At 45.1% G+C, this 72,089-nt stretch overlaps 1 long non-coding RNA gene across 1 annotated transcript; it reads right to left on the bottom strand.

The window, feature by feature from the left end:
• Positions 1–47,818: 47,818 nt before the first annotated feature.
• Positions 47,819–58,259, bottom strand: LOC139069995 (uncharacterized). The gene is made up of 2 exons (XR_011520657.1): positions 58,206–58,259; positions 47,819–49,972 (listed from the first exon to the last, which is right to left on the bottom strand). It is a non-coding gene; the product is annotated as an uncharacterized lncRNA (long non-coding RNA).
• Positions 58,260–72,089: the final 13,830 nt, after the last annotated feature.

The following is a 72,089-nucleotide window of genomic DNA, read 5'->3' as shown; positions in this document are numbered from 1 at the left end:
TCAATAATATTTATGCTCACATTTTCTCATCTTGTGAAATCTTTAACATAACATTTTTAATTGGCCTTTTGCGGGAATGGCGTTGCGAGAACATTTGGATTTGGCTACAGCCGAAAATTGGCTAAACTGAAATTTTGGTTTGACTTAAATTAGGTGTCACTGAAGGTAAACGAAGCTATATTCATGCTGCATGGGAATTGGAGTGTAGGAGCTAAAAGCAGTGTTCTGTGTACGTGCGAACTGACATTCTGCTTATCAGCCCAGCTGCTGCGTACGTGCAGCCTGACAGCGCCAGCAGTAGAGTATAACTGCTGTAGGAAGCATGAGAATGGGACGACAATTGGCTAAAGGAAAAAGTCTTTAAGTTTATCATCACAGGGTGGCATGATAAATAAATAAATAAAATAAATAAATGAAAGAAAAGAGAAAAAGGAAAATTAATTAAGTGAAACGTAATAGCAATAAAACGTTAAATTGATCTAAATCTGTCATGAAATCACGGCCATGGAAGAAGGAGTAGGTAAAAAGAGGATAGGGGAGTATTTCTTAGCACAAATCACGTTATTGATTTAGCAATGCAGCTTAATTTCAGATGCTTTAAGGATGATACTAACTTGTGTTATAGATGGAGAAGTAGCACAGAAATACACTTCTAAGTGAGGGAATAAGGAAAACTGCTGATGACCAATGCCATATAATAATAATAATAATAATAATAGCCTTTATTGTCATTGTACAGGATACAACGAAATTGGAGTGCCACTCCCTTGGTGCACAATACAATAATACCTCTAAATTTAAAGGTCACCTAAAACAAAACAATAGTCAGTAACAAAACAATAGTATTGTATTGCCCACATATACAAACAAACCTGTAACTGCAGTTTCGTTATTTATGAATTAACCTTAAGTAGTGAATTAATTCTTAGGATTTCTTGTGCTAGTGAGGATCTTAAAGGAAAAAGGAAAGGAAATAAGAAAGAAGGTGCATAATTGGGGTGAATAGTTAGGGACATTGGAAAGCCTGAAATTATTTTGTTTAATTGATAGTAAAGTAGTTGTCCTAATTTCTAATTGGAGAGATCACACCGCAACATGAGTTTAGAACAGCAGTGATGGGAAGTTTTGTTGGATTAATTTGATCACACGCTTCAGGTCTTATTCTTTTCTTCCCACTTATTTAGTGTTCAGTTCATTTAAACCAAGCGGAGACACAGACTTGAGAGAATAAGTAGTTTAGTTGTGCGTGTCCCGCTCTTGCAGTCTGAGCATTTTCTGGAAATAATCTAGATGTTTAAGAAGTGGAAGGAAACTCTCAATGTATTTACTAACATGCATGCCTACTTAAATCAGGAATTTCACACTTTCGCTTAAGTCTGACATTTGCTTGGTGTGTGAGGGCACAGAGACGTGTATGGACCGTGTGCTTGACTGTGTTTGTTTTGTTTGTTTGTTTATTTATTTATATGGGCGTGGCCGAGCCTTGAGAAACATCAACAAAACCATTGGACAATTCTGAGTAAATTAACCAATTCAAATTCAAATTCAGGATCCTGAAACAATTCGGTTATAATCTCCAATTGATGAAGACCATCTTAAGAATCCATTGCACAAGGCATCGTCAGTGTTACTGGAACTGTTTAATAAAAATAAATAAATAAATAACCATGCATGGTTGTATATTTTAGTTGAATCATTTATACTCATTGAATTATTGTTGTTTGCTTTATGTTTTAATTTCTTTGCAATTTTTCTCTGTGACACAGGTGGAGATGCTGGTGGCAAAGTGGATCCCACTTATTTTTTTCTTCCACACACACATTCTTGCTCTCTCTCTATCTCTCTCTGTGTGTATGTGCATGTGTATGTGTTTGTGTGTCCGTGTGTGTCCATGTCATGATGTCACTGTACCTTTAATTGCGCTTGCTGTTTGTAACTGTATGTGTCTGATGTTGAAGTTATCAGAGGCTAGGGTCAGTAAGAGTTAGGTCATTTTTGTGCATAACCATTAATCCCTAGGCGATCGGCTCGGGGGACGTCTGGTCCGACCGGAGTGCAAGGCTTCCTGGTGTTGCAAGGTGACCAAGGGAGAGGATGGAAAAAGATGAAGATTGGACTCTCGTGGACTCACGTCGATACCTGAGATGAAGGCTAAAGGATAGTGTCGCTTCTCACTTTACTGGGACTAGTTTAACTAAATTAAGAAGAAGTTTGCTGAACTTGTATGGTTCTTGTCTTGAATGCCGCTAGGAACCATCCATGATTAATTACAATGGGGTTTCTGCTGGAGGAGGTGAAGAGGATAACCAATGGACAAGCATAACAAGGGGACAAAGACATCAGCCCAATGTATCATCGTTTTATAGGCCATCCGACGACCACGACACCAATAGAGGAATTGTTTACAATGAAAGATGAGTAAAATGCAACTACTCTACACCCTAGACTGGTTTCCATACCTGCATTCACGTCATTATAGTCACATCTGTAGATGCGTGGACTTGACTAGTCTCACTAACCATACAATGACGGCGTCACTTAGCTGATGTCTAATTACTTTTGTTCCAGTTTTACAACTTTGATTGTTTTATTTGTCCGAGGGGAGGTTATGGGTTTAAGGTGTACGTAAAGCTTTTGCATGGGCCGGAGGGGCCAGGCAGATCTGAGGTAATAAAGAGACGAATCCTGACAGAATATAGCATGTGTGTATTCCTGGTAAACTACCAATAATGGGCCCAGAACTAACATGTTTCTGGATAAGTTCTTAGAGCACATTAATGACATTGTTATAGGTCATAATGCTGCGGATTAATTCCTCGTATGCTGGGGATTCAGAACTACTGATGATAGGTGACCCAACATGTGAGTTTACCATATATTCTTAGGTTTCACATCATTTTTGTTCCCGTTTGTGTCTAAGTTCTTTAACTTAGTGTGATAACATAACCATGACTGTTAGTACTCCAATTCAGGTGCGACAGATCTTCTGGAGGGTGCTGGATGTCATGTTTTGACTAGTGTTTTCTTATAGTGATGAGTTAGCATGTGCTCATTTTTGAGGGTGTGTGGATGTTGCATGAAGGGTTTGACGGTGGTGTCGAAGGTTGAGGATCAGAATAGGTGATTCTGATTGGGTTTAGGTCGAATTGGCTGGATGACTTTTAAATTTGGTTTTAAGGACTTATTTCTGGTCGTTTTACCGAGCGGCCATTTACATTACTCCTAGTTATCAAGACAATCAGGTGAGTTTTGCTTTTACCATTAGCCCGGAAATGTTTGAGTGAATCATTGCATGCCGTGCTGGCAAACTAGCTCTTTAATTTAGGATAGTGAGTAGTATAGAAAGGGGGTGTGAATGTGGGGATGGATGCTTTGTCTATGGGTCTAATATTTAGGAAGTTTTTGTGGTAATGGGTTTATAGGCAATTGGCGTGCTAATTCAAGTTTTTCTTGTTGACATGTTGTGTTTTGCTCGCTGTGGGGAGGATGGAGTCGGCACCACCACGCTGCACGAAGATGGACAAAGGGAGGACTGAGCCAAGGACTTATGCCTTTGCTTTCCTGACAAATAAAGGACACTTGTCCACATAAAGCCCTCCTGCAGCAGAAGGCCTCCAACGCCGACAGGGATGCTGAACTTGTATTTTCCGTTCTATTCTTTTGAATGAAGTTTTCAACCGGACTTATTACTGTTTCATTACGTCTTCGCTAAAGCTAATCGTTCATTATTCATCATATTTGTCACCTGTTTATCTTCATGTGCTTTTGTTGATATGTGTGTGCTTTTTCTTTTGATCACTGACGAGGACATGTGTCACCAATGTCCTCGCATGCACGCTCTGTGCCGTGGTGTTCGCCCCTGGGGTCGGGGGGGACATGGAGGAATTTTCCTTGTTAAAGTACAGCGGGCAGGGTTTTTTGCCTCCATACGGAGCGCGCATGCAATACATCCGCGAAGTAATGGGTTCAGTTAATGCTAATGTCATGTTTCATGTATTCTTTCATAGTTTTTCATTGTCTCAGCTGTGAACCCATTGGTTGTTTTTCAGTGTCTTAATCATTGTTCATTACATATACGTGTTAACGTTGCTGTGTTAGTCTGGAAAATCATCTCGTGTTTTGGCATGGGTTCTCCTTTATGCATTTTTTGATTCAAGGTCATATGTTATGCCCTTTTGTCTCTATCCTCGGTCATATTGTTACATTATCATTATTTGTTGCTCATTTGTTCTGTTACTTAGTTAAGCATTCATTTATTGGTATACCCTACCTTGCTAATTTGTTTACAATAGTAATGTGTGGTGGACAAGTCCACCAAAGGGAGGACTGTTGGCGCCAAAAAGGTCAAGAGGTCATCTACAGAATGTATTGAGTTAAAGCTGAGTTCTTAGGTTGAAAGTGTTTTCTGGCTAGAGTTCGTGTGCTATTCCAACATCAGCTCCAAAGGAATTTCCTGTTTTGGTCTCTGCTTGCTTCCAGTAGAATTGCTCAAAGCTTATCTGACTTGCTAAATACTTGATGTGATTCCAAAAGTGTTGCTGGGTCCCAGACAGAAGTCTCCACCCACAGTTTCCACAGAAGAGATGTGAGCTATAAAAAGGGGAACCACTCTTTTGTCGGGGTCTTTCAGCTGTCCTGACATGTGAGAAGACAAATAAAAGACCACGCTGTTCTTGACTGAAAGACTCTCTCCGACTCTTTACTTTAAGAATAACAGAAAAAGCCCACAGTACGCCTGTTTTTTGTTTTGTTATTTTATCCCATGTGTCAGGAGGGAGACCTGACTGGCGCCCAACGTCCATATTCATCTATTTAGTCAATAAAGCAAAACCTGAAAACCGTTACATAAAATAGTGGCGCCCAACGTGGGGCCCGAACGTATTTGTTTGGTCAGAAAAACATAATAAAAATAATGAGCACGCAAGACCATAATGAGGAAATGAAGGATTTAAATCAAAACATGGGGATCAAACTAAGCAAAATGGAAACAAAAATGAAGAAGTTAAATAAAGAACAAACACAGGAAATCTATGGGCACATTGATGCACAATTTGAATACTTCCTGTCGCAAATAAAAGCTTCTTTTGGATGGAGAATGAAACACCAGCAAACTGAAGTGTTACAGGAAATTCAAACTTTGTTAACCCCAATTACTGCCAGTGTTGCTGACCTGCAAATGGACGTCACCAACCTGCAGAGGGAGCTGACGGATCAAAGAGCCACACTAAAAGAAATGTGTGAGGAAATTTCAACAAATGTAAAATCTGTACATCAAGTTCAGCAGGCTATATTGGATCAAACAACTCAAACCGCATATTACAACTTACCAGATACCACAGATGTCATAAGTAGACCCCGGATGGAGTCTACTGCAAGACCTGCGGCTCAAACTACTACCCCTGACTTTTCTACAACACCTGCGAACCGTAGCCATCTAGGAAAAAGTCCAATAAAGCTACAGTTTCCAACGTATGGGAAGATGGAAGATAACCCTGATCCTCTTCGTTACCTGGAAAGATGTGAGGACTACTTGGCCCTTAATCCTCTAACTGATGAAGAGCTAATGGCAACCCTGAGGAATGTGTTGTACGGCACAGCTAGAGACTGGTGGGATGTTGCCAGACAAAAAATCCGAACTTGGACCGAATTTCAAAAAGGCCTCAGATCTGCTTTTCTCACAGAAGACTATGAAGATGAACTAGCTGAAAGAATCAGAACAAGAATACAAGGAGACAATGAAAGTATCAGAGATTTTGCTTATATGTACCAATCCTTGTGTAAACGTTGGAAACCAAAAATCACAGAAGAAGAAATAATAAAACTGATTCTGAAAAATATCAATCCAAACTTGGCTAGTCAACTACGTAGTAGCAGAGTGAGTACTGTAGATGAACTTGTACGGATGGGACAACAACTGGAGAAAGACAGAAATAACCAGCATCATTATAAAAGCCGGAAAAAAGAAACTACCTCAACAAAACCATCTACTTACCGAGCTCCGAATTCAGAGAACACAAGGTCTAGATCACGCAATCAAACGCAGGCATTTTGTTGGCACTGCAAAAGTAACCATTCACCTGCTACCTGCCCACACAATGTTCAGCATTGTACCTTTTCACCATCTATCTCTGAAAATCAAGTGACTCAACCGATGACTACAGGAATTCCTATTACCTTTGGACCTCCAGAAACCCATACTACCGTTTCTACCTATAGCAGCCCATTACCATCACAGCTATTGGTATCATTAAACATTGGATCTTGGAAAGGAACAGGAATTCTCGACACTGGTTCTTCATACACCCTCATCAATGAGAAGGTATGGTCAAAAATAAACAAAAACATGAACTCTTGGGAAAGAGGACCCCTATACTTGGCCGATGGTAGAAGTCAACAACCACTTGGATGGAGCGACTTGACCATTACAGTGAAGACTCAAGTAATCACATTACCTTGTGTTATTCTACCAGCACACAGTCTTGTTTATTCAGCAGTCCTTGGCCTAGACTTTATCTCTCTCTCAGGATTACAACTGAATGTAGCAGAACTTAAATATTGGTTTAAGTCGGAACCAGAACAACAGTATGCATTTGGGCAGAACTCATCAATCAGCCAACCCCAACTTGCTCTTTTCACTGCAATAAACCCAGCTCATTCACCAGCTGTTCCATTGAATAAACATCTTTTCCAAAACATCATTGACAAAGCACACCTTGACGATTTTGGAAAAAGTTCATTACATTGGCAATTGGAAACAAATTTGGATGTGTGTTCAAACTCATTGGGATGTACGGATGTACTCACACACAAAATCTACTTGTCTAACGATGTACCCATAAAACAAAAACTATACAGAGTCTCGCCCACAAAACTGCAAATAATAAAGGAACATGTATCTGAAATGCTGGAACAAGGAATCATTGAGCCTTCTACTTCCTCATATGCTGCCCCAGTTGTACTGGTACCAAAAAAAAATGACCCTAAACTACGTTTCTGTGTAGACTACCGCAAACTCAACGCTGCTACCCACACAGACTCGTACCCACTACCAAACATACAAGAAATCCTAGAATCTCTCGCTGGAGCAACCATATTCACCACCTTAGACCTCAATAGTGGATATTGGCAAGTCAAAATGAACCCCACAGACAAAGAGAAAACTGCTTTTGTATGCCCCATTGGATTATACCAATTCAAAGTAATGCCCTTTGGATTGAAGAACGCACCAGCTACTTTCCAAAGGTTGATGGAAATCGTCCTTGGAGAACTCAAAGGAAAAAAATGTTTTGTATATCTTGATGATATCATCATTTACTCTTCCTCCAATACACAACATCAACAGGATATTCAAGCTGTATTGGATAAACTACGTGAAGCTAACTTAACTGTGAACATGGACAAAAGTCAGTTTTTCCGTACACACCTGAAGTTTCTTGGGCACACTGTTTCTTCAGAAGGGATAACTGTGGATGAAGAAAAGAGCAAAGCTGTACAAGACTTCCCTGTTCCAACGAACCTCAAACAGTTGCAAAGGTTTCTTGGAATGGCGGGATGGTACCACCGCTTTGTACCTGGATTTTCTCACCTCACTGAACCATTGAATGCACTGAAAAGAAAAGGAGAAAAATTCAATTGGACTCCTCAATGTCAAACATCTTTCGAAACTATTAAACAACTGCTTACCTCTCCTCCTGTATTAGGACATCCAAATTTCAACTTACCTTTCATTGTGTACACAGATGCCAGTGATGTAGGTCTTGGAGCAGTCTTAGCCCAACAAACTGGGTTAGGTACAGAGCAAGTTCTCGCCTTTGCCAGTCGAACTCTAAACAAAGCAGAAAGAAATTACTCTACGACAGAACAGGAATGTCTCGCTGTGGTATGGGCATTAGAAAAATGGAGATATTACCTGGAAGGAAAACCATTTACTGTAGTAACCGACCATTCTTCATTAATCTGGGTTTTCAAAACACAAAAACCAAGCACCAGATTAATCCGATGGGCCCTACGTCTACAAGAATTCACTTTCACTGTGGAATACAGGAAAGGGAGATACAACACAGTGCCGGATGCCCTTTCACGAGCTCCACTGATGGACTCAGAACATTCTTTTTCCTCTTGTGCTGTTGTACTGAGATCAAAAACAGACACATCTGATCCTTTGCAAATTACAGATGAAAACATCTGGAGAGAACAACAAACAGACCCCTTTGCCCAAAAATTATACACTGAAATAATGGAAAAAGGTGAAATAAAGGAGAGTCAAGTAATCACATATACAGTATTGGAAGACAAGGTTTACCGAGTGGTTAAACTGCCTCACAAAACCACTTATCAAGTCTACATACCGCCTTCTCTCCGATCACAACTTCTATACCACTACCATAATGATCCCTTATCAGGACATTTAGGCAGATATAAAACTTATAAAAGACTGCAAGCTCTTGTCTTTTGGCCAAAAATGAGTTTAGATGTCAGAGACTATGTGCGCTGTTGCCAAATTTGTCAAGTATGCAAACCCGAAACCAGAAAGCCTACTGGTAAGCTTCAACAGCCCACCATAAGTAAACCATGGGAAATGCTCGGAGTAGATCTCATGGGCCCCTTTCCTCGCAGCAACAATGGTAACATATACTTGCTAGTATTTGTTGACTATTACAGCCGGTGGGTCGAAATGTTTCCTTTACGCAAAGCCACAGCTGAAGTTGTAGGACAACATTTAATAAAGGAAATATTGACTCGCTGGGGTGTACCTACATACATACTCTCTGATCAAGGACCTCAATTTGTTTCTTCTCTTTATGATGAACTTTGTAAAAAATGGAACATGATACCTAAAAGAACTTCTGCATATCACCCACAAACGAATTTGACGGAAAGAGTCAATCGCAACATTAAAACCATGTTGGCCTCTTATGTAGATGCAAAACACAAAACGTGGGACAGATTCTTACCCGAATTCCGTTTTGCCATAAACACCGCCGTTCATGAATCCACTGGAATCACTCCAGCCTAACTGAATACTGGACGCCATCTCCGAGGACCTCTAGATGCTGAACTCAACCCACATCTAAGTAATCCTGATACTGCTGCCTATTCTACAAGCAAACACTTGGCTGAACTGCAAAAATTTGCAACAGATCACCTGGAAAAAGCAAAACAGAGCCAGAAAAGACACTATGACAAAAGACACCGTGATGACACGTACTCCGACCAAGATCGTGTCTGGATACGCACGCATCATTTATCAAAGGGTGATAAATCATTCACAGCAAAACTTGCACCTCGATGGAAAGGACCATATCGAGTCATCAAACAGACTGGTCCTGTAAATTATGAAATCGTGCTGGAAGATACTGGAGAAGACCATAGAATAATCCATGTATCGCAAATGAAACCTTGTTATCCTACGGCAAGAGAATGGGACAGGCTACAGAAACAAAAAATCATTAAGATTTTTCAAGAAGACAGTGATGAGGAAGATTTCACTGGATTTCCTCCCATTGATCAAAAATCTTAATGGAAAAAAGAATAAAATAAAAAATTTAAATCAAAACCGAATCAAAATGTACAGACATGGTATTATGAATTTTCCACCTACCATGCTGGTATTCATAAGGGGGGGGGATGTAACAATCTGAAATTGTCATGACAATATGGAGCTAAGCACTCCACTGCTCCTCTCACTTTTTTTCTTCTTGATTATAAATCTGCTGCACCTGTGTGCAGCTGGCTGCCGCACCCTAAACAGGAAAAAAATAGAAAGTGCCTTCAAGCTCCACAGACTTTCTCTCCACCTGTGAACAGAGTGAAGTGAACAGAGTGACGTGAACACAGGCGCACAGTGATTTCTACTGAGTAAACAGGCTGTTTTTTAATCAAAGAGGCCGTTAATCCCTCAAGGATTGAGACAGATCTGGAAGAGACCCTGGACGCACCATATTCATCGCAACTTTACCACTGATGGGGATTGCTTAATCGGATTGCCCATTGAAGAGATCCTTACGTCAAGCAAACGATCTACTAAAACTGAGAACGTGTGTTTCAAACTTCTCATCACTCTCATTTGTTAAACGACCCCTGTCAACTTTTCCAACACAAGGGTAAAATTCTGCCTTCACCTGCAAGCACCTCTCCTCCATAATGGACAATTTAGCTAAATAAACCGCATCTGTGAAATTGCTCAAACCTGATTTTCCTCTGGACTATTACCTCCATTCATTTCATTTTTTTGGTCAGACAACTTAATGTAAGGGTGTATGTCTAGTAACATATTTCCTTGTGTAACGGGAGATTTTATGTTCATTCACCATTGCAACTTGTACGCCTGTTTTTTGTTTTGTTATTTTATCCCATGTGTCAGGAGGGAGACCTGACTGGCGCCCAACGTCCATATTCATCTATTTAGTCAATAAAGCAAAACCTGAAAACCATTACAATGTTACTGTGGCCGTGCTCAGGACGCAGATGTCTGGAGCGCGTCAACAATCAGAGCTTTGCATGCACAAGCTGGTTAAGGTTAGGATGGGGGTGAGGGGAAGGTTAAATTGCAAGAGGGTAAACGTCACAATTTGGTTAAATGTCCGTTTTACGGTGGGTGTCAGTACCGACACTCTGGCACAGCGCGTTGCCCCCCCGAGCACAGGAGCTTGTCACCTGCTGACAGCAGACTGCTGTCCTTTCCGTGGACTGCATCTTGCCAATCATTATCACGTGACAGCGACTAGTCGATGACAGGCATAAAAAGTCACTATACTGAAGTCGACTAGTTCATACAACCCTACTGCTCCCCAGAGTGTTCTGCAGCATAATCAGCACGTTCTCTTTGAACTTGATATCAAATCTTCGCCTCCTCTTCGTCTCCGCACCTGCCATGGTTAAAGTTACCCTCGCGGTCTGTCACTGGCAAATCAAAAGTGAGACGGATGACACAATCGCCCCCCCTGTGGTACTTGCTTGTTACCACATTCCACCCGGCCACAATAAAAAAAACGGCCATTATTCACCTCCGCCGACTCTGACACCGGCCAAAATGTGATACCTGGCCGTTAATTGAATACAGGCCAACATTAGAGGATTTACGGTAAATAATTTGGTTCTGTACCTTTCTCTTCAGCACAGCCGACAAAGGTTTATGATGGGTCAGTCCTCCTGCATGCTCAGATCATTCCCTTCCCTTGCTTGAAAAATTGTTCCAAAATGAAAGTTGAACCCACATTTTTTTTATCTGTGAATTCAATGCCGTTCGGCGAGTCTCAAATAAAAATGTGGGCATCTTACTGTAAAAAAATAAACCATTAATGTAAAAAAGAAATTTTAAATAAACTATATTCACATTCAGAATCAAACCCAGGTCTTCAGCGCGGGAGTCCGATGTCTAACTAGGTGAGCTAAAGCACCAGTGACATCTTTTGTATCTGTAACATTTGTATCCTTGATGACAGCTGAAACAACGTCAAACCTAAGAACAGTTCGGCGCAAAAATGGCTATTTTGTTGCTAATTTGCAGGAAATATCTAGAAGAAAGTTCTACAGAAAGTAGCTAAGGGTCCTCAGAAATGTAGCTAGGTTTGTCACTGGGCGTTGGGAACAGTGACAAAGTGGCACTGCCTCTCTCTCTCTGCTGCTAAAGCTACGGATAGCAAATGCTACGGGCTATGCCTGAGCGTGAACGCGCATGAAGCAGCCTGCTCGACCCGAGCATCTCTCTTTTTCTGTGATTTTACAGAAAAACAGGCAATCACAGTAAAAATGCCAGGGCTCATTCTACAGGACCAGGACATTGCAGGAGAATGTATGAAGAAGACATTTATTATTTCTATACATGTTTTGGCTGTCAAACTTCCATAATGTCCCTTTAACAAATGAGATGCTGAGTCAGATGTCCAGGTGTGCGTGCTGGGAAACCAGAGCAACCTAATGAAATGTGGGCTACTGGAACAAGGTGGAAATGGGTAAGATGCAACAACCTGGCTCTTTTGGAATGCTACCCTGACACCAACTACAATGGCTGAATTGAAGATGTGAATGCAACAATGAGAATTATTACTACAACCACCATTACTGAAACCAATGATCTGATGCACACTTCAGCAACAGTTACGACCCCTGGGTCTTGCTGTCCCATCCTGAGAAGGTCCAGCGGCCCCATGGTCTCCTAAGGCTCGTTTTGTCTTTTCCCAGAGGATCAGCACCCTGGAGAGCGGCGCACCAGCTCACACTGCTTTCCAGATTCCCTGCCTTCCTGAATGTTCAGCACCAATCAAGTGACACTCCACGGATCCTATTCGATCCAGCTGGAGCAACTCAGCTCTTAATGAGCTGCCTTTAAAGGCTGGTGTTTGTCACCCATTCGAGGAGGTCAGATTCTGTCTGGTGCTCTGTTCATGAGAGACTCTGTGACTGGGATAAGTTCCCTTCGTGTTATGAGCTTTATTTGCTAATGTGAGCTAAAGTGCACTTTTTGTGCTTTTGTGAGCTTTGTGAGCTTTATCAGCTTTGGCTGTTTCAGATTAACTCCTGTTGGCTCACGATGTTTAGTAGTTGCTGTCTTTAGATCAACTCACTTGAAAACATCTCTTTCTAGTTTAATTTGTGTTGTGTTTTATAGCAACCACCTTTAGTTATATCCCGTATATTTAGTTAAGAACCTATTTGTGTTTATCTTTGCCCCCTACCTTTTGTAGAGGGGTTATTTAGGTGTAAATTAACCTTTTGCAAACAGAGGTTACGCCCCTTTTCATTATTTTAGTTGGTAGATTTGTTTTACCTGTGTTACCCCATCCTGGATCTCCTAGCCTGGGAAGGGGTGTAACAATGTGAATGCAACATTGAGAATTATTACTACAGCCACCATTACTGAAACCAATCATCTGATGCACACTTCAGCAGCAGTGATCCACGAGATGCTTGGCTATGTGAAAAAAGCAACCATTATGACCAAATGCATGTATCACTGAATGCTTGGATTTGTACAACATTACCATCATACCTTCAGTGCTTGATGGAGTTGAGGCCATTTGCAAACCAACTGCACAAGTCACAAGTCTCCATCAACTGTGGCATATACTAAGGAGACACCCTGTCCCTACTGCTGCTCTGCATTGGTCTGAACCCCCTCAGCCAAATAATAAACAAAACTGATTATGGATGTCAACTCAAGAATGGAACCTCAGTCAGGCGCCTCCGCTACATGGATGACACAAAGCTGTTTGCTAAGGATCGACAGCCCTAATATCGGAATGACATTTGGACTTGATAAGTGTGGTCGGATGGTGACAAAGAAAGGGAAGGTAGTCCACACAAAAGGGATCTCACAATAGAAGGAACAACAGATACGAGTACCTTGGTATCCCACAAGCAAATGGCAACTTTGATAAGATGCAAGGAAAGGAGCAACAGCCAATACCTACAACAAGTAAGGCAAGTCCTAACATGTCACCTCAATGGCAAGAACAAGATCCGGGCAATAAACAGCTACGTCCTGCCAGTAATCAGATATCCTGCAGGAATAAAAAGCTGGACAAAGGAAGAAATACAAGCCACAGATGTCAAGACAAGGAAGCTTCTAACCATGTATGAAGGGTTCCATCACAAATCCAGCACCCTGAGATTGTACACTAGCTGTAAGAAAGGAAGCCGAGCACTAGTAAGAGCCACTGTCCAGAGTGAAACATCTAAAATCCATAAGTACATAAAGGATAAGGCCTCAACAGATGACGTGCTCAGCAAATGTCTCAGACCGCAAAGAGTAGGCTGTGCAATGAGGCCCCTGAGACAATCCACCTCATAATCTTCAAGGTACTCGAGAGTACAGATGCTTCTCTCTTTCGCTCCCTTATCTTTTTTTTCCCAAGGCTCTTTGTCCTGTGTGCCCACAGAGTGCTTCTCTGCAATTCTTCTGAAAAACGCTATTTTTACCAACCATGGATTTGATAAACTGGTCATTCAATGCAATCGATAAGATTTTTTCAACAATGAGAAACGGAGCAGGGGGCTCCCACATGTCCACAGGGGACACACCCGGTGGGATATATGTTGGATTCCTGGAAGGAGTGGAAGATCATATGCCTCAGCCAGCTGTCCATTGAGGACATCGAAGACGTGTGGATTATTGGTCTGATGATCACTGGATTTCTCCTGTGCGGTATTAGTGCGCAAAATGAATGTCATCTTAGAGAGAGTCACCGGACGGTATGGACAGGTTTAAAAACCCAAAATTGGCTTCACTGAAGCACTGGAAATGATCAGTTTAAAGACTGAAGGCAGACAGGAAAATTATCTCAGCCTGACCCAAACAAATTCTTGTTATCTGAATGTGATGTCCTGATAGCCTTGAGCTTCAAGCAACTAAAACCCCCACGAAGGAATGCAGACAGATGCTGTGAACATCCCCCCCCCCCCCTGGATTGGGGGACTTCAGCCAGGCGAGGTCATCAATCTGTAGGAGTCAATATGCTCTTTGCTTCTCCCAAGATCTCCCTCCCACCTGTGACTGTACAGTAGATGAGCGCCGTAGATGGCTGCTCTCGCTGAGGGAAACAGGATCCCACTGAATTCAGAGTATAAAAGCTGAGGAGCAGTGGCCAGGGAATCTGCTGGTGAGGCGATGGAGTGAGTCGAACCAATAGCACCACGAGATGGAGAATTACACCGTGAAAGTGAGGCAAGAGGATTTTTCTCTACAACAGCTGCTCTCATGTTTTCATCAGCAGGTTCAGCCAAATGTCAATGAGGAGAGAGAACCAGGAGCTGCAGGTTTTGAGTGTTGAATAAAAAATAGCAACAACGTACAGAGTGAAATAAACTCTGATGAAGCCACTGAAGGACATAAAGACCTGTCCTCGACATGTTCTGATTTATTTCCATAGAGACGACTACTTCACTTGTTACAGGTAATGTATGAATAAAATATGATCTAATAGAAAGTTTTAGAAATAATAAATTGATGGTCTAGTTTGACTCTGAACAGATGTGCCAAGGTTTTACCCTTTATTTGCAAACTTGTCCTATTTGAAACAAGAATTTGAACTTTCTGGTAAATGTATAATTTCAGTAATAATGTCAGTTGTTCATTTTCTAGAATTGAAACTAGTCTCCTACACCTATCTCCTGCATTAGCTTCTTATATAAAATGGACAGATTTGAAAAGCTCAACAGATCAGTTACTTAACATTTATAGACTCACTCATCTTGACATGTCACGGTTTGCCTCCACCTACTGGTGAGGTGTGTCAGCTCTGTGTTTGCAGGTGGGCGTGGCATCCGTCATAGCTGTTGGGAGTTTCCACTAATCGGAGGTTCAGAGGATTTAAGGAGTGGTGTGACTCAACCCCAGTGCCGGGGTTGAGTCACACCACTCTCATATGGGTAACATCTAGCCTAGAATCTGTCTTTGGTTCCTGTGATCCTGGTCTAATGATTTTTGTGTATCCTGTCCTAGTATCCTGTTCTGCACCACCTACCTTGCCTGGAGTTGTCTCACGTCCCACCATTCAAGGATCCTCTGGCCTACAGTGTTACAGATCTTTTTGTCTCGATTCTAGCGTCAGTGGGAGGAACTTGGGTGGAACCAATGAGAGCACGAGTCTTAGCTACCAATCACGTTTCTCGAATTCCTGTCCAATCATTGGGAGAGGAGGGCAGGGTTCTGTCAGAGCTGTTAGAAAGAGAGAGTTACGACACTCTTTGAACTTGCCAACTCGCGGTCACATGGTTCATGGAGCTCTCAGTTCCAAACCTCCCACAGCGCCGTAAGTCAGTTTGAACGGCATGTGGTGGGACAAATCACAAAAATTTCATATAATCACATTTCCCTTGGCGATTTGTGGTAATTATTGAATAACATTATATATTATATATTATGTCCTAACTCCTTCACAAAGTATCCTATTTATATTTTTCCGAGCATTTGTAGGAAGACAAACACCCATGACTGTTCTACATTACAGGAACACGACAGTCCGTAAGCTTGGTTTATGCTTGACGCATTCACTTTCCGCGCGGTGATGCGGCTCGCGGATGGAACGAGCTTCACATCTCGCAGCGTTTATGGTTCATGCGGCTCGTCTCTGCAGTGAGCCAATATTCTCCCAAACTGAACGGCGCAGCTCCAGCTCTACGGCATGCACCCAACACTACACCGTAGTAGAAGTAGAAATTACTGTTTACAACATGGCATTTCAGCATTTTTAACAGCGTTCTCGTCTTTTCCGACAGTGCAAGCTATTTCTCTCCAAGAATTATTTACAACATGTTGATCACGGTGATCTCTGAGAGCTGAATCATACAAATGTCTGTATTTACGAACCTCTGCCATACTAGTTCTTGCCGGTCCGCCATGTTTTTCCACGTCCGTCCGTCCGCGTGGTTAGAAATTTTCCGAGGTGCGCGTTGCGGAAATTCTGGGCCGTGCGGAGGCGCGGTGGAGGGGCGTGGTTGTTAAAATGACGCAAAATGACACAACTTTTCCGCGCGGAGCCGTGCGGACCTCGCGGACGCGTCAAGCATAAACCAACCTTAACACAAAGTAGAACACATTTAGACCACATGCATTACTATAATATACTATAGCAATACATTTGATGTAGTAATGCAACACACTGCTCTAATATAAGCATACAACTTTAAGTCCTACAAGAAGCCCTAAACTCGAGTTGTAATATCCATTTTAAAGTGTTTATTGAAAGTTAGAATTCTGCTCCAGTTTACCTTGAAGAAAACATGTAGCTGTTTATGCTTTGAATGATGATCTATTGTGTTCAGTAGAATACATTTTACAATCATTACTTTATATTTTTATGTGAAGACAGTACATGCATCTATAACCCAGTTTATCTGGCTTCTATAGCAACTAATTTCAAAGAAAACTTCAATAAAACTCTATGGTTCATCACAGTAGATAAAAAAGTGCTAACTGTGAAAAAATGAACACCAAACTAGTACAACATGTATAATAGCATTTTTAATAAAGCATTTTACCAACATTATGTTTAGTCATTACATATGCACAAATAAGCTGAATCATTAATTATGAGCAATGTACTCAAGACCTAATGAAACTCTTTTGAATAACTTTGTTGTTTGACGGGGTGAGTACTCCCTCTTCTCCACAACATCTTTGTAAGACTGTCATTCCAGGAGAGGGCACTCACCAGCTGTGGGGCATTACCGATCAGCGGCAGCTGCAGATCCTCTAATCAACTGCAGCAGAGCTCTATTTAAGAGGAGAGGGAACCACTTCACATCGCTGGATGATTAACTACTCACGGTAGAATCTTGCCACTCAGCTCTAGGTTTTGCTTTGTCTATTCTCAGACATTCGTGTGGTCGCAGTTTTGGATTTTTCTGGGTTTTTTTGTGCTTGGATTTTGGTGTTTGGACTCAAGTTTGTTTCGTCTTCAGGATACTTGGAATCGCTGAACCACTGATGGATGTACCTACCTGGAAGTCACCATAACCCGCCTGGATTACACACTCAAGGTTCACCTCTCCTCCTTCTTCACTTGCCCTCTGCCGCCATCATCTGGCTCCCTCTCCTGGGCGCACCCCGTCACACCGTCTGCCCTCCCTGCTGGCTTTTGGACTCTTGCCGACTACTTCACACTTGGATATCTCCAGGACACTTTTAGTTAGGGTTAATAAATCATTGTTTGAACTTTCTGCCTTTGTCCTGTGATGGTTCTTCATGTTGTGGGTTAAACACCTTCCCTGGAACATGACAGAATCATCCAGCCAAAACGCTAACCCCATGGAATCATCACTCACCGATTTCAGTTCTAGGTTAACTCAGCAGGAACAGGCCCTGCCGGTCTTATTGGAACACCTCCAGATTGTTAACCAACAATCTCAACAGCTGGAGGCCATGATCCGTCAACTTCAACAGGGCTTGACCCAGCTCCAGGCTCAGGACCCCTCTCAGGAGAGAGCCACCACCTCCCAAGGAAACCTCGCCGTTCCTGAGCTCAATACTGAAGGAGCCGTGGCCGCGGAACCCGCCTATTACCACACCGCCCCTGCGCCTCCTGCTCAGACGTACAGTGGAGAGTTCGAGGAGTGCCACAGTTTTCTCCTCCAGTGTCAGTTGGCGTTTGCACGGTCTCCTGGAGCCTTCCACACTGATGTAAGTCGCATTTCTTATATTGTTGGACTGCTACGAGGAAAAGCATTAAGGTGGGCAGAAGCTAAGAGCCACAACCCTGCCTTTTTGGCAGGCCCATTGGACGTTTTCCTGGCCGAATTTAAGCTGACTTTTGGCTCTGACATATCCCCCATGGACATAAGCAGGAGGCTGTGGACGCTGTCACAGGGGCAGAGGACGGTGGCAGAGATGACCCTGGATTTTCGTACCCTGGCGGCTCGATCCGCCTGGAACGAGGAGGCCCTCATCGCCGCCTTTACAAAGGCTCAAAACAGCCGCATCAGGAACCAGCTCGCCATGTGCCCGGAACCTCAGTCCCTGGAGGGGCTGATCAAGCTGGCCATCTCCCTCGACAAGAGGCACCGGGAGCTTCACGTGCCCACACCCACACCGGCAACTGGGTCAGTAAGTCATTCCTCGGAGAGTCTCCCCCCGGAGGAACCCATGCAATTAGGAAAGACCAAACTCAGCAAGGAGGAACTTGAACATCGCATGAGGTCAGGTCTTTGCATGTACTGTGGGGGGTCTGGGCATTTTGCCAAAGCCTGCCCGATTCTGGTAAAAGGGCGTGCCCACCGGTAATGTCGGGACTACTGGTGGGCAGTCAGAACTCTAAGGGGTCCCGTAGTGTGTTACCTTGTATGTTGTACGCTAATGCTAAACAGTTTCCGGTTGATGCTTTATTGGATTCAGGTTGTGAACAATCTTTGATTGACACAGAACGAGTACGTCAGTGGGGAATTCCCACGACCCGGCTCTCCACTCCACTCGCGGTGGCGGCTCTGGATGGACGCAGCATAACCACCATCACGCATCGGACTGTCCCGGTAAAACTCAGGGTGTCGGGAAATCATGTGGAGGAAATAGAGTTTTTTGTTTTTCCCTCCCTACAGACTGCAGTAGTGCTCGGTCACCCTTGGCTCCTCCGCTACAATCCCCATGTGAACTGGGAGACGGGAAGAGTGGAGGGGTGGAGCCCGAGATGCTCCCAGTCCTGCCTCGGAGCAGCCCCTCCTAACATCAGCGCTTCCAGATCGCCATCAGCCGAGAAGATTTACCTGTCTAATGTACCCCAGGAGTATCACGACCTCGCACAGGTATTTAGTAAGGACAGAGCTAATTCTCTTCCTCCACACAGGCCTTTTGACTGTAGCATAGAGCTGCTGCCTGGGGCTCCTCTTCCCAGCAGCCGCCTGTACCACCTCTCCAGACCTGAGCAGGAGAGCATGGAGACCTACATACAGGAATCCCTGGCCGCTGGACTCATTCGACCCTCTTCCTCTCCCCTGGGCGCGGGGTTTTTCTTCGTCCCAAAGAAGGAAGGTACCCTCAGACCTTGCATAGACTATAGAGGACTAAACCAGATCACTGTAAAGAATAAATACCCGTTGCCTCTACTCAGCTCGACCTTCGAACCTGTGCAGAATGCACGGGTGTTTAGCCGTCTGGATCTTAGGAACGCGTACCACCTGGTGCGCATCAGGCAAGGGGATGAATGGAAGACGGTTTTTAAGACTCCTATTGGACATTATGAGTATTTGGTTATGCCTTTTGGGTTGACTAACGCCCCTGCTGTATTCCAGGCGCTTGTGAACTCTGTGTTGGGCGATTTCCTGAATAAGTTTGTAACAGTTTATTTAGACGACATTTTGATTTTTTCAGAGGACTCTGCACAGCATGTCGAACATGTTAGAGCGGTTCTCCAGCGGTTGTTGGAGAATCGCTTATATGTCAAAGCAGAGAAGTGTTTCTTTCATGTCCCACAGGTCAAGTTCCTCGGGTTCATCGCGGAACACGGGAGGCTCAGAGCGGATCCGGAGAAGGTCCGCGGGGTCACGGAGTGGCCCACCCCCTCATCCAGGAAAGAGCTGCAGCGCTTCCTGGGATTTGCGAACTTTTACCGGCGCTTCATTAAGGGATACAGCCAGGTAGCCGCACCGCTAACTAACTTAACGTCTGTGAAACGCCCATTCGTCTGGTCCCCAGAAGCCGAGGCTGCTTTCCAGGAACTTAAGAGGCGCTTCACCGCCGCTCCAGTCCTCCACAGACCCGATCCCCAGAGGCAGTTCGTGCTAGAGGTGGATGCATCTGAGACCGGGGTGGGGGCGGTCCTCTCACAGGTAGCGCCCGAGGACAATAAACTGCACCCGTGTGCCTTTTTCTCCAGGCGGCTGTCCCCGACGGAAAGCCGTTACGACGTGGGAGACCGGGAGCTGCTCGCGGTGAAACTCGCCATCGAGGAATGGAGGCATTGGCTGGAAGGAGCGGAACAGCCGTTCCTAATATGGACAGACCACAAGAACTTAATCTATCTGAAAGAAGCCAAACGTCTTAACCCCCGCCAATACAGGTGGTCGTTGTTTTTCTCACGCTTTAATTTTCAGATTTCTTATCGCCCTGGATCAAAGAACACTAAACCCGATGCCTTATCCAGACTGTATGCACCAGACTAGAGCTGAAACGATTCCTCGAGTACCTCGAATAATTCAAGTACAAAAAATCCTCGAGTCAAATTCTCTGCCTCGAGGATTCGTTTAATTCATATTTAATTAATTCATGGCTTGGCAATCGCCCGGGGTCATGTTTCACCCGGACCGAAATAAGTGACGCACATGCCCACTGGACTGAATGCACACGCGAGTAGCGAATATAACTTAACTTTCTCTTAACAACTTGGACCCCGGTGGAGTGCGAAAAAGACAGAAAATGTCAAAGTTGTGGGACCATTTTTCACGTCGTAAGGCGGAAAACGTAGTCCAGTGTAAATACTGTAAAATGGATTTAGCCTACCACAACACCACATCCTCCATGCTGCAGCACATGTAAATGTCACTTCTGCAAGCGGACTCAGAGCCTCTACAAGATAATGCTTTTTAGCCTGTTTTTCTATATATTCTGCGGACACTGTGCGACTTTTTCGTTTGTAGCGCTCAGTTTCAGCTCACACCGTACATCTGGTAGCAACACGTCGGACTTAAAATGTGCTAAAAAATAGCAGTTTTTACACAACACGTCGGACTTTTTATTGTGTTATTGATGTCTGTTGTCCCTCGGGGTTTCTGCAGGAGGACACGGGTATTTATGAGTGGCGGAGGAAAACGAAAGAAAGTAAATAAATGTTTTGTGATCAGTATAATTTGACAAAACCACAGCAAACATGCTTTTGGCAATCCTTGTTAGTGTGAGAAAAAAAAGTGTAGAAATTAAAACGGACGTGTGTTAATAGGGAAACAGCCGGCGAGCTGTTTGCGCCGTGAGCGGTTCTGGTTCTGTTTGGGCCGCAGCCGCTCGCAGCGTTATCCTCCTAGTTTTTGTCTGGCTTGCAGGCTAGCAGATTCTCACACGAGGGGAAAATCGGCTCAGGTTGTTTACTTATTTTTTGCACAGGCATTTGTTTACTGTGAAGTAAAGTTGAAGTGCTGAAGTTATGCAAACTAATTTTGAATAAAACTTGAAGAATAACTGGCAATTGCTTGCTCATTTTAAGAGGTCTTTCATAATTATAACATGCTATTTGATATCAAATCCCTTTTATTGTCACGTCACATGTGCAGGTACACTGGTACAGTAAATGCGCGGGAAATTCTTGTGTGCGAGCTTCACAGCAACAGAGTTGTGCAAAAATACAGTAATGTAAAAACAAGTAAAATATAAAAATGGCTAATCTAAGTATACAAATGAATAAAGTAAACAATAAGATAAGAGATATAAAATGTACAGAGGTTGGTATGTGCAAAACAGTGGCATTAATGTACAGTATGGAGTGTGTAATGTTGGAACTTGGTGGAGCTCGCGACGAGGCAGCCATACTCGGCGCCATCTTGGCTCATCAATATATGATATAATGGTTAACAAACACAAAAGGGTAATTTATTAGAGTACTCGATTAATCGAAAAAAAGATTCGATAGAGTACTCGATTACAAAAATATTCGATAGCTGCAGCCCTACACCAGACCAAGAACCCGAGCCCGAACCCATCCTTCCTTCGTCGTGTGTGGTAGGTGGGATCACCTGGGAGATCCGGGACAAGGTTTTGGAGGCACTCAAAACCGAGCCCGGACCAGGGGGACCCCCAGGGAGGCTATTCGTTCCTCAGGCGCTTAGGGGGCAGGTTATACATTGGGCACACACAGGAAGGTTTTCCATTCATCCAGGTGTGGGACGCACTATAGCTCTGATACGACGGACCTTCTGGTGGCCCTCCATGTATATAGACATTAAGAACTATATTTCAGCTTGTCATGTGTGCGCTCAGCAAAAGGGAGACCACCGAGCCCCAGCTGGGCTCCTCTGTCCCCTTCCTAATCCGTCACGTCCCTGGTCGCATATAGCGCTTGATTTTGTTGTAGGTCTTCCAGAATCTCAGGGCTTCACATGTATCATGTCTGTGGTCAACAGGTTTTCTAAAGCATGTCATTTGGTGCCTCTTAAAGGTCTTCCCTCCTCCACTGTTACTGCCAAACTCCTTGTGAAGCATGTTTTTAGGCTGCATGGTATTCCCACGGAGATTCTGTCTGACCGGGGTCCCCAATTCGGGGCTCGGGTCTGGAAGGAGTTCGCAGAAGCTCTGGGCGCCAAGGTCGCCCTCACCTCCGGCCACCATCCTCAGACTAATGGGCAGTGTGAGCGGTTAAACCAAGAGCTGGGCGCCATGCTGCGTTGTGTCTGCTCCTCCCAGCCCAACACCTGGAGCACACATTTAGCATGGATCGAGTATGCTCACAACTGCCATGTATCCACCTCCACCGGTCAGTCACCATTTGAGGCGTCTCTGGGTTACCAACCCTCACTGTTTCCACAGCAGTCCTCGGCTTCAGTCTCCATCCCGCAGTTTCTCAGGGGGGCCAGACGGGCATGGGCCTCTACCCGGGCGGCTTTGGAGCGCACTGCCGCCAGGAACAAGCAGCTGGCAGACCGACACCGGCGCCCCTACCCGCTGTACTCTCATGGTCAGGATGTTTGGCTGTCTTCCCGGGACATCCCGCTAAAGGCCTCCTCTAGGAAGCTCACTCCTAGGTTCATCGGCCCCTTCAGGGTCCTGGACACGCCTACTCCCACCACGGTTCGGCTGGACCTCCCCAGGAATATGAAGGTACACCCTGTATTTCACATTTCCTTGGTTAAACCCGTTGGTTCCAGTCCTCTTTGCCCTGCTCCTGCGCCTCCGCCGCCGGCCCGGCTCTACAAGGGGGGACTGGTCTACTCAGTCCGGCGGATCCTCGACTCCCGACCCCGTGGTCGTGGGGTCCAGTACCTGGTCGACTGGGAGGGGTACGGCCCAGAGGAACGCTCCTGGGTCCCGCGCTCCTTCATCGTGGACCATTCCCTCATTCGGGACTACGAGGAGTCGGTTGCTAGGACGCCAGGTGGCGTCCGTTGAGGGGGGGGGGGGCATTGTTGTGTGACGGGGTGAGTACTCCCTCTTCTCCACAACATCTTTGTAAGACTGTCATTCCAGGAGAGGGCACTCACCAGCTGTGGGGCATTACCGATCAGCGGCAGCTGCAGATCCTCTAATCAACTGCAGCAGAGCTCTATTTAAGAGGAGAGGGAACCACTTCACATCGCTGGATGATTAACTACTCACGGTAGAATCTTGCCACTCAGCTCTAGGTTTTGCTTTGTCTATTCTCAGACATTCGTGTGGTCGCAGTTTTGGATTTTTCTGTTTTTTTTTTGTGCTTGGATTTTGGTGTTTGGACTCAAGTTTGTTTCATATTCAGGATACTTGGAATCGCTGAACCACTGATGGATGTACCTACCTGGAAGTCACCATAACCCGCCTGGATTACACACTCAAGGTTCACCTCTCCTCCTTCTTCACTTACCCTCTGCCGCCATCATCTGGCTCCCTCTCCTGGACGCACCCCGTCACACCGTCTGCCCTCCCTGCTGGCTTTTGGACTCTTGCCGACTACTTCACACTTGGATATCTCCAGGACACTTTTAGTTAGGGTTAATAAATCATTGTTTGAACTTTCTGCCTTTGTCCTGTGATGGTTCTTCATGTCGTGGGTTAAACACCTTCCCTGGAACATGACAAACTTTATTTTGATTATTATTATTAAAATAAAATCTGTCCGTGGGTTAAAATTTGAAATGTCTAATTTTAGGGTTGGATAAAAATTTTAAATGTAATTTTACATCTCTATATTTTTGGTTTAGTTCAATATTTCTATATGTACAAAAATAGTATTTTAATAATCCCTTTCTAGGTTGAATATCTTACATGGTTGGCTGTGCTGCATATAGTAATCAGTCTGAGGGAGCAATCAGAATTACGGCTTCCCCAAAGACGCAGAGAGAAGAAGAAAATGGTTGGCTCAAGTCAGCAGGAGCAACCTCACCATGACCAGAGATCACAATAACAAAAAGCTGTGTGCAGTGAGTTTAATGTGCACTCTCAAATGTTTTCTATCAAGGCTCTACATGTTTTGCTCTCAACTGCACAAGGCTGCAATTAAACTGTTAAATGTGGCAGGAAATAAACTACAGTAATACACCACTCTACAGGCACATTTTGAGGAGGGACAGTTTACTAAGCTTAGGCAAGGCAAGGTGAGACTCAGGGCTGATGCTGTGTTTGTTCATCGCCCTGAACCAAGGAGGAGGAGGGACCCCGCAGTGAGAAGTACAGCAGAACCACTGCATGTTCATCCACTGACCAGTGACCACACATGTTGTACTCAAGTAAACTGTGGTACAAATCTTTTGAAATATTAAGAAATTTTTATTTATTTTATTTTAAAATTATTCTTTATTCTAACAGTGTCATTATAATTTCAGAGAACGAGGAAAGCAGCAGCAGCAGTGAGGCAAATGAGGGAAAGTGAGGGGGGACATGAGATGGTATCAGGAGAGAGGGACATCCCAGGAAGCCATGAGGAGCCGGCGTCAGGGCCAGAAGGAGAAAGGAACAGGCTATGCAACCAGGGAACCCAGCTGGAAAACCTAAGGGAGGAAATAGAAAGTCAAAAAGGCATGAAAAACTCAAGAGGCGTTAAATGGAGTAAACAGACAATCAAAAGGCCACACAACTCTGTTTTTCAGTGGGTTCAACAGGCTACAGGTTTCTCCAGGACATGAGTATTCCTCTGCCTGATGTTAGAACCCTGCAAAGACAAATGCAGCCCATTAAACTGGAACCAGGTGTGTTAGGAGAGGTGTGTGACATGCTCAGTTTGAAGGTTAAAAATCTGACAGAGATGGAAAGAGAGTGTGTGCTTACTGTGGATGAGATGGCAATCACTCCAGGCGTGCATCACTCCATCACAGACCCAACTGGGTTTTGCCACCACCGTTGTTTCTGGTCAGCTCTCCGCTCAGCCACTACGAAAACATGAAGATGGACACACAACACAGTTTAACCTTTAATGGTTAAATAAGATTTTTGTTTCAGTAACTCTTTGACATTTATTTATTGATAATTGTGTTATTGTTAATTCTTATTTCTTGTCATTCCTTAATAACAAAATTGCAAATGCTAATATTATAAAGCAAGTGGAAATGAGCAGTTTTATGGAAAATGTCTAAATTTTAAAAGTTATTGTTCGACTACTGTTCTTGAAATATCTTAATTCTATTCTTATTACTTGAGTACACAAAACAGAACAACATATCTTCTTATGTTTGTAATCCTGTTTGCCTCATGCTTCAGCAGTTTGTTGCAGTCAGTGTTATTAACTGAAAAATATTAAATAATTACTTGTCTTCACAATCACATTTTCTTTATTATTGGTCTCTCCATTTGTGCTTCTATTTCTGATGCATGTTCGTGTTGATACAGCAACCAGCAGCGTATTGTACAAAAAATCCCAAATAAAACTAATAATGAAAAAAGTTTATAACCTATTTCAAACTGTGGGGAATATTTTTAAAACGTAGAACAAGCTGAAAGAAACCCGTCTACAGCTCGTCCTCCTGCTCACAACCAACATGCTGCACACAGTTAGCTCATTAAAGGTTATCTAGCTAAAACTGGCAACATAAAATATCATCGTTGGATTATTTTGGCAAGAAGCGGTTAGCTAACGCTTCACAATGCAACAAAATGATGACATTTCATCAACTTACCGGAGAGAATCCTTCCGAAACACTGAAAATGAACTGCAGTCAATGCAGCAGCGGGGGCTGTTTGGAACTATTCTTCCTCAAAGTCCTCAAGAAGAAGAGGCGCTGGTGAGCCTTCTTGACCAGCTTGGAGCAGTTGGTAGTCCAGGTGAGATCCTCGGAGATGTGGACTCCCAGGAACTTGAAGCTGCTCACACGCTCCACTGCCGTCCCCTTAATGCAGGGGTGTCAAACTCAAACTCACACGGGGCCGAAATGAAACTCTGGGACGGAGTCGAGGGCCAAACTTAATATTTTTGAAAAAGTGACGGCAAATTTGCACATTTTCTTTATCAACATATATGCAATTTTGAACCTTTAAATTTGGAAACAAACTTATTTCTGCATTAACACTGAATGTGGAATAACCAAATTACACACGAGCAAGTCTGTTTTAAATAAAAGGCATCAGTGGTATTCATTACTTGTGGTATAATCAGCATTTTATAAATCTATTCAGGATTTATGTTTCCTTGTTTATTCATTTTTCTTATTGTTTATTCTCCTTTTTTTCTCCTGTAATACGCGTCATCGCTGCGGTGACGTCTAGCTTTCCCCACTGAGGAACAATAAAGGGATTTTCTATTCTATTCATCTATCTGCAGCCTTTCCACTTCCTGTTTACTGTAGGTTAAATCTTTTCTCACGGGCCAACAACAAAATAAAAATATAATTTAATCTTAAATGAAAATGCAACATCTCACCTGTTAACTTTCATGTTTTGGAGCAGAAAAAGAGCATAAAACCAAAATATTTAAAGCTCAGTTTGCTGCACTGGTTTACTGTGATGCTCACCTGTTCCAGCCAGATACCTGCATCATGGGGTTGATCTGTGCTGAGGAGGAGACTCCTGTTGTTTTGTTCATCTTCATCATAATAATGACAACATTAGATGACAACAGGTGCTCACATAGGTTTGTGCTGATGAACATGTCTGAGCAGCTTGACCACGATGTTGTGTGTCGGGGAGGAAACAACAGCAGCCACAGAGTCATGCTGGTTTGAGCGTGTCGCTGCTCGCTGGAGTTATATCGGCTCTGTCTGGAAGTTAGTTGGAAAACATTCTCTTTCAGTCGTGAACACATTACTGAGCAGCTAGAATCTCCGTTTCTGGGCTTCAACGTCAGAAAATAGCTGAGTGAACTCAGCGCTGAGTGAGAGGAGTGTAGCTTGTCCGAGACAGCGGAGCTGCACACTGGCAGCAGGCGCTGAAAAAACACAAAGGAGGGGGCACGTCGGCTCCGCGCTGACGCCACAAAGCATCATGGGAGTTGAAGTCTTTGCGGTAAAATCGGCCAGCGGGCCAGTTTTAATATATTTTTGATATTTATCTCGCGGGCCACATAAAAATGCTCCGCGGGCCGCATCTGGCCCGCGGGCCTTGACTGACATATGTGCCTTAATGTGATTGGGTGGATGTGGATCAGCATTCCTCTGTAGTCCACGATGAGCTCCTTAGTCTTCTCAGTGTTGAGCAGCAGGTTGTTTGTGTCGCACCACTCAGTCAGACGGTCCACCTCCTCCCTGTAGGCGGTCTCATCGTTGTCACTGATGAGGCCAATCACCGTGGTGTCATCTGCAAACTTAATGATGGTGTTGGAACTCTCAGCAGGTCTGCAGTCGTGGGTGAAAAGGGAGTAGAGGAAAGGGCTCATCACACAGCCTTGTGGTACACCAGTGTTCATTGTGATTGTTGATGAGCAGCGGTTATCCAGTCGGATATGTTGAGGGCGGTTGGTCAGGAAGTCCAGTAACCATTTGCAGGTGAGGGAACTGATCCCCAGGTCTGTCAGTTTCCTGATGAGTTGTGAGGGGTGGATTGTATTGAATGCTGAACTGAAGTCTATAAACAGCATTCTGGTGTAGGTGTTGTTGTTGTCCAGGTGTGAGAGGACAGAGTGCAGTGCAATGGAGACTGCATCCTCTGTGCTCCTGTTCTGGTGGTATGCAAATTGGTGGGGGTCCAGGGTGGGGGGGAGACAGGATTTGAAGTGTGCTAAGACCAGCTGCTCTAAGCACTTAGTGATGATGGGGGTGAGTGCTACCGGGCGGTAGTCATTCAGTGCGTTTACATGCAGCCAGTAACCCTATTAAAACCCGAATATTCACAATAACCCGGTTCCGCAGGTCCTTGTAAACACTGCCAAAAACCCGGATATGCTCATAACCGGGTTTTTAAAAACCCGGTTACTACACCTGGGGTAACCCTTTTCTAACCCGAATGTTTGGTCGTGTAAACGCATATCGGGATATCCCCATCAAAGTGTGTGTTCTGCGCATGCTCTGTTCGCAAGGAATCTTGGTCTTTTGAGTAGCGAGACGTCTTGTATGCACCAGAACACCGGAAGTAAACAACAAGTTGGGAGCGATATGGCGAGTCGCGGCACAGCACCACACTTTTGGAGTGACGAGGAAACTAAAGCGCAAACAAACGCGGTCGCTATCTCTTCCGAACTGGGAAACATGTTGTTGTTTTCACGGATACCGGAACAAGAAGAACCGGAAATGAGGCATATTGCGTCTGGACGTAGTCCATACGTCCTGACGCTACCCCAACGTCCGCATTTAAATCGGGTTATGCAAGTTAGGGGTAACTCTTTCTATTTATGCTTGTAAACGGGTTATTCTGATCAACTCAGAAACCCGAATACCGACCTTAACCCGATCATAACCCGGATATTGGCTGCATGTAAACGTAGTGAGGCTAGATGGGTTGGAGTTTTTGGGTGTCAGGACGATGGAGGTGGATTTGAAGCAGGCCGGTACCACAGCATGGGCTAAGGACAGATTGAATATGTCTGTGAGCACTCCTGCGAGCTCCCCAGAACACGCCCTGAGAACACGCCCAGGGATGCCATCAGGGCCTGCAGCCTTGTGGACAATGATCCTGCTCAGCACCGCTCGTACATCGGTGGGGGAGAGAGTCAGAGGTTGGTGGTATGAGCGTCATGTCTGTTATGGTTGTGGTTGTGAGGTTCCCTCGCTCAAAACGAGCATAAAATTTGTTAAGCTTGTTGAGGAAGGAAACATCAGAGGATGCGGGGAGGGTTTGGTGATCCTGTAGTCTGTAATGGTCTGGAGTCCTTGCCACATGCGTCAGGGGTTGGAGTTGGAGAAGTGTTCTTCTATCTTCTTTTTGTAATGGTAAGTAAGTAAGTAAGTAAGTAAAAGTTTATTTATAGAGCGCCTTTCACAGATATAAATCACAAAGCGCTGTGCAACACGAGTAAGATCAGGGCAAATGCCTCTAACCAATAAAAACATCAGAAAAACAATAGCAGTGATAAAATAGTAAATAAAATCATGAGTAAAAACAAAGTGAAGGTGTGAACCCGAACAAAGCCATCTTTTAGAACATTTAGGGAGGGAACGCCTGGATGAAAAGGTGAGTTTTTAGATGATTTTTAAAGACCTCTACAGTGTTAGAGATGGAGATTTGAAGGCAGACTGCTCCAAAGTCTGGGGGCAATAGACTGAAAGGCCCTATCCCCTTTGGTTTTCAGTCTGGTTCGAGGAACAGTCAGGAGGTTTTCAGATGTGGATCTGAGGTTCCGTGAGGTGGTGTGTTGGGATAAAAGCTCAGATAGGTAGCTTGGAGCCTGGTTGTTAAGAGCTCTATAGGTCAGGACTAAAACTTTAAACTGAATTCTATATTCTACCGGGAGCCAGTGGAGGGACTGTAAAACTGGAGTGATGTGAGCTCGTCTGCTGGATTTGGTTAGGATGGTGCCCTGGCTGTACTGTAGGCGTGTGCATCTCCCATCCTAAAAGCGGTGTTGCGGGCCTTCAGTAGGAGACGAACATCCTGGTTCATCCAAGGCTTCTGATTGGGGTACATGGTGATCCTTTTCTGGGTGGTGACACTCAGTGCGTTTACATGCAGCCAGTAACCCTTTTAAAACCCGAATATTCGCAATAACCCGGTTCCGCAGGTCCTTGTAAACACCGCCAAAAACCCAGATATGCTCATAACCGGGTTTTTTAAAACCCGGTTACTACACCTGGGGTAAACCTTTTCTAACCCGAATGTTTGGTCGTGTAAACGCATATCGGGATATCCCCATCAAAGTGTGTGTTCTGCGCATGCTCTGTTCGCAAGGAATCTTGGTCTTTAGAGTAGCGAGACGTCTTGTATGCGCCAGAACACCGGAAGTAAACAAGTTGGGAGCAACATGGCGAGTCGCGGCACAGCACCACACTTTTGTAGTGACGAGGAAACCTCTGTGTTCATCGGTCTGGTTCATCTTGAAGGAGAGGATGATGATGATGTTATGGATGAAAACACAGGTAAGTCACATGACTTTCTCAATCCAATACGTATACCAACAAAGGGTCTCGCTCTCGGAGTTAGATACATGCGTCGACCCATCTGTGTTGTTTAACCTATCATTAACATCTTTTTTAACATTTTGCTTGTTTTTATTTCTGGCCAGATACAGATATTGGAGAAGGTGGACCTTCAATGACTGTGCCTTGCCAGTCTACACAGCCATCAAATCCCACTGCAGCTACTCCTGGTGAGCTTTCTAAATACTGTTACTAAAGGTATAACTGGTTATAGCGTATTGTAACCCCAGGTCACTCCTCCTCCTTGTGTAATGTCTGAAAATAGTACCTTTCTTTAGTGGATAATTTGATTACAGTGATTATGAGATATTAAGTAATATAACCGTTGACCCAAACTAAGGACTATTGTCACTTTTGCATTCTTAGTAAACTCAGAACTGTAGGAAGATGTTTGTTTATGACGAAGGCGCAGGTGACAATCTGACACATGCCAGCTAAAGGTAAAGAAACCTCTTCTAGAATCCACAAGTTTCATAAGAATGCAAAAAGTGATAATAGTCGAACACTAAGAGAGAACTTACCCAACACTTTCTAAGGCCTGTCATGTCTGCTCTAGGTGGGTCAAGTCGCAGGTCCAGGCACCGTGAAGCCGCTTCACTTACTCAACATCAACAGTTCATGGAGAGAATGCAGCACACGCAGAAGCAATGGTTTGAGCAGCAAAGGCAGTTGAGACATGCCAGTGATGAGGCACTCACGTCTCAAATGATTTCTGAATCAACCTCACATTTAAAAAGCAAAACCAAAATGTTATTTTGTTATGTGCTTTATTAAAGAACAAATGTTTTATTAAACTTACTAGAAAACTTGTATGTGTTGACATTTTATTTGAACATTGCATATACCTGTTCTTTTTCAGAGGTGCACAGCAACAAAGGAGAAGGCAGATAAACATCTTTTAAAACTTAGAAAATAAAGCGTTTTGAAAAGTATCGAGCTTACAGTTTAAAGTTGTTTGTTTCCTATCAGACCCGTTCGTCCTGCACACTCACGCTTTTACTAAGCGCTTACGGAGTGGGACACGTGCAGCAAGGTAATCTGTTAAGGCCCGTCTGATAGCTGAGGCTGCACTGTTATCAGCCCTATTGACCTGTGACACAGGCTGTGGAAACAGCCTTTCTACTGATGTGGCCTCCTCTGCCCAACTGGGATTAACATGCTCCTTCTCCATCTCACAAAAGTTGTGTAGAGCACAACAGGTTGCTACCACGTATGGTGTGAAAGGGAAATGGAAGTCACTGCGCTTCAACAGAACACGGAAATGAGATTTCAGTCGACCAAATGCTATCTCTATACTTGTTCTAGCAGAACTCAAATAGACGTCGAAGCTTTCCTCTTGTGGTGTCAGTCTTGGGGACTGCAGATAGCCCTTCATTAGCCAGGGCATCAGTGGATAAGCAGGATCTCCAAGCGGGAAGAAATCCACATCCTGCCCCTCGATCTGCACTACTCTCTAAAGTGGGACAGATAGAAATATTATTCTTCCTAAATTATGTCATAATACATCTTAGATATGTGGCAGGTATACAACTTGCATTTAAATACCAAAAGTTTTAATGCATTACCCACCTTTGGGAAGGATTGTGCATTGTTGATCAGATTGGACTGGCGGAGTGCATTGGCGTCATGTGCTGAACCAGGCATTTTGCAGCTCACACTCCAAAAACTATGGAAAATGTATCACAGTGAATCAAGATGTAGTGGGAGCGGTGTGATTAGTGGCAAAAAGTTAGGAAAATTATTTCAGGTCAGTAATGACATAATTATTTGTACATATAAGCTGTTGGTGTTTTTTTGAACAGAGAACCTCTCAATTGATGTTTGTGAGTGGTTCTAATATAGCTTAGTGATGTGTGTCTGTCAACATTATATATAAATCATAATCATGAATACAAAAGCTGGGAATGGCAAAACACCAACCAGTATTTGTCATCACAGACTCCCTGGAGGACATAGGATGGCCATCCCTTCCTGTTCATGAAGTTTCTGTAGCCATCACTTGGAGGCATGCAAGGGATGTGGCTCCCATCCACACAACCTATGATAAAAAGTTTAAAAAAAGAAAGAAAAAGTATGCACACAGCAGTGTAGCCTACATACATAGTATAGTTCACATTTAGCCTACTCTCAGAAAACTACTGACATTAACAAGACTTAAGAGCAGGAAATAGTTTACCTATGATTTGAGGAATGGAGTGGGCACGTTCAAATCTTTCTGCAATGCCACATGCCTCCTCCAAAGTGGGTACCCGGATCAGTGCTTTGATGACTTGAGTCGACCATTCCGTGGCAGAATAGGTACACCATCTTCTTCACGGTGCTCTTGTGCACTCCAAATTGGTTTGCTATCAAACGACACTCTGCACAGCTTGCTAGTTTATACAGCACCATGGCAACGCGCATTTCTGTAGGCACTGGTGTGCGGATGGTTACTACACTGGGCTCCATCACTCTTTCCATCATACCACAAAGTTTAGCAAAAGATTGACGTGACATACGGAAATTCTCACGCCAATCCGTGTCCGTGAACTCCATCATTACAACCCACTCCCACCAGTCCTGACTGCGCACCTTCATCCAAAGTGTCCGCGGGGCTCTGGTGGTAACGGGTACGTCGATATGTTGGATATGTTTAGCGCAGCTCTCTCTATATTTGCAATTTCTTGCTCACGTACTTTCCTTCGAATGAAGGCCAGTACGTACAGTCGTTTTAAGAGCTGCTGGTGGGTCAATACCAGCAATAAAGCGCAAACAAACGCTCTCGCTATCTCTTCCGAACTGAGAAACATGTTGTTGTTTTCATGGATACCGGAACAAGATGAACTGGAAATGACGCATATTGCGTCTTGACGTCGTCCATACGTCCTGACGCTACCGCAACGTCCGCATTGAAAACGGGTTATGCAAATTAGGGTTAACTCTGGCTTGTAAACGGGTTATTCTGATCAACTCAGAAACCCGAATACCGACCTTAACCCGATCATAACCCGGATATTGGCTGCATGTAAACGTACTCACTGTCTGTAGTTACGGAGATGTAATCCAGTACAGATGAGGCGTACTGATCCAGGTCTGTGTTGGTGAACATATTCCAGTCTGTGTTTTTAACTCTGTCCTGGAGCACCGCATCTGTCCCCTCTGACCACACTTTAATTGTCCTCACAGCAGGATTCACACGTTGGATGAGTGGTGAATACCGAGGTGAGAGGAACAGGGAGAGATGGTCCGATTGTCCAATGTGGGGGAGGGGTGTTGCTTTGTAGGCTCCAGCCAAGTTGGAATAAACATGGTCTAAAGTCTTGTCTCCTCTAGTGTGACATGTTGGTGGAATCTGGGGAGGACTGTCTTTAAGTTGGTGTGGTTGAGGTCACCAGCAACAATAAAAGCAGCCTCGGGGTGTTTATTCTGGTGTTTGTTAATGGCTGCAGAAAGTTCTTTCATGGCCAACCTAGCATTAGCGTCGGGGGGGATATACACTGCAGTAAGTATGATCGAGGTGAGCTCTCTGGGGAGATAATAAGGTCTGCATTTGACCATTAAAAACTCTGCATTGGGTGAGCAGTGACTCTCAGTAGTAGTGGAGTTCATGCACCAATTGTTAATATAAATGGACAGACCTCCACCTCTGGTCTTGCCGGAGTCATCTGCTAGCCTGTCGGCTCGGTGTGTGTGGCGTCCTGCTAACTCGATAGCATTGTCCGGGCAGCTGTTGTTCAACCATGTTTCGGTAAAAAACATGGCATTTGAGTCCGTAATCCGTCTGTTGTTAGTCATGGAGAGCCGTATCTCATCCATTTTGTTTGCCAGAGAACGGACATTGGCGAGGAAGATACTGGGTAAAGGCAGCTGATGTGGTGTTAGCCTTAGCTTGGCCCGTAGCCCTCCGCGCCTACCTCGCCTTTGTTTACATTCTCGGCGCCGTCTGCATGCACTTCCGCCCGGCGGGGGGGTGGGGGGTGGGGGGTGGGGGCCTCCGGTGTTCTGGAGATCTCTGGGATGAGTCAGAGATCGGTGATAAAACTGTTGGAGTTATAAGTCCAGATGTCCAGAATCTCTTGTCTGCTGTAGGTCAGCAACGCACAGCAATTCTGGATGAATAATCCGGTTAAAAGTAGATAAAAATGGCTACATAGCAGATTCTGGAGAGACACTGAGCCTCGCGTTGTTCATGCACCACCATCTTGGATCCATTAGGCACCACACCCCGCACTAGGTGTGGCAGGGGGAGGGGAGACAAAGATCTATATCATCAAAAGAAGACCCAGGAGAAGAGAGGAGTCAAAGGCCCCACCTGACATATACAGTCATACACAAACACAGTCACACACTCCCTCCCTCATGCTCACACATACACAGAAAACCAAAGACTTACAAAAATGCACGCCGGACACCCACTCATGCTCCCCATACACACCCTATTCACTCTGGTCCCGGTACTGCTGCACACTGGGTACAACCATCACCGGTTGCCAGAGTTTGACCCTTTCTGCTGGGGTGCTGATGAGCAGGCTCCCCCGCCCAACGCCGAGCACAGCAACCCACCACCCCAGACCTCAACCAGACGGCCAGATCTCCCTCCTAGCCTCCAGCCCCAGGAAGCCAAGCAACAACAGAGGTGCGCTAGGACCCCTAGTCTCCCTCCGCCTGCTCTAATATAAGGTTGTGTGTTGATGAAGTGTATTCCATGGCTGTGGTGAGCGGGTAGTGCGGGCATTGTCTGGCCTATGCCAGCTGATGCCACCACTTCACCCCACTTGCACCCACAGCCCTCAGTGTCTAAGTGCAGCTTAAAATTGGAAGTGGGCACCGGCACTCGGGAGGAGGCTGAGGAATCCCCCTGCCAAGTGCCGTTGAATGTGCTCACTCCCAAGGCCCTAAGTGTGTGTTTGCGTGGAATGTCTTCGGTGGAAGTGTATAAGGTGCAAATAAAATTGGGGGGCAGGTTGCCACAGGAATGTGGAAATGGGGTCCATACCTGCACTCCCTGACTTGTCCACCCCCCAAGGTCCAATGTGCATGTTTGTGTGATGATGTGAGGGAGCAGGAGGAGAAAAATATGCGGGGATGGGGAGGAACAGCTGGTTGGGCTTAGCCGTCCAGGGAGCCAGCTCCCCCACTGGCCCCAATAGGCACTTCTGTTGTCAAATTGCCACCCAGGGCATGGAGACCCCAGCCCATCCTGCCGGGGCCCAAAGCAGCAGCATTGCAGAGCCTCAAGGAGTCCGAGGGCACCAACCCAGCCCCACCCCAGCAGAATCTCTATGCCCATCCCTGCATTTGCACAACTTCCAGAATATATAAGACATAGGACATCCAGGTAAGGTTGGGTCCTCCCCCTCCTGGACCTCCCCCTCCCCTGTGATGGGACAGCAGAGGAGCCAAGGTCTACCCGAGGCCCCTGAACCCAGGCCAGGCACTGCTGCATGTACCTGCCTTCTTCCCGGCAGCATACATGAGGCAACCCGCAGGACAACATCAATGGAACCCCATCATCGCTATGTGATAGAACCAATCAAAGGAGCCCAGAGAGATTGATTTGAAGTGGAAGCAGAGGCTAAATCAAGTGTAATATGATCTAACAAAGATTTCTATACTGGTTAATGAAGAGAGTTTCCCTATTTGTCCAATTCAAGAGGATAGTTTTCTTAGCGATGCATATGGCAGTCAGAACCACGTGAACCAAAGATGTTCGGGACATCGTCCAGGTTTCCCAGAGAGGTGGAAGTTGGGATATGACATTTCAGACATTTTGACAGATTCTCACATACTCTACCCCAAAATTCCTGGACAGGTGGACAGGACCACAGTGCGTGGATGTAATTGTCAGGAATGTTGTTTGTGCAGTGTGTACATGTGTCAGATGATACAAACCCCATCTTGAACATCCAATGACCTGTATAGTGTACTCTGTGTAGAATTTTGTACTGAAATAATTGTAAATTGGGGTGTCTGATCATTTGGTCACCCCAAAATCTGCAGATGCATGTCAAAATCAGTAGCCCAATATATAATTTCTAGGGCCGGGACTTTAACGCGTTAATTAGGATTAATTAATTAGAAAAAAAAATGATGCGATAAAATTTTTTTTTACGCATTTAATAACAGCTTGCATTTCGAGCACGGCGGAACCTTTGTCATTGCACGATTTCCTCGTAGACCGAATATCACTGACGCACACAACAATGCACCGTGCTAATGACTACTAAAACGGAATAAAAACAGAAAAAAGTTGCCTTGCTTGGACTGATGCAGGATTTAGGAAACCCGTCCACCTCTCTTCTTAACTATGAAAAAAAAAACTTCCAGACAACAACGGTGTATCGCGGACATTTTTCAGAGATCGTTTTTGCTGCAGCTGCCCGGTGGCACCAGAAACTTTACAAAAGTTGCGGTAAGCTATATTTTTAACATTTACGTAACATCTGTGCTGCGCTGAAAGCACCAGACAGAATAATTCTTTGCCCTAACAGTAGTTTATGAAAGTAGTCAGACAAACGAGAGGCACCTGGCTGCCGCTGGGAGAACGCTCCGTGTTCTCACTACTCTGTAAACAATCACAGACAACGTGTCTTAAAGTGGATAACAGAAGTTTAAGTTAAAACACAAACACTCTAAAAATGTGATTAATTTAGATTAATTAATTAGAAAGCCTCTAATTAATTAGATTACATTTTTTAATCAAGTCACGGCCCTAATAATTTCACATCGACATCATGAATATCATACGAGTTCTGAGTGTCTTCCATTCAGGTTTGTTATGCTGACATAGCTCATTGGCTTCAGATCCTTTGAGATCCATCTGTCTAGAACAGAATAGCAGTAAAGCTGGAAGCCACAGTTTTAATGTCACCATATGTGGGATCAGTGATTTTCTCCTTACTTGTTCTGATGTAATTTGGGTCACAGGACTGCAGTTCTATTTCGTCTAGTCTTAGCCCTTAAGCTAGCTGCTATTGCTATTGGAAGGATGATCTCTGCATCAGCCAATCATGAAGAGCTTAAATGTACGCCCACCAATTGTGGGCCCCCTCGTGGTATATAACCGCAGTGACCCCACTGCTCACCTCCTTTTTCTCTTCATGCCAAGCTTGAGAGCTTTATTAAAGAGCAAATATTATCCCAAATGAGCGAAATTATCCGAAGATGACTTACCAGCCATGTCCAGCGACGCCAGACCCTGCCCGACCTGCCAGACGGGCTCCATTTCCAGCGGCGACCTGCACGCTAAGTGTGAGGTCTGTCTCGGGGCTCACCACGCTGGCCTGGCCTTGACCCCACAGGCCTCGTGCCCGTTCTGTGCCGCTCTGCCCGTGGCGGAGAAGATTCGCCGGGTCGAGTACTTCACTCCCGCCGCCGACGGAGAATTTCCGGTGGCTGACTCCTACCCGCTGGACAAGGCTTTGGTTTTCTTCGACGCCGGTCAGGAGCCGGCTGGCTTCAACCGGCTGGATGGCGTCACCGACAGAGAAAACTACGATGAGGCGGCATCCCTCCTAGACATAACGGAGGTCGACGAGCTTCGCTCAGCGGGTCCTTCTGCCCCAGTGGCTTCTCGCTCCTCCCTACCAGCAGTAAGAGCACTGCTCCAAGAGCTGCCCGCCATCATTTCTGCGGCAGCAGCCCACAAGTGGCTAGCTGTGCCAGAACCGGCCCTGCCTGAAGCGGATGATTTGGCGGGAATTTTCGGGGCAACTCAAAAACGCTGTCCAGACCCTGTCTGGCTGCGCTTCCCCGCTGCTATGAGCTGCTGGTCTGCCGCCTTCTCCGAGCCTGCCAAGCTCAAGGCGCCAGTCTCCACGTATGCGCCCATCACCAAGGTCGAGGGGTTTTCCGACCAAGGCTGGCCGTCCGTTCCTCCACTAGAGCCGGATTTGGCCTCGCTGTTCGGCGCCAAGAACCACCTCGCTGGCCCGCGAGCTGTTCCCGCTTCAAAACATGACCAGCTGCTGACGCGGCTCACCGACCGCGCACATCAGTGTGCCTTTCAGACCGGCGCTGCAGGGAATAACATCGCCCTTCTTGCCTTCGGTATCTCCAAGATGATGGAGGAGCTGGAAGCTCCCGAGGAGTCGAAAGCCGTCATAACTAAGACTGCTGATGCTATCCTCAATCTGTGTGCTGCTGTGCTCACCGGTTCTGCTCGCATCGCTGCCTGGCAGACCCTCATCCAGCGAGCGATCTGGCTGAAGGCCCTGCCCTCCATTCCGGAACATCTGCAAAGGGAGATGCTGGATGGCCCCATCACCACCGATGTTCTGTTTGGTCCCCATCTTAGGGGCGTCATTGAGAGGGCTCAGAAGACGGCCGAACTATCGGCTACGGTGCGAGACCTGGTCCACCCTCGGTCAGCCTCGCACTCCGGCCGTTCAGCCAGAGGATGGGACGAACGGCGCGGAAGCTTCAGACGTCCAGCTGCACCGCCCGCTCCACGGAGCCGGCCCCCCGCTTCGGCTCCACATCAGCGGGACCAGCGAGATGGCGGACAACGGTTCCGGCGGGGCCAGCAGACGCCGTCTTGGCAGTCCCAGGTGCAGGAGCCTCGCCGAAAGCAGCCACGGAAGTGACTCTTTGGGGGGAATGTGTGTGTTACTGATTGTTCTGATGTTGTTGGTTTTGAAATAAAACCCAAAAAACGTCACTCAAAGAGCACAATCCTACAGTCCTCCACAGAATCCTCTGCCGAGTTTTCACACATGTTCCCCACACCAAGCACTGCTGCACGCACACATGTTCCTGCAGGTAGTCATAATACACGGCCAGCCATAAGGGTGCGCTCCATTTGCGCTCTGGCCCCGGCATCCGGCCAGGCCCAACTCTTCCCGCTCTCCCCACGCCGTCTGGTGGGGTGGGATGTCATGTCGCTGTCTCAACCACGCGCGGCGGCACAGTGCGTGGCTCCATCCGCTAGCACTCTGTCGCCCCCGTGCACAGGCCCGGCTCCCACTCGTCCTTCACTCTCGGACTCCATGCTCCGCGGTGTGGACCAGCCTGTTCCAGCTGTTTCGCACTCGCCCTTTCGAGCGCAGCCCTCCATGGGTCGCCCCCAGTTCTCTGGTACGGGCGACGGCGGTAAGGGCGCATGCACAACCCTCAGACGTTGTTCACGTGACCGCGCACACGCGTCCACTGTCGGAACGCGCGCACGAGTGGCGCCGCCTTTGCATCATGAGCAAATGGATTTCGGACACCATTCATTGCCGTCACACACTTCATTTTCAGGCCACTCCACCTCCCTTCAACGGGATCGTGGAGACGACGTTCACATCGCAAGTACAGTCTCAGGCGCTAGAGCTGGAGCTGCGGGAACTTCTGTCCAAAGACGCTATTTCCCGAGTCCCTCGCGGACAAGAACTCTCGGGTTTCTACTCCCGCTACTTTGTAGTACAGAAGAAGTCGGGAGGAATGAGGCCGATTCTCGACCTGTCCCTGTTCAACTGCTCCATAGCAGTAATGCATTTCCGCATGTTAACGATGAGACAAGTCCTGGAATATGTGCGCCCCGGGGATTGGTTCACGTCAATCGACCTGAAAGACGCATACTTCCACATACCAGTAGTTCCAAACCACCGGAAGTTTCTGCGGGTTTTTTTCGTTCAAGGGAGTTCAATATCAGTTCAATCGCCTGCCTTTCGGCTACTTGCTAGCCCCGCGCACCTTCTCCAAATGTCTGGAGACCGCGCTGCAGCCACTGCGCACGGAGGGAATGAGGGTCTTTTTTTACCTGGACGATCTTCTCCTGTGCGCTCGGTCCAAGGACGAGGCGTCACAGCAAACCAGGAGGTTGACAGGGCATCTTGTCAACCCTAGGGTTTTCTATAAACTGGGAAAAGAGCTCCATCCTTCCATCCCAGTCGATTGTGTATCTCGGGGTGGAGTTGGACGCCTCCCTAATGAGAGCACTTTTGTTGCCTGCAAGAGCGGCAGATCTCTCCACGGTGATCTCCCGTGTTCAACCCCGCAAGATCGTGAGAGCCCGGTTAGTCATGAAACTCCTGGGCATGATGTCCGCAGCCCATTCAGTGGTGCCGCTAGGTAGGGCTGGGGGTAAACGATTATTTTTAAAATGATTATTCTGACGATTATTTTATCGAATAGTCGACTATTCTAATGACTATTTAGAAAATTAATCTAATGATTATTTTTCTATTGCACAATTAACAAAAACCAGAAAATCTAAAATAAATTCCTCAAAAAAATTGATAAATTCTTACTGTAAGAGAATATTAATCTAATGATTATTTTTCTATTGCACAATTAACAAAAACCAGAAAATCTAAAATAAATTCCTCAAAAAAATTGATAAATTCTTACTGTAAGAGAATAAACACTACAGGCCTTCCATTTTGTATAACACTGTGTTTATTGTGTTGGTTGGTTATGTTCTGGTGACATGTAGAACTTGGGAGTGCAGGCTGCTGCCTGAGAGGTGGTAGAAGATGGAGTGTCTCCATGCTGCTTTGTTTTGGTCACTTATGTGCGTGAGGCGAGTGGTCTTACGGGTTAAACCAAACTCAGGTGATATTTTACACTAAACCGAAAACCCACAACACTCTAAATGTAATAAAAGGGAGATCTACACCACAAAAAAGATGAACTCTAAACCAAAACGTAACAGCTTATCCCAACGCAAGAAGCTGTTAGCGAAGATGCTAACAGTAGCTTTACCAACATTAAGTTCAAGTTACCAAGTTTAAATAAACCAAAAACACCCGGCAGCAAACAGACCAGCATGGAGGAGAGACTGCTACCACCAAAACAGCTCTCCTCATGTCTGAAAGAAGCTCCTTAATGAAGGGAGAAGCGCTCCCGGTGATTTTCTACATCTGCGGTAGGCACGAAGCAGCGCATCTGACCCCGGAAGTTGTTGTCCGTTGCCGGGAGACGAAGGGGCAAAACAGGAAAATAATCTAGTAGTGGACGGACGTTGTTCCGGGTCTTCGGTATTTGGCGGAGATGTTAGTGAAGGCGGAGAAGAGGGCGAACTAGAGGAAAAACAGGCAGATTCCTCCTCTATTTACAAACTCCTGGGGATGCAACAAGTGGGCGCGGTGCGTCGACTTCCGGATCTGACGTCGACAAATTTTTAGAATCGAGCCGTCGACTTCGTCGAGGCTTCGCTACAGCCCTACCGCTAGGTTTGCTGCGCACGAGGCGCTTGCAACGCTGGTTCGTCCGCCTCCGGGTACACCCGATACGTCAGAAGAGACGTATGTTGAGGATTCCCCCTTCAGTGGGCGGGGACCTCACTCACTGGGGGAACCCCTGCATCCTCTCACGCGGGGTTCCCATCGGATGTCCTGCGTCACACGTATCTGTGTTTACGGATGCGTCACTGTCGGGGTGGGGGGGCACGTGCTTGTCCCATACGGTGGCAGATCGCTGGCCCTCCCACACGCACGAGCACATAAATGTGTTGGAGCTTATGACAGTGAGGAATGTGATCAGACACTTCGCTGCCCTTCTAGAGGGCCGTCATGTCGAAGTTCACACAGACAACCGGGTAGCGGCAGCCTACATAAATCGCCAAGGGGTAGTTCGATCCCTCCCACTGTTGCGTGTCGCCACAGATTTACTGTGTTGGACACATGTCCACCTGCTGTCCATCAGAGCCATCTACATTCCGGGGGTACTGAATGTAGCGGCAGACATCCTGTCGAGAGGGGGACCCCGTGACTCCGACTGGCGTCTACATCCTGCACTGATATCACATATCTAGATCAGGTTCGGGGAACCGTCTGTGGATCTGTTCGCGGCTCGCGAAAACGCTCAGTGTCGCCTGTGGTTTTCCCTGAGTCCCCGGGACGGACCCCCGCTCGGGGCGGACGCCTTCTCACACCAGCCCTGGCCTCGAACGCTCCTTTATGCGTTTCCACCAGTCCCTCTGATTCCCCGTCTCCTGGACCGAATTCGGTCGGAACAGCTCTCGGTGATTCTGGTGGCTCCCAGACGCGTGTCCGCGTCATGGTTTCCGGACCTGCAAGCGCTAGTGTCCGGCTCCCCGTGGAGGCTCCCGTGGAGGGCGGACGCCCTTCTCCAGGCGGATGGGATAATCAAACATCCTCCGGAAATAGGCCAACGGCTGTGGGTCTGGCCGCTGAGCGGTCACGCTTAGAGGCTTCTGGGCTGCCGCATGATGTGGTCGCCACGATTCAGAGTGCGCGGGCGCCCTCTACCATTGCGTCTTACGCTGCTAAATGGGCAGCTTTCCAGAACTGGTGCGCAGAACGGAATGTTCAAGCGCTCTCCTGCCAGCTGGCGGATGTCCTATCGTTTCGGCAGATACTGATGGACAGGGGCCTCGCATTCAGCACTGTTAAGACATATGCTGCAGCTATCTCATCATGTCATCAGGGTTTTGGAGATAGATCTGTTTTCAATCATCCCCTCACAAAACGTTTTCTAAAAGGTGTCAGGAGGAACAGACCTGTGTCCCGCCCACTTTTTCCCCAATGGGATCTAACGGTGGTTCTGCGTGGCTTATCTGAAGCTCCATTTGAACCCTTGGACCAGGTCTCACTCAAGTTCCTGTCGCTTAAACCTGCATTGCTGCTGGCGCTAGCATCAGTTAAGAGAGTGAGTGACCTAACCGCCCTCTCAGTGGCTCCCGCATGCCTCAGGATCCGGGAGGATGGCGGGTCTGCTGTTTGATGGCCCCAACCCAGCCTTTGTGCCCAAAAGCATTAATGCTTCCTTCAAATCTAGGTCAATTTCATTGGCTGGACTTTTTCCTCCTCCCCATAATTCTGAGGAGGAGGCGGCTTCTCACCTTCTCTGCCCGGTGCGCGCGCTTGCACGATATGTGTCACGCACTTAAGGGATTCGTCGCTCACAAAACCTGTTTGTGCACTACAGGGAGTCTTCCCTTGGTCAGGCGCTGTCGGCCCAGCGCCTTTCACGCTGGCTGTGTGACGCCATTTCCCTCGCTTACACATCATCAGGGCAGGATCCCCCTGAGGCACTCAGGGCTCACTCAGCCAGAGGGATTTCCTCTTCGATGGCGCTCCTCAGTGGTGTGTCAATGGAAGACATTTGTCAGGCTGCTTCATGGGCTTCACCCTGTTCCTTTACTCGTTATTATTTACGAGATGTGTCTTCAGGATCCATCACTCGTTCAGTGCTTGGACCCCAGCAGGCTAAATGAATGCTTATGGCACCTCATTGGCCTTGCTGAGATGGATTTCATCCTCTTGTGGATGATGTTTTTTAGTGGGGGCCCCTCTCTTATCGTGCCTGCCTCAGTCTTTAAGCCTGGTCTGAGGCTGAACGTCCCCCACTAGAGGAGATTTGATTGGGTGTGTCCATTGGTTGTGTTAACCAGTGGGGCGTAAACCCATCCAGCTGCGCTTTATTCCAATAGCAGCTAGCATAAGGGCTAAGACTAGACGAAATAGAACGTTGGTTACGTATTGTAACCCCAGATTCTATGAGTCTAGTCGCAGCCCTTAAGCCGCTGGCCCCACTGGTTATGATGGGAATAAGAGCCATTGGAGGTGAGCAGTGGGGTCACTGCGGTTATATACCACGAGGGGGCCCACTATTGGTGGGCGTACATTTAAGCTCTTCATGACTGGCTGATGCGGAGATCATCCTTCCAATAGCAATAGCAGCTAGCTTAAGGGCTGCGACTAGACTCATAGAATCTGGGGTTACAATACGTAACCAACGTTTCTTTTCTTATTTTTACAAACCATTTGAACAAAATCACCCACAAAACTTAAAACTTTTTCAGGTCACCAAACTATTTGCTCATTTTATTGCTTTGGTAAATTTTCCCAAAAAGTGTTGTGATATTCATGAAATCACTGAAGATCTTAACTGATTCTTTATTCCTCTGACGTTGGAGCAACGAGACTTCAGTGTAGTCAGGATCAAAGTTTTACTCTGAGCCAGTTTTATGTCTGTTTTTTTTTATCTGCCTTCATGTTCAAACACGTGGACATCATTGACTTCACTCCTCATTTTAGATCAAATTTCATCCAGGGTGGTGCTCCCCCCTATCTAGCCACACTCCTGAACAGACATTCCCCATCACGCGCTCTGCGCTCCTCCGACCAAGGCCTGCTCGCTGTCCCTCGTTCTAGGTGTCGTACTCGCAGGGACCGGGCTTTCTTGGTCCTAGCACCGTCACCCTGGAACCAGTTGCCACCCTCAGTCAGGCTATCCCCATCTCTGCCAGTCTTTAAGAGTCGCCTAAAAACCCACCTCCTCTGCTTGGCATTTCCTGAATGTGTTTGAATTTGGCCCTCTTTTATGTTGATTTTATTTCCCTGTTTTCACTGGTTCACTCTATCCCTTGTTTTACCCATTTGCCTTCTACTAGAATGTTTTACCTTTTTTGTAATTTGTACTTTGTAATTTGTACTTTGTAATTTGAATTGCTTTATTTTTGATTTATTCACCATATTTAACTTTCTCTTGAACCATGTTCAGCGCCTTGGGCTTCCCGATAGGGTTGCGGAAGGCGCTTTATAAATCAAGCTTTGATTTGATTTGATTTGATTCATGAAGAAGCAGCTGAACTTGGAATGGATGCAACAAATGAGTTTATTTGGAGCTGGAATAAAGAAGCACAGAGACACGGCAGATAGATGCAGCCCACGAAAATGTCTGAAAATGTTAAACCATTTCAAAATTTAATGAAGTTTTAAGCTTTCAAGGTCAGTATTGCAGCTCAAGTCAGACTGCATAGTTGCTTGTTTGTGTCTGATTTTCATGAATTCTGCAGTAAATTAATCAAATGAAAATCTTCCCCAGATGAGTCCAAAATCTGCATTTCATACACATCACAAATATAAACCACCTCAGCTGATTGAATCACCTGTATTCCATTGTAATTCTCTTTGAATTTTAAATTAACTGAAGACTGTAATTCAATTAACTAGTACTCATGATTTTTCTTTGGGTTTTTTTCTTGCAACCTTTAAAGCTAAAACAGTAACCATTTTAACTCATATTAAACTTACACATGCATTTATTTCTTTATTACAATATAGAAGCAGTATTTATCTTAATTATAGCTGAAATTTAATCAGAATAACTAAAAAGCCCTAAATATATGTTTACAGCTGATTGATATTCAAGAACCAACAGTGAGGAAGTTGAAGCTCATATTTAAAAAGCAGCTGAAAGACGGTGTTTTATTTGTATTTGTTTTAAAATGGGTCTTTTTCAGGTTGCTTGCTGAATTCTGTGTTTTTAAATAAACAGATAAAAAAGGGGGTCAGCAATGGCCTCCTTCTACAGCGAGACATCTCACCTTAAAGTGGCTGCTCTAAAAAATACAGGTGCTGGCCAGTAAATTAGAATATCATCAAAAGGTTGAAAATATTTCAGTAATTCCATTCAAAACGTGAAACTTGTACATTATATTCATGCAATGCACACAGACCAATGTATTTCCAATGTTCATTACATTTAAATTTGATATTCATAAGTGACAACTAATGAAAACTCCAAATTTGGTATCTCAAAAAATTAGAATATTCTGAAAAGGCTGAATATAGAAGACACCTGCTGCCACTCTAATCAGCTGATTTACTCAAAACCCCTGCAAAGGCCTTTAAAAGGTCCCTCAGTCTTGTTTTGAAGGCACCACAATCATGGGGAAGACTTCTGACTTAACAGCTGTCCAAAAGACAATCATTGACACCTTGCACAAGGAGGGCAAGACACAAAAGGTGATTGCTAAAGAAGCTGGCTGTTCGCAGAGCTCTGTGTCCAAGCACATTAACAGACAGGCGAAGGGACGGAAAAAATGTGGTAGAAAAAAGTGTACAAGCTCTAGGGATAACCGCACCCTGCAGAGAATTGTGACGACAAACCCATTCAAAAATGTGGGGGAGATCCACAAAGAGTGGACTGCAGCTGGAGTCAGCGCTTCAAGAACCACCATGAGGAGACTCATGAAAGACATGGGATTCAGGTGTCGCATTCCGTGTGTCAAGCCACTCTTGAACAAGAAACAGCGCAAGAAGCGTCTCGCCTGGGCCAAGGACAAAAAGGACTGGACTGATGCTGAGTGGTCCAAAGTTATGTTTTCTGATGAAAGCAAGTTCTGCATTTCCTTTGGAAATCAAGGACCCAGAGTCTGGAGGAAGAGCGGAGAAGCACAGAATCCACGTTGCATGAGGTCCAGTGTAAAGTTTCCACCGTCAGTGATGGTGTGGGGTGCCATGTCATCTGCCGGTGTTGGCCCACTCTGTTTCCTGAGGTCCAGGGTCAATGCAGCCGTCTACCAGGAAGTTTTAGAGCACTTCATGCTTCCTGCTGCTGACCAACTTTATGGGGATGCAGACTTCACCTTTCAACAGGACTTGGCACCTGCACACAGTGCCAAAACCACCAGCACCTGGTTCAAGGACCATGGTATCCCTGTCCTTGATTGGCCAGCAAACTCGCCTGACCTTAACCCCATAGAAAATCTATGGGGTATTGTGAAGCGGAGGATGCAATACGCTAGACCCAACAATGCAGAGGAGCTGAAGACGACTATCAGAGCAACCTGGGCTCTCATAACACCTGAGCAGTGCCACAGACTGATCGAGTCCATGCCACGCCGCATTACTGCAGTTATTGAGGCAAAAGGAGCCCCGACTAAGTATTGAGTGCTATACATGCACATTCTTTTCATGTTCATTCTTTTCAGTTGGCCAACATTAGAGAAACAAACATTTTTTCATTGGCCTTTAGAATATTCTAATTTTCTGAGATACCAGATTTGATGTTTTCATTGGTTGTCACCTATAAATATCAAAATTAAACGTAATAAACATCAGAAATACATTGGTCTGTGTGCATTGCATGAATATAATGTACAAGTTTCACGTTTTGAATGGAATTACTGAAATATTTTCAACCTTTTGATGATATTCTAATTTACTGGCCAGCACCTGTACATCACATGCATTTTTGTGTCCTGCAGCTGCAATAATTGGTAAACTATAAAGGGAAACATTGAGTGCATGTTGTTTAGTAAAATCCTTAGATTTAGATGTGCACATAGAACTGCCCCACTGCACAAAACAGCTCCAAGTGCTGAGTTGACAGCTTGGCTAAGTTTAAGGCTAATTTGAACATTTCAGCTTTTTTCCCCATTTAATTTCTGCTTGATTAATAATTAATAAGAAAGAAAGCTTTAGAGGACATGAAAGAAAGCCCTGTGTGTCACAATGCGGTGGTGTGGACCCAAAATGCAGTACCCAGGATGACACGGAGGCAGGGATGAAGATTTTAAATAAAAAGTCTTTATTTTGTGGGTGAGCCAAAAACCAAGGTAATCCAAACTGGGAGTCAAAATCCAAAAAAGCCAAAAATCCCAAAGGTCAAAGAGCAGATTATTATCTGGGAATCAAGAAACTCTGGTTAAACACAGAGGGACTAAACTGACAGAATCAACAAACATTAATTAATGGACCGACAAGAACACAGAGACAGACAGGGCTTAAATACACTGGGAGGAGCAATCAGGGAAAATGGCAGCAGGTGTGTGAAGTGAGAGCTGGAGGGAAGACAGGTGAACCTAATAATCAAAATGGGAAACAGAAACAGAGGGCCAAATAACCCTAAGAAACTAAGACACCAAAACTAAACCTAAAGGCTGCAGGAAGGACTAACACACATACACACACACACACACACACCAATGTACTTATATATAAACAGGAAAGGGGAATGGACAAGCACACACACACACACACACACACACACACACACACACACACACACACACACAAACACTGAGCAGGAGACTGAATCTCACACACACGTTGAGCTGGGGACAAAGAAGCTGGGGACTACAAGGACACAGAATGTAAATGAGACCTGGAGGACCTGGGGATGAATGAGATGACACAAGACCTGGGAGGAATAGACTTAAAGGACTACAAACATAAGACACTAAACTGACACGCAGAAAAGGACACATGAGGGCGCCAAAGAGCTACAACATAAGACACATAACAGGGATGCAGACAAGGACACATGAGGGCACTAAGAGAGCACAAGGGGAGAACCTGGAGTGGAGCACAAGAGGAGCTGGGGAACAAAGGGACACAAGAGGGAATCTAGAGAGGGATGGAGGACACCAGGAGGCACATAAAGGAGGGGGCAGATGCAGACCATGACACTGTGAGGCTTAATGTACTGTGCAGAAGCTAATGGCATTAGATAATCACTCCCAAGGCATCAAACATGGCCACCTTGTCAGAATGGTAACACAAATTTAACTTTTTTCCACCAAAGGTAGTGTGTTTACTGCTAAAACAAGCTAATTAAAAACTTTCTGAAGTGTGCTTACCCTCAATGCTGTTAGGACTTCAGTGTTACTCCTCCTGGAGGACTTTGCTGTGTTATTGTAAACTACAACAGAAATGAACACAGACTGTGTTGAACCACTGGTTTCAATGATTTTTGGAGATCATTAGGAAGCTCTGTGAGGTCTAGCTGTCCTACAGAGAAGATAAGTGATTCGTCTTGTTTCTACCATTCATGACCTGTTGCCTTTTTACAGACTGTAATGTTGACTTTGGGCTGGAAAAAACTTTTATAGAACCAGAAGCTAGATGTTAGCTGGTGTTAGCAGGTCTTAGTCAGTATTACGATGATTTAAAAGACTCAATGTTCTGTTAGACCAGCAACCAATCAAGGAATGTGTCTGAACTCTGAAGAACTAATGGACAGAGTTCCTCTTACCTGAAACAGGAAACAAGTTCAGGTTGGCCAAAAGGTCTCAGAGGGGTTTTGTTTTGTTTGTTTGTTTAAATAAACCAATTTTAAAAAGCAGCCACATAATTGCTACATCTGCTGCTGTGGCTAATTTAGCTGGTGGTTTAGTTTTATGACTTGGATGTGATGTCTGGGCCGTGTGGTGTGTTTTGGATGTGAACTAGGTTTTTTTTTTTTTTAGTTGTTACACTTAACTCAACTGAAAAGTGGTGAATTTGATGGCTGTGTCTCAAAATGTCCATGAGAAGCTTTCAATGATCGTTACCATCAGATCCATCATGAGTGTTGAATGACCAGCAGTGTTTGATGCCCTGGGAGTCAGGAAAACCTTTGAAAGAGCTTCAGAACAGCGAAGCTGTCAGAGCAAAACAAACAGCCCGGGAGGACATTAGAGGAAATAAGTTTTCTGTTGTCTTGTTAGGAGGAAGGGTTGGCTTTCTTCTTAATCACCCTCCTCCCAGTCTGCCTAGGGATCGGGGCAGCACCAGGACCAGCACCAGCACCAGCAGCTGGGCCAGCAGCACGACTGGCTTTGACCTCATCAACAAACGTTTCAATGGCGGTAAACTTCTCAGTCAGGTCACCCAGGTGAGATTTGAGGGCGTTGAACTCCTTATAGAGGTCATCTAAAGCTTCAGATAGTGGCTGGATCCTGAACCAAGAGGAGACCAAGTCAAGACTTTTTTATATATTTTTTCTTAGAAAGAGCATGATAGCAACAATAACCATAGCATCTCTTGATGAATAATGTTTTTAATGATACAATTACTTATAAAATGCATAATTTATTTATTTATTTGGCAACACTTCACAATAAGCCACTCCCTGGCTGCCACCTTACAGTGGTTGAGGGGTTTGAGTGTCCCAATGATCTTAGGAGCTTAGATGGCTGAGGCTTTATGCCTCTGGTAGGGTCCCCAATGGAAAACAGGTCCTAGGTGAGGGATTAGACAAATTGTAGCTCAATGACCCCTTATGATGACGAACATAAATGGAGGGGCGGTGCTGTCAACTGACCACTACCTGGTAATGAGTTGGCTCCGATGGTGGGGGAGGATGCCGGTCAGACCAGGCAGGCCTAAATTGTGAGGGTTTGCTGGGAAGTTCTGGCAGAGTCTCCTGTCAGAAGAAGTTTCAATTCTCACCTCCAGCAGAACTTGTCTGTGCCTGTCGTGGCGGCAACCCCCGAACCCCGCCGGTGGACACCGGTGATTAGTGATGCTGTCAAGCTGAAGAAAGAGTCCTATCGGGTTCTTTTGGCCTGTGGGACTCCAGAGGCAGCTGATGGGTCCCAACAGTCCAAGAGTAATGCAGCTCGAGTGGTTGAAGAGGCAAAAATTCGGGCATGGGGGAGTTTGGCGAGAACATGGAGCAAGACTTCCTGTACAGCTTAGAGGAGATTCTGGTCCACCATCCAGCACCTCAGGAAGGGAAAGCAGTGTGCTACCGACACTGTTTATAGTGGGGACAATGTGCTGCTCTACTCGGGATGTTGTGGCTTGGTGAGTGGAGTACTTCGAAGACCTCCTCAGTCCCACTGACACATCTTCCAGTGAGGAAGCAGAGTCTGGGGACTCCAGTCTCTGTAGCTGAGGTCACTGAGGTGGCAGTAGCAAGGCTCCGGAGGTGAATTTCGTCCTGGAAACTATGCTGTGTTTTGAAAAGAACCAAGCAATGAAATTTGATGGATTACACAGAACAAATCTAGAAAAGAAGATCCGGAGTTCCTTAAGGCTCTGGATGTCATAGGGCTGTGTTGGTTGACGCAGCTCTGCAATATCGCGTGGACATCAAGGGCAGTTCCACTGGACTGGGAGACTGGGATGGTGGTCCCTCTATTCAAAAAGGGAGACCACAAGGTGTGTTCCAACTACAGGGGAACCACACTCCTGAGCCTCCCTGGTAAGGTCTATTCATGGGTTCTGGAGAGGAGGGTCCATTGGATTGTCAAACCTCGGATTCAAAAGGACCAATGTGGTTTTTGCCCTGGCCGTGGAACACTGGGGTGCATGGGAATTCGCCCAACCAATCGACATGTGTTTTTTGTATTTGGAGAAGGCGTTCGACTGCATCCCTCGGGGGGCGCTATGCAGGGTACTTAGGCAGTATGGGGCACCAGGCCCTCTGATACGGGCTATTAGGTCCCTGTATGACCGGTGTCAGAGCTTGGTCTGCGTTGCAGGCAGCAAGTCGGGCTCGTTCCCGGTGAGAGTTGGATTTCACCAAGGCTGCCCTTTGTCACCGATTCTGTTCATAACTTTTATGGACAGGATTTCTAGGCGCAGCCAAGTTGTGGAGGGGATCTGTTTTGGTGGCCTGAGGATCAGGTCTCTGCTTTTTGCAGATGATGTGGTCCTGTTGGCTTCATCAGAAAGTGATCTCTGGCTCTCACTGGAGCGGTTCACAACCGAGTGTGAAGCAGCTGGGATTTGAATCAGCTCCTCTAAATCCAAGACCATGGTCTTGAGTCAGAAAAGGGTAGAATGCATAGGATGAGGTCCTGCCTCAAGTGGAAGAGTTTAAGTATTTCTGGGTCTTGTTCACAAATGAGGGAAAGATGGAGTGCGAGACCAACAGGTGGATTGATGCTGCGTCTGCAGTGATGCGGGTGTTGTTACCGGTCTGTTGTGGTGAAGAGAGAGCTGAGCCAGAAGACAAAACTCTCAATTTACTGGTCATCTACGTTCCTACCCTCACATATGATCATGAGCTTTCGGTAGCGACCAAAAGAACAAGATCACGGATACAAGCGGCTGAAATTAGTTTTCTACGCAGGGTGTCTGGGCTCTCTCTTAGAGATAGGGTGAGAGGCTCGGTTATCCGGGAAGGGCTCGGAGTAGACCTGTTCCTTCCCATCGAGAGGAGCCAGTTGAGGTGGTTTGAGCATTTGGTCAAGATGTCTCCCTGGTGAGGTATTCCAGGCATGTCCAACTGGCGATAACTACAATTACAGCTCAAGTACTGATACCGGTCTGTAGACTATTTACTCATGAGAAGGATAAAAACTTCTTGATTAACATATTTTATGAACATTGGTCTACATAATTCTTTAAAAAGAAAATAACAACTGTTAACATAATTGTGTAAAGATCATTTAAAAAGGGAAAAACAATTACATTAAATGTGTAACAATTAAATGACATTTAGCAGCGTTGTGATGCTACAAAGGGTGGGACCGTGCTGTTATTAGAAACTCATGGATATTTTAATAACTACACATGTGGTAAAGAAATGACAAAGACCTTCTAAAAGTCTTATTCTGTCCTGATTATTTGACTTTTGGACCACGGGGGTGTTTTATTCTCCGGCCTCAGGAAGCTGCAGACCGAATGGAAAACTGTAATTTGTTTAATTTAGACATTTAAATTGTAGGTCGAGCTGCAGTTTCTCATGACACCATCGGCCTTGGAGTCCAGCTCCTGATTTCTCTTAACCACAAGGAAAACCAAATTCTTGTGGTGACTCTTTACACACAAGATGAAGGAAAGTCAGAAACAAACACAAAGAGGGACTAAAAACATGCAGAAAACATTCATCTTAATTGTTATTTAAATTCTAAATGCATTTTAGTCACATTACTAAAATGTTGAACCAGCTGGAAAAAAAGGGTCACAATGCATTTTTAAAAACACAACTCATTTTCATCAGTTCAACAGCAGTAAAGAGCTCTGAAGTCTGTAAAAAATCAGACATGGTTTAAAAATGAATTCCCATATTCAGAATTACTGCTCTGGGAATCCTGAGGTGCAGCAGGTCAGTTTATTTAAATCAGTGGTCCTCAAATGGTGGCCCGCGGGCCATGTCTGGCTCGCGAGCCCTCTCTTTGTGGCCCCCAAACCCCGCGCACACCCCCCACACTCATCCCCGACGGCCGACCGGGAGGTGTAGGATATATAGAGCTGAGAAAAATAATCAATGCGTCGAGACACAGGCATTCTGCATCACAGAAGAGTACCATAATCAGTTATAGTGGACTGTGGTTTTGTTATTTTAACAGCGGCACCAGCGTAGCATCCAGATCCGTCAGAGCAGGTGTTCTCCACTTTTACCAGGTAGGAAACTTTGGTCCGCAGGGCTGAGCGCTGGAGTTAGAACCTAAGACTGAACCCGAACTGAATCAGCCTGATCGGTTCTGTTGGATTTAGGCCGTGAATTATGTTATTTGAGCGGGTTGCCGCGCGGCGCGCTCCACTCGCTCGATCAGCAACTGAGAGAGAGAGAGGCTTGGAGGACGCTCCTCCAAACATGCATTATTATTTTCATAAGTTCATTATTACTTCTCCTGGAAGCGCTCAGTTAGACCCAGTGGCGGCGCCAGGGGGTGCTATAGCTATCCTTGGATTAGTCATGGCAACCCCATTGCACCCCCAAGTAAATATTAGATTGTTTTTTATTTTACAATTTAATTTTAATTGAACGTGTGGATGTGATGATATTTAACATACAAAACAAAAATAATCAGTAATTTATCATATAGATAGTAAAAGCTTAAACCAAAACAGGAAATTGATGTTAACCTTTGACCTCATTTTCCACCTGTGAACGAGTGAAAGGTAGAGCTAGTGGTAAAATGGATCAGTTTTTGTTGCCCACATTTCCACGGGTTCAGTCAGAAATGAATGAATGTTTGGAAGTGATCTCAGACCCACAAAAACCTACGGATCTGGATGAAGAGAGTCAACCCTCAACCGCCGCAGCAGTCCAGGGTTTTGCCGCTGGAAATGCTAACACTAATGTTAGCTAACCTTGCAACACTATAGATGGTTTTCTGTGTGGCTGTATGTGTTTATGATTTCATGGAAAAGTCGGCGATTGTTCATATGTTTATGAGGTATATTAATGATTGTTTCAGGTGTTGAGGTGTTGTGCATGCATGTGTATCTGCTAGTGTTGAAGGTGTTTTAGAGAACAACAGGTACGCATGACCACTTCCTTCATAGCACCTGCAGAAAAGCATGTCTGGAGCCGCCACTGGTCATACCGAGTGCTGTGATGTCGGGAGATCCGGTCTTGGGGAGGGAGCGGGGTGAGTGACGGCGGCTGCAGCGTGATCATCTGTTTCTTTTATTTAGGGACATGGAGAAGTTAAAAGGAGAGAGAAATAGAAGATAGAAGTTCTTATTCCACTTTATTCTTTTGTTTCATGATGATAAACTGATGTTAAATTAAACTTAGAGAAACTGGGAGGAAGCTTTGGTTCATTTTAAGTTACAGGAGATCTTGTGTCTCCAGAGACAGCATGGACATGAGGGTTACATGGTGATGGTCACACAGTAAGTAAGTAAGTCAGTAAAAGTTTATTTATATAGCGCCTTTCACAGATATAAATCACAAAGCGCTGTACAACATGATAAAGATCAGGGCAAATACATCTAACTAATAAAAACTTCAGAAAAACAATAGCAGGACAGGTTAATGCAGTCACACAGCCGAGCTGGAGGGGGACAGGTGATGTCCTGCTTTATATTGCAAGCTATGCGCATTACAGCCAGGGATCCAAGCAGCAGCAGCCCCCCCCCCCCCCCCCCCCCCCCCCCACACACACACACACACACACACACCACCCCCGTCCGGCCCTCTTGCTTCTGGGACTTTTTTGTGAGTGGCCCTCGGACCGTTATAATCGAGGAACCCGGATTTGAATTCAGGTCTGCTCTGGATCAGTGTTTAAAGATCCACATAAATATGTGACATTCAGCTTTACCATTTTGGTCATTTTATTGCTTCTTTCTTTAGTTATTTTATGTCCTCTATCATATAATCAGAGTTTGCCTTTAGAATTCTGAATTTTAGTTTTATTATATAAATTTACTTGTTTGTTTTTTTTTATTTAAGTTTTTATTGAACTTTCTTTGAGGGGCTGGTACATAGCAGTCTCAATAGATACTAAACATGGAGGGACTAAACATACAGTTATAACAGTTGATTTTGGATACAAGTCCCAATCATATAACTCCTGCAGACACGTAATGTCGGAACAACAGCAGTTACATAACATGCTTGATTTCACCCAAGGCCTTTGTCTGTCTTTATAAAGTTCCAGAATCCAGAATTTCCAGATTCTGGATTCTGGAAATTTACTTGTTGTTGGAACATAGCTAAAAAAATAAAAAAGGTTTAGCTGTCTTTACCTTTTTTACAGGTTTTATGTGAAACTGAAACGTTAAAAAATTCTTGAGGGCTTCAGAAAGACCGTTGCTCCAATGAGAATCCAACCACACACTGACTCTAAACCGCTTCTAGTCAGCTTCCCTGAAATGTGTTCCCTTCATCAATATTTTATCTAAAAATTATTCACCCATGTTAAATAATTTACTTTAATTACTTCCAGTTTGTTTCTTGTATTTCTTCACTAAAGTGTTTTAAAGTTTAACTCCCATTAATTCATCACACACTGATGAACTTCATCTCCCCGTTTGACCCATCCCCGTGCTCAGGAACTATTTGGTGTTAGCTTTAACACCCCAACCCCTTAAATCTGAGTACCAGAGAGGTATTGGGTTTTATTTTATATGGCCCAACTGGGATTTGAACCCTGATCTCTCAGTGCCATGGCAAGCAGTTTACCACTAGGACACAGCGAAGGTGTGTCTCTGCTGCTATGCTGCTTTGGTTTATTTAGTTCATTCAGTTGCTAAAGGTTGTTTCTGTCTTTCCTCCTGCAGGCTTGGTTTTGCATTCTTCAAATGAAAACTATTCTCACACATATCGAATTGTTCTGTAAAAAGCACCAACTCTTTCAAACTTCAAGCTGTTTTTATTTATTTATTTCCTTTATTTATTTTTGTATTTATTTAGCCAGATTAAACAAGGTTAGTTCTGTTTAGCGGATAAAATTGTTTTTAATGTTTATTCATTTTTAGTACCTGTTTTTTGAGGATGAAATTATTTTGTGTTCTCCTCAGAATGACTGCAGAAATAATTTGATTTTGAGTTATACGAGGTAATAATGCATCACTGCAAAGATAGAATGATCAATGTTCAAAGTCAGTGTAAAAAAAGTCTTAAATACTTTTTCGGAAATGTTTCTTACAGGAAGTGAACTCTTTTGTGCTCCTGAATCTGAATGTGTTTGTTCTGTTTTTCATTATAATGGAGGGTTTCGGTGTGTTTTTACTGAGTAAACTATAAAATGTTAGATATTTTATTGAATATTTGCACAGTGGAACCAAAGATCTTTTTTCAGGCGTTCACAACAAACATTTCAATTCCACACCTGAATATCTGAAGCCTTTAAAAATACTTAAAGGCTCACCAAAAAATAATATTAATACAAATTCTCTTTTCTTATCGACAGTTCAACTTCATCTTGACACTTCCTTGTTCGTTCGTTCGTTTTTCTCAGTGGTCCTAATCAGTGTTGGGAACGTTACTTTAAAAAAGTAATTAGTTATAGTTACTGATTACTTTGTCAAAAAAGTAACTCAGTTACTAACTGAGTTACAAGATCATAAAAGTAACTAATTACCAACAAAAGTAACTACTTAGTTACTTTTTCATTAAAGCATGCAAGAATTACTACAATAGTAAAATATAAATGACTAATGACTGAACATAATAAAATGTATGTCCAAATGTTTTATATAAACCTGAATAATTTAAACAAATAAGCACTTAACAGGAGGAACTACTAATAGGAACATTAAACTAATCTAGACTATTAAAAGGTCACTGTGTGATATTTAACAAAAACCCAATCAGCTAAAATTTAAAATTGCAAATCGAAAAACCTGTAAAGGTTCCCGAGCCTTTAAATGGTCTCTCAGTCTAGTTAAATTACAGAAATAAATGTAATTTTGCACAGCATTCTAATTTTTACAGCTTCACATAATTGTGTCTTTTTAGTAGCATTTCTGTTGCAACTAATCTAGTAACGGTTAAATAAATAAATAAATATCCTTTAAAATGACACTAGAAGAGGCACAGATCTGATGGAGGACTTACATTTACTAACTTGGGTCAGACCCAACCACAGAAGAGCTGAAGCTGGGTGGTAAACACACACAGGTAGTTCTAATAACACCTGAGCTCCATGCCGTCTGAGACTGATGCATCAGTGTTACAGCGGGACTAAAGACATGATCAGAAACAGGTTACAGCTGGATGATCTAGGAAGGCAGAAGATCAGGACGTCTGAGCGGTGAACAGGTGAGCGGACCTTCGGGACGTCCCGCTGTCACGCTAAGGGCACGGCTGCAGACCCGCAGATTCGCTGCTGCAGCAACAAATCTGCGGGGGGTCTGCAGCCGTAGATATTCATCACGTCTTCCTTGTTCTTCGCGGGCCGTGATGCTCTTAAACATCTACCTCTTTAGCTCCTGATCAGCTGATGACAGCTTCAACACACCGCACTGCTTAACGCACGCATTTCCTTACCAGTAACAGGAACGACGTTTTGATAAAAGAAGACGTAATTAATTAGTTTGCTTGTTACAGAAAGACATATTTATTAACGCGGTTATTTTAAACGGAGTTATTCCCGTTGTGTCTACAGAATGCAGCGACTGAGACCGTGAGGGTCTCCGCCCACCCGGCCAATCATCATCGTGTTCTTAAGTGCGTTACCGACACCTCTTTCTCCCTGGCTGCAGCTGAAGTGTGGCGGTCGGAAAGCCTCACACTGTTGCTCAACGTTCGACAAGCACATAGTAACGCACAGCTTTCCGTCCCCAGTAACGGTAACGGCGTTGCAACGGCGGGAAAAGTAATTAATTAGATTATTCCGTTACCTATAAAAGAACGCCGTTAGAAACGCCGTTATACTTAAAAGGCGTTACTCCCAACACTGGTCCTAATACTCCTCCTGAAATGACTAAACCCTCCCATCTCCAGTTGTGTTTTTCTTAGGCGGATGCCTCCGCTCTGGCCCCACCCACCCTCCATACCTGGCATAGTTCGGCAGCAGAGACTGGTGGTCATTCTGCAGGAGCCCTTTTATCTGGGTCAGGATGTCAAACCTCCAGTCGTCCAGAACCTGTGTCAGGTTGGCCACACCACGCATGCTGACCCGCTCAGCTGGGGCAAAGATTTACACAATCACAGGTAGAAATGAGATCAGATGTCTTCATAACTTGTGAATTATTGAGACAACATTTCTGATCTGGCTGTTCATAATGAATTAACTAAAGAGGCAGAACTCTGTTAGTTTCAGTTAGAAAAAATTCATAACAGGTCAAAGTGCATGAAGGCTAAAGGTTTCAAAGGACCACCTAGAAACATGTAACTGTCATCACAAGTAAAACTGACCTGTAACCACTGAAGCATCTGTGTTTTCTATCAGATTTCTTTTTTTTTATAGAAAACACAATGTTATCTGGTCTGCTTCAAGTAAGCATTCGCTCTGATGTAAGATTCAAGACACAAGACGTTCATTGTCACAGAAAATCTCTGCTTTGTACTTTGTTTTTCTCTTTTATAGCGTTAAGGGTCGACTACATATACATTAAATGATCAATAAGATGTGATATTCCATATAAAAATGAAATATCTGATTGGTCTTTGAATGTTCTATCAGAAGACTTTAGTTTCTTTGACTCTTCAGGGAACACACACTTCACATTAATTCAGACAGAGTCCAGCATATAGTTATAAAAACGGTTTAAATTTTATATTTGTTACATCCCCCTCTGTCTAGGAGGTTCTGAGAGGGATGTCCAATATTTACACTTTTCTGTGATGTTACAATGACTAAAATCAGCTAATTGTATGGGTTTGGAGTGTCACAGGGGTAACTATACCACCACCAAAATGTTTACACAATGTCCTAACTGGACTTATCTTTCTTTTACATAACTTAAATTACAACCACAGGGGTGAACACTAAGAGTGGAAGCTATATTACAAAAATGTTCAGCACTGGTTTACTTAGGAGCATCCAAAATGGTGAAAGGGTTAAATAAAAAAACTTACCCAAGCTCAAATTTAAAATACACAAAGTTAAAGGCCTGAAAATAAAGGCCTTTAACTAAAAGGGCTCTGATCTTAACAAAAGGACTGAACTCTTCTTCTTCTTCTTCTTTGAAATTAGGCAGGCTAGATGCCCATAAGGCGTATTACTGCCACACCAGCCAACACACCGAGCCAGCACAGCCCACTGCCCACCAGGGGCGCAGATAGGATTTTCAAACTGGGGGGACAAAGTTCCAATGTACCCTCCCCCAAACACACACACACACACACACACACACACACACACACACACACACACACACACACACACACACACACACACACACGTACACATACACATACACATACACATACACAAACTATTGCAAGCACCTTAACTAGAGCTCAGTCAGTTTGTGTAATTTCATCCAACGGTTTACGTAAAAACTAACTTTTATATACGTGTTTGAAGCCATTATGCAGTGGAACGCTGGCAACAAAGCTCTGCCTGATCAACACCATAAATGATAAATGATCCGCACTTGTATAGCGCCTCTCAGAGTAAGGACTCCAAAGCGCTTTACACTACAGTGTATCATTCATCCATTCACACACACATTCACACACTGATGGTGATAAGCTACGATGTAGCCACAGCTGCCCTGGGGCACACTGACAGAGGCGCCCCACTATTTAATTCAGTCATTTGTTATTCTTCCAATCAGTTACTAACCAAAACCTCATGCTTTATGCAAAACATTAAATGATTTTCAGCATACCAATCTTTACAGAAAACATAAAAGTCCTAAAAAAAACTGCACATAAAATATAATTGTTGTGTGGTGGGGTGAGTACTCTTCATCTCTATAACATCTTTGAGCTCTTCATTTCAGGAGAGGGAGCTCACCAGCTGCAGGGTATTAGCAATCAGCGGCAGATGCAGCTTCTCAGGTCATCTGCAGCAGAGCTCTATTTAAGAGGAGAGGGAACCACTACATAGCGCTGGATGATTAACTACTCATGGTAGTATTTTGGCCACCCGTTCTAGGTTGCTTGGTTTTCTAAGTAGATAATTGACTGGGAGAATTTCTTGGATTATTCTTGGATTCTTGTGTTGGATTTTTTGGACTCAAGTTTTGTATCCTCTCTCCAGGATCACTGGACAATCTTCCCTGACGCTCTGGGTTTGTTGGATATTATCCTCCATCCAAGAAGCAGAACCTCACTGGATTACTCACCTGGAAAGAACCATACCTTCCTGGACTTCACGGTTCGCCTCTCCTCTTATTCCTCTGCCACCCTGCCTGGCTCCCTCTCCTGGACTCACCCCGTCACTCCACCTGCCCTCCTCGACCTCCTCCACCTGCAGAACTTGGACTCTCTCTGGCTCCAACTACTCTGGGTTTATTCCAGGGACTCCTTTTGTTAGATTCCTTAAATAAATCATTGTTTTGAACTTTCCCCCCGTCTTGTGATGATTCTTCATGTCGTGGGTTAAACACATTCCCAGGAACATGACAATAAGAAACAATATTCACTTATCACTTAGAGCAGAGGTTCCCAAACTTTTCAGCCTGACCAACAGATGTTCCTTCATATTTTTACATTATATATAAATTTTCATTACATTTGGAAAGTTTTAATTTATATATAAATATATAAATCTCTTTTTAAATTTTATACTTTTCATATTTTACTTATGATTTTATGTGGCACACTTGACTTCCATACCTAACACATCGGCCTCTGCCTCTTTTTACAGCTTTTTTGACATTGTTGCTACGTCTGTCACGTTAGCGGTGTTTTTTCCATAAATTCTACATCCATCACGTCCCAGAGAAGGTTAAACCAACATCAAACCCAACGTCTGGAGCTTGTAAACTCCACACACCTCTCGTGCAGCACCAGCTGTCTGATGCTGCAGCAGTGTCAATCTTCCCGGCTGGATGAGTGAATTTCTTCATCAGAGTCAATATTCTGCTTCATAATCAGAGTCAGTCATGACCAGACAAAGTGATCAGTCAGCAAAGAACAGACCTGGCAGCAATTATACATTTTATCTAATATTTGCGCTCTTCATGTTGCACACATCTCCTCCTCTCCCCGACTGGGAGCCTCACGGCGGGAGGTGTTTTTCAAACTCTAAAAACTCCCAAACTTTGCTCAGCCTGAAGGTTCCACATCTCCACTATCTTCTGGTGTAAAGTAGTAACTTCATGAGGGATCATATTTGTAGATGAGACTTGTTAAAGTCAGCAATGAGGCTTTGGCGCTTTTAACGAGTCCCAACACTGACAACAACGTACTGAAACTAGAACCAACATGCATAAACAGACAGATCGGTCCCGCCTACTTACACTGTTGGTCTTTTTTAAATACGCAGTAATTGTTGCCTTTTTCGCTTCATCCTGCGTCCTAGCAGCAACCACTTTGGCGCCTCTGGAGTCGGTGTTTGTTTACATCATGCTGCATTCAGTGTAATTGGAAAAAGGAGCTTCGAGCGCTTAACCTCCGATTTTGTTTTCTTTCTGGCCTTAGTTGGGGGGGACAGATCGGGGTCGATCTGAATCTGGGGTGGACAGATCCCCCCATCCCCCAACCTATCTGCGCGCCTGCACTGCACACAACAGGCACACGTACCATCCTCCCTATGTTCCCATATAACCACCATCAACAAAAACCCACCACCCGCCCACACCCCAGTGAAAACACACAACCCCACATAGAGGCTCACCTCATACTCACACTCCACCCCCACCATCTACACCCACCACCAAGGGCGTCCCACAATCCACAGCAGACTCAAAACCCCCAACACCCCGCAAACACGTTGTCCTCCAAACCTCCTCGGGGAACACGTCAGAAAAAGCCAACAAGGGCCCCGCCACTGCTGTCACCTCACGAGCCACATCGGACTTGTTGGACGCTCCATTCTTCACCCTCCACAAGGCCTCAACCAGAAATTCCAAAAATTTCCTTTTATCCCTCACAACTACCACACCCGCCCACACCACCAGTTGACACAGGTGCATTACAAGGCCCGGACGCACCACTATTCTGCACCCCCCATACGATACACCACCTCAGCATACCACACCTTATGCTCAGCCTGAACCTTCACCCCCTCCACCGCCACCCTATACGCCACACAGCCTGTATAAGCCGCCTGATGGTTCCCACCACAGTTACAACATCGGAGCGGTAAATACCAACTCTTGCCATCATGGTCACCCCCGCACCTCCGACAACGCACCCCCACCACACAGGTCACATGACCATATCCCTGACACCTAAAAACACCTCAGAGGAGGTTCCTCGTATGACCTCATCGTGAAACTTAGGAAGCCTAACTGGACACAAGCAGGGAGCTCCACCGCGTCAAAAGTAATCAGCACGGAGTGGACCCACGTGTGTTAAACCCCAGACGCCGAACAGCCACCACCGCCACCCCACTCAGGGAACCAAACACCTCAGACTCAAGAGACCTCGTTGGAAACCCATACACCACACCCGTAATCGCACAACCAGACCTTGACTCGGAAACCACCACGTCCACCCCCAGAAACTTCTCAAGCCGCAGCACTTTGTGGTACTGGGACTTATTCCAGCACACCACCACCAACAGCCTACTGAACACCATGGTAGCATCTAGCACATCCCCTACCATGGCACTCAGCTCCCAGGACACTGCCAACGAGTTAGAGGTAGCAAAACACGCGCCTCCTACCGCCCTGATTCGCATCAAAAAAGCCACCCTCATCCAGCCTCTGTTGCTTTAGCTGCGCATCCCAGTGTAGCGTTATGGATTTATGCTCTTTTATGAAAGAGAAACCATGCTACGTATTAATTCGGAATATTAATTTTAATAAATCAATAACCAAATTTATATTGTTCAGAAGACTCAAAGGTTGTTTTCATCCATAAACTGCCGATAATATCTGAGTGTCTGTGTTTCAGTTCAATGAGGAAACCAGTTTGACGTTTAAAAGTTTTAATTCTTCAAATTAAACTAATGATTTTGAAATCGACAAACATGAAATACAATCAACATTAGTAACTTTGTGGGACAATCTCTTTAACAGTTGATATGCTGTTCTGGCTCAAATAGACCTTCTGATGAATTTATGAAGATTGAGAATGTTGTGATGGTGAGAGTGATATGAGATGAGATGTATGCGTGAGTGCATCTGATTTTGCTTCAGGAAGAACCAGGTGTCTGAGTGAAAAGTGATGGTTTGAATAAACTTAGGTTTAGTGGAAAAGATGCATCAAAAAGCTAAACACCGTGTTCTGTCTCACCGAATTCTTTTGGACCCTCTTTCGGATCCGGGGCGTCACCTTAGGATGTTTCATCCAGGACACCTTGGCTGGCAGAGAAGACAAAGATGCGCTGCGACCCGGTCCAGAGTTGTCCTCGGTACACGTTGATGGTAAAGCGTTTTGTCGACGCGCTTTCTTAAGTTAATTCACTCAGAAATCAAAAGACTCGGTAGTGAGTCTGCGTTAGAAGTTGCGATTCAGCTATTCTGCCTGGCGTGGCAGAAACAGCGTGAGAGGGGGGAAGAACGAGCCAACAGGCTCTGCCCCCCCTTTGGTTTTCAGGTCTGTTCTCTCTCGTTGTCCAACACGAACTCTATCAAAAGACTGAAACTTACCAAAAACCTTTCTCTTCTCAAAGCAAAACATGTGCGTCATCAAATGTGTCTGGAGTTTACTGTGGGCAAGATGTGTGTGGGTGTGTGTGAATGTTTGTGTGCTTGAGTGTGAAGGTCAGTACCACACATTCAACATTATCTACTTAAGTGTGGATTCATTAATCCATTATAATTACCCCAAAGCATAAGAACCATTCATTTGATTAAACACATTTATAATGAGCAAAATGATAATGGTTATTTTAACATTAAAATCAAGAAAAAGAAGTTTAAACTTTATGTTTTGACTTGGTCTGGGTACAACTCATGTAAACACATCTTCTGGTAGACTGCAGGTGGTTGATGTTATGGTTTCCTCCCAGACTCGCTGGCGTTCAGGTCTTAATCTGTGGGTGAAAGTTCTCAGCGACCCAGCTTTGACACAGCTGAGTCCAACACCACCTTTGTGATAGAAAACCCATATTTCCTCACGTTACATACCCCCCCTTTTTGTGACGACATGGTGGTCAAGCACAGGCCACCTGCCGTTACAAACACAATAACGTGATGTACTCGTGAAGGTAGACATCCCAGATGAAGGCAGGAACGATGAAGCGTCTCCACAGGTCTCGTGTAGAAGGGAGTCTATCCTGATCAGATGATTAAGGCCAAAACTGTTGCAATCATTGTAAAGTAATCCACTTAGGAAATCTTGAAAGCAGAGCTATTTCAATAGCAGTTAATTTCATCAGCAATAATGCAAACGTATGCAAAGGATAAGCAGCTCGTGTGCCACACGGAGCTGGGCAGATGAAGTATTCCTCAGGCGTAGTCCAGGCGAAGTCCAGTGACGACCTCGACCCATCTCGAATCACGACCGAAGCCCCATGCGACAGAAAACCAGTTGAAGGATGGTGAAGACGGCCCCTCTGATGGGATGTAGTCCATACGAGCTCGGAGAAGGAGACAAAGTGAGACAGCCCACACGACAGATAGCATTTGATGCAAAACAAAGAAATCAATCAAAACCTATCTATGGGTGCCTCTGGGAAAATGTGGGTGCCTTTTGTGAATTATCTAAAGAAGAAATGTTCTGCACCCTGTTCTAAGTGTCATGTAAAAACGTGATGCAGTGAAAACACAAATAAAAGAAAGTAAATCCTAACTGATATGTGAAACTCAGCAGGCTGCACTAATTAAAGGCATGTATATAAAAGAAATAATAATCATGAAAATGAAGGGCAAATTGGCTTGTGGCCCTTTAAGGGAAATAGCAACACAATAAAATTAAATTTGTAATCAAATATAATCATGCTACACAAAGCACTAATAAAAAGATAGAGATGTAAATCAGTTCTAAAAATGTAAATCAGTAGGTTAGTAATCCCTAAAGGTGTGAGTTAGTAACAGGACCCTGGCTGGAGGCAGGTAACCTGAAAAAAAAAAACTCAAAGGATATCACATTTGTTAAAAATTCATCCCACAACGAGAGAATTTGTAACGGTCCACCAGTCAGTGGAAAAGAATCCGGTCAGAATAGAGTCGGTCAGAATAGAGTTTTGAATCTGGTATTGCGGACCCACAGAGACAAGAGTTTGGACGTATCTGTGGGAGCAGGCTCATAAGCGATTTGGTTATCAAACTGTTTGTATCTGGTGTTACGAACCCACAGGGAAACTTGTTTGAATTTACCTGAGGGTCCCGTTTGGAACTGGAGCGAAGCTGATGGTTTAGCTGTTAAATCAGAACCTGATTTTACCTGCTCAAAGTTGGGTTGCAGCTTTACGGAGGCGACTTTGTTGTGATCAGAAATGGTAGTGAACTGGAAATGCGAAAATGATGCTCGCAAAGCGGGAGGAGGCTCCCCACCCCCTTTTTGTTTCTCAAACGTATGCCGTGTCTGTGAGACAGGAGAAGCATAACAAAGAACAGTTCTTAAGCTCTTAAAAGCGCTATTACCAAGAAGATGCACATTGTCACCTGAATCGTGCTGAAAGAGTAGGTGTTCAGATGTCCAAAGACCTGGAGGTGTTGGACTTGGAGGTTCTGAAAAGGAGTGATCCAAGGATGGTTGTGTCACGGGTGTCAAAGCAAACCTAGCCATGTTTAGAATCAGATACAGACATGTCGCTAGCTTTAGGAACATGGTCTGTCCTGAAAACTGAAACCAAGAATACTTTATTCCCAAGAATGATGGAGGTTCCCACACAGAATCAGAAAAACCCGGTTTAACCAGATTATTTACAGACTGACTAGAACTCCGCCCCGTAGAAGGTGCAGCACCTAACTCCGGGTCGGAGGTCAATGTTGTCAGCTGAATTGGTGGAAGGTCAGTGTCGATTTCTGCAATGACCCGTCCGCTCGGAGGAGGCGTTCCCCCGAACCGGTTGAAGTCCGCAACGGAAAACTCAGAGCCACTCAGCACCCCCCCTTTGTCAGGAGGGGCCCCGAGCAGAGCATCACTGCACGCACCTACACCTCCCGGGCCGGGTTGCCTTCCCGAGCCCGTGAGAGAGGTGTGCGCAGCAACCACCGAGCCACCTTTAATATCGCCACTGACCACAGGACTGCTGGAAACCGCAGGGTTTTCTGCGTCGTCGTGGTCACCTGTAAGAGAAATCACAGGAAAGAGAGCACAGAGGCCCGAGACTAAGTCACACCCCTGTGAAAGGAGAAAAGAATTGGCCACCGTATTAGCAGAGGTCACAAACTGAAAAGTGACAAGGTCATTCACATAAAGGTCAAGATGTCCGGGCACAAACCCCTTAAATGGCATGGTAGCTCCGTCCGGAGACCACAAGTGTTTCACGGCGGCTGACGTTTCCATCACGCCCCGATAAAGAAGCTGGTTTGTGCATGAGGCGGACTGACGAGTAAAACAGACCTCTGCCTGAAGCGGTGGGTCACAGCCTGAAGATTTCACACCCATGCTGGAGAGATGTTCAGCCTCTAACATGGATGACAGAGGAGAAGCATTAGGAACCAAAGGGTTAAGCACAACCTGTTTGTCAGAGAGGTTAACCATAGGCTCAAGAGATTTATTCAGCTTAAAAGCAGCAGAGAAAGTGTTGTTTATTTCAAACCTTGATGTTGATGGTGGGTTTTTGACCCCCTGGAAGAAACAAAGGTAAAGAAAAAACGTTATGACTGTAAACAGCATGCTGCTCGAATTCACGACATGAAGTGCAGACCAGAACCCCCTCCGACCCAGTGCAGCTGGCACCGAACCGCAGCCACTGGTCCCCACTGTTCCCGACCGGCGGCACCCGCCTAAAACGGGCCCGTTCGGGCGGGCGGAGGGACCAGCGATGCTCGGCCGGTGAATTTCCTGCGTCTTGGCATGTTCTGGAAGCAGAACGTCAGAGAACTTTACATCAGGTGTAACAGTGCAAGCAAGATTTTGTCGTGTCTCGTCCATCTCCCATTAAGTTCAGAGCAACTCGCGTTTTTACCTTCTGAGCCGACGTAAAACTACGGGCAGATTCCTTAATATGTCTCACACAAACAAGGACTGTCCGTAGCCTACTTAAATTTATGACACAGGGTAAAACAAGGAATTGTTGATAGAGAAATGAATACACACAACTTCACAAGATGGAAGAAAAAGGCATGGAACCGAGCAACGGAGGCTGTGAAAGCCGACCCGTTCACCGGTCCAAAATAAAAAATAATAAAAAAAAAAAACAAACCCTACGCTGCCGTGTTGGTGTCAGACGGACAAACGTAGCAAAATGTAGATTCTACACACCGTAGCGATTTACAAGAATCACCGCCAATGCGGGTTTTGTGAGGACTCAGACTAACTGTGCCAGAAATGATGACAATTTAACGGGACGCGTGCCCTATTTGTCTAACTGTGGCGCTAGCTTAGCTCTCCGGCTAGTTCTAGCGTTCTTTGTCTGTAGCGACCAGACTCAAATTTTCCCGATTAACAAGTAGGCATCTCGCTCCACTTTTAATACGGACTTTAAAAAAAACGTACGCAATCTGAATGCAGTAACGCGTAACGGCTGTGCCTCGCTTTACGACGTTTACCGAGCAGTCAAGCTCCGGCAGGTGTCACCGAGCATTCCGTTTAAAAAGCGCACGCAATCTGAATGCAGTAGAAACTTCTTTCACAATAGCTCGCCCACAGTGTCAACACACTGAGACGAAAGGTGTCCGAGAATTCAGTCTCGGTTCTGAGGTTCGGAGAATATAGTGATAATTCTAGGAACTGAGGATAAGCTGCACGGTAGCTCACCCAGCGATGATCAGAGCGGAAACGGAGCGTTCCGACCTGAGGTGAGATTGGAGACGCGGCGGCGCGTCAAAATGGACAGAATTTAGTCAAAAGCACAACTCACACGTTCGCTCCGAAGGCGAAGATGGGATAAATCAAAGTTAGGTCTGTAATTTGCGGTCAATTTGAGATCGGAGATCTTCCCGGCCAAGTTTCCACCAGGACGACGCCTCCCGGAAGAGTGACTTCAGCGGAACAATTTCCGGTTAATTTCAAAATAAGACATCAAAGTGAAACACAGAGAAAAGCGTTGTTTGTAGCTTTGAGATGTAAGAAATCAGATAAATCGCAGATATAGAAGTCTGGATACGCTCGCCATTGAATGTAGCGTTATGGATTTATGCTCTTTTATGAAAGAGAAACCATGCTACGTATTAATTCGGAATATTAATTTTAATAAATCAATAACCAAATTTATATTGTTCAGAAGACTCAAAGGTTGTTTTCATCCATAAACTGCCGATAATATCTGAGTGTCTGTGTTTCAGTTCAATGAGGAAACCAGTTTGACGTTTAAAAGTTTTAATTCTTCAAATTAAACTAATGATTTTGAAATTGACAAACATGAAATACAATCAACATTAGTAACTTTGTGGGACAATCTCTTTAACAGTTGATATGCTGTTCTGGCTCAAATAGACCTTCTGATGAATTTATGAAGATTGAGAATGTTGTGATGGTGAGAGTGATATGAGATGAGATGTATGCGTGAGTGCATCTGATTTTGCTTCAGGAAGAACCAGGTGTCTGAGTGAAAAGTGATGGTTTGAATAAACTTAGGTTTAGTGGAAAAGATGCATCAAAACGCTAAACACCGTGTTCTGTCTCACCGAATTCTTTTGGACCCTCTTTCGGATCCGGGGCGTCACCTTAGGATGTTTCATCCAGGACACCTTGGCTGGCAGAGAAGACAAAGATGCGCTGCGACCCGGTCCAGAGTTGTCCTCGGTACACGTTGATGGTAAAGCGTTTTGTCGACGCGCTTTCTTAAGTTAATTCACTCAGAAATCAAAAGACTCGGTAGTGAGTCTGCGTTAGAAGTTGCGATTCAGCTATTCTGCCTGGCGTGGCAGAAACAGCGTGAGAGGGGGGAAGAACGAGCCAACAGGCTCTGCCCCCCCTTTGGTTTTCAGGTCTGTTCTCTCTCGTTGTCCAACACGAACTCTATCAAAAGACTGAAACTTACCAAAAACCTTTCTCTTCTCAAAGCAAAACATGTGCGTCATCAAATGTGTCTGGAGTTTACTGTGGGCAAGATGTGTGTGGGTGTGTGTGAATGTTTGTGTGCTTGAGTGTGAAGGTCAGTACCACACATTCAACATTATCTACTTAAGTGTGGATTCATTAATCCATTATAATTACCCCAAAGCATAAGAACCATTCATTTGATTAAACACATTTATAATGAGCAAAATGATAATGGTTATTTTAACATTAAAATCAAGAAAAAGAAGTTTAAACTTTATGTTTTGACTTGGTCTGGGTACAACTCATGTAAACACATCTTCTGGTAGACTGCAGGTGGTTGATGTTATGGTTTCCTCCCAGACTCGCTGGCGTTCAGGTCTTAATCTGTGGGTGAAAGTTCTCAGCGACCCAGCTTTGACACAGCTGAGTCCAACACCACCTTTGTGATAGAAAACCCATATTTCCTCACGTTACACCAGTTACAATCCGACACATTACTGCCACTCCCACGGTCCCTCGTTGCCGCCCCCAATGACTGAACCAGCGCTCCAGCCCTATTCGTCCCTTTCCTCCCTATTATCCACAACAACTGAGGCTGCTCCGAAATGAAGCCGGGCCGCTGTCTTACCGGGCCTGCACAAGCCATCGGCCAACCACCCGAACAACCCTCGAAGTCAGCCCAAACCCTAGCCTGCTGAAACGCTCCGAAAAAGTTAGTTCAAGCCACGAGCACTGGTGTCAAGCTCCTTCCAGCGCAACGCCTCCTCCCGTATTCAAGTTTGTGCCAATCCTTAACTCAACTCCTCTCTCTGACTGATAGTTCAGCAGCTCCTTAAGTAGCAGCTGCAGCTGATTAGCTTGATGGGGAGCTGCTGGGTGGAGCCTTCAGTAGGCTTCACTGCATGGAGCTGAACCTGACAAGAAAATAACAGAGCTGAACAGCAGCAATATGGCAAGATGGCAGGAAGGTGGGGCACCCTGTGGGGGACGCTCCAGGAGTATGGGGTGGGTGGCTTTCTGTTAAGGGCCATTCAGTCCCTTTACCGGAGGAGCGTGAGTTTGGTCCGCATAGCCGGTAGTAAGTCGGACCCTTTACCGGTGAGGGTTGGACTCCGCCAGGGCTGCCCTTTGTCACCGGTTCTGTTCATCACTTTTATGGACAGAATTTCTAGGCGCAGCCGTGGTGTGGAATGTGTCGAGTTTGGTGGCAGGAGAATCTCGTCTCTGCTTTTTGCGGATGATGTGGTCCTCCTAGCTTCATCCAGCTCTGACCTTCAGCTCTTGCTGGGTAGGTTCGCAGCCGAGTGTGAAGCGGCTGGGATGAGGATCAGCACATCCAAATCTGAGACCACGGTTCTCAACCGGAAAAGGGTGGCTTGCCAACTCTGGGTCGGGGGAGAGGTCCTACCTCAAGTGGAGGAGTTTAAGTATCTCAGGGTCTTGTTCACGAGTGAGGGTAGGAGGGATCGGGAGATCAACAGGCGGATTGGTTCAGCATCTGCAGTGATGCAGACGCTGAGCCGATCTGTCGTGGTGAAGAGGGAGCTGAGCCAGAAAGCCAGGCTCTCGATTTACCGGTCGATTTACATCCCAATCCTCACCTATGGTCATGAGCTTTGGGTAATGACCGAAAGAATGAGATAGCAGATACAAGCGGCCGAAATGAGTTTCCTCCGTAGGGTGGCCGGGCTCAGCCTTAGAGGTAGGGTGAGGAGCTCGGACATTCGGGAGGGACTCGGAGTAGAACCGCTGCTCCTCCGGATCGAAAGGAGTCAGTTGAGGAGGTTTGGGCATCTGGTCAGGATGCCTCCTGGACGCCTCCCTGGGGAGGTGTTTTGGGCATGTCCTGCCGGTAGGAGGTCCCCGGGTCGACCCAGGACACGTTGGAGAGGTTACATCTCCAATCTGGTCCAGGAACGCCTTGGGATCCTGCCGGAGGAACTGGTGGAGGTGGCCGGGGAGAGGACGGTCTGGAGCTCCCTAGTTGGGATGCTGCCCCCGCGACCCGGACCCGGATAAGCGGAGGAAGACGACGACGGCAGGAAGGTGTGCAGGTTTACCCCTGTGGTTGTAACACTTTTCCTAAACTAAATGATTGTACATGACAACATATGAATGAAATGATTGAATGTGTGCTAGATGTTTTAGCAAAACCTTTCTTAAAGGGACTCTAAGGAAGTTTGACAGTCAAAACATATATAGAAATAATAAATTTCTTCTTCATACATTCTCCTGCAATGTCCTGGTCCTGTAGAATGAGCTCTGGCATTTTTACTGCGATCGCCGGTTTTTTCTGTAAAATCACAGAAAAAGAGAGATGCTCGGGTCGAGCAGGCTGCTTCATGAGGGTTCACTCTCAGGCATAGCCCGTAGCATTTGCTATCCGTAGCTTTAGCAGCAGAGAGAGAGGCAGTGCCAACTCTGCGACTTTGTCGCTGTTCCTAACGCCTAGTGACAAAGCTAGCTACATTTCTGAGGACCCTTAGCTACTTCCTGTAGAACTTTCTTCTAGATATTTCCTGCAAATTAGCAACCAAATAGCCATTTTCGCTCCGAACCGTTCTTTGCTTTGACGTTGTTTCAGCTGTCATCAACGATATAAATGTTACAGATACTGTGAATGTTACTAGAGTGTAGCTCACCTAGTAAGGTGTCTGACTCTCATGCAGAAGACCTCAGTTGTGAATATAAGTCTCCATTTTGAGTTTCTTTTTTACATTAATGGTATATTTTTTTACAGTAAGATGCCCAAATTTTTATTTGAGACTCGCCGAACG

The sequence above is a fragment of the Nothobranchius furzeri genome, chromosome 5, assembly GCF_043380555.1.
Source record: "Nothobranchius furzeri strain GRZ-AD chromosome 5, NfurGRZ-RIMD1, whole genome shotgun sequence".
NCBI classification, from domain to species: domain Eukaryota; kingdom Metazoa; phylum Chordata; class Actinopteri; order Cyprinodontiformes; family Nothobranchiidae; genus Nothobranchius; species Nothobranchius furzeri.
This window is presented reverse-complemented; position numbering and strand designations above follow the sequence as displayed.